At 39.0% G+C, this 72,089-nt stretch overlaps 1 protein-coding gene and 4 non-coding genes across 5 annotated transcripts; 3 read left to right on the forward strand and 2 right to left on the reverse strand.

The window, feature by feature from the left end:
- The first annotated feature begins 1,360 nt into the window (after positions 1 to 1,360).
- LOC116122323 lies at positions 1,361 to 3,903 on the forward strand. Its single transcript, XM_031408179.1, has 3 exons — positions 1,361 to 1,467; positions 2,554 to 2,638; positions 3,676 to 3,903. The coding sequence occupies exons 1-3, from the start codon at positions 1,406 to 1,408 to the stop codon at positions 3,901 to 3,903; spliced, it is 375 nt and encodes a 124-aa protein (XP_031264039.1). The 5' UTR covers positions 1,361 to 1,405.
- Positions 3,904 to 7,560: 3,657 nt separating this feature from the next.
- Positions 7,561 to 7,667, forward strand: LOC116122378. The gene has a single exon (XR_004126890.1). It is a non-coding gene; the product is annotated as a small nucleolar RNA R71 (small nucleolar RNA).
- Positions 7,668 to 17,293: 9,626 nt separating this feature from the next.
- On the forward strand, positions 17,294 to 17,399 carry LOC116122379. Its single transcript, XR_004126891.1, has one exon. It is a non-coding gene; the product is annotated as a small nucleolar RNA R71 (small nucleolar RNA).
- Positions 17,400 to 50,114: 32,715 nt separating this feature from the next.
- On the reverse strand, positions 50,115 to 50,220 carry LOC116122377. Its single transcript, XR_004126889.1, has one exon. It is a non-coding gene; the product is annotated as a small nucleolar RNA R71 (small nucleolar RNA).
- Positions 50,221 to 56,845: 6,625 nt separating this feature from the next.
- Positions 56,846 to 56,952, reverse strand: LOC116122376. The gene has a single exon (XR_004126888.1). It is a non-coding gene; the product is annotated as a small nucleolar RNA R71 (small nucleolar RNA).
- Positions 56,953 to 72,089: the final 15,137 nt, after the last annotated feature.

Genomic DNA, 72,089 nt, shown 5'->3' on the forward strand with positions numbered 1-72,089 from the left:
AAATCCAAACTACCATCAAAACCTTAACCCAAAATAGATTAGTTCATAGCTAAATCAATAATATAAAACGAAAAACGGAAATAAACAAGTTCAGCATAATGAAACTGAGATGAAAGATAAGAAATCTCCCCAAAAGATGAATCCTTTAGTCAAAATCTGAATCTTCTCCCTTTAACAAACCAACAAGCTCAAAGTTTTACTAAGAAAAATGTAAAAGTAGCTAACCCTAAAAAGATGAAGACCCCTGGGAAAAAGGCTAAGATTTTTTTTCTTTTATACTTAGTCCAAATAACCCAGCCAAAACACGCACAACACAAAACTGTGCGTTTAACAAAACTGAATAATGTGACTGTCGCCGTGGCGAAGAATGAAGCAGGCACATTCGTCGCTGGCTTACTTCGCCGCGGTAAAGAAAATTCCTTCGCCGGGGTGAAGCTTCTTGAAAAGTTTTGAAATTACAGAACTGCCACTCTGCTTGCTTCTTCGTTCGATTCTTCAATTCTCGGTGCTCTTCCTTGGGAACAAGCTTCATTGTGCTTTATCCTGCTCCGGAACTCTCCTATCTTCTGAGATCCGCTAATTTCTGAGTCAAAACTATCCAATTTTGTCCTTATTTGCTCAAAATGTCCATTTTAACCTGAAATATGAAAAGTAAAGAATTAAGCAACAATTCAAGTCAAAATGCACTAGAAAGTACCTGAAATCCGATAAAAAGGTCTAATAAAAACTGTATAATTTACGGATTATCATTACAGTGCATAACTCTCGATACTCCAAGATGGCTTTTGCTTATTGCTAGATTGTTACATTTGTTAATTGTTTTGTCATGGAATAATGTCCTTTGCTCAAAAAATTTCTCATTCAGCATTGGAGTTGCATGCACGGAAGATATCTTTATGGATCTGTGAATTTATAAAATTTGCATGTCATATTCAACTGGTACATTGTTGTTGTATAATGATTGCTTTCAATATTTGTGTTTATAAACAATTAGCCTGATGTCTCTTTAGTGTACCATTGAAATTGCAGGCCTTGTATGATTGGATGTATTATATATACTTGAATACTTAACTGTGAAGTTTCTTCCTTTCAGTAGGTGTTTGATTACTTATCCCAATAGATGAAGAATACAGATGGTTTGTTGCATTTGTATGCTTATTGGGCTCATTTGGAGCTAAATTTAGGAAAAGATCAAGCTCCAGCCTGGGGCTTTTGGGAGAGCCTGGTTAAGATCTGGTTTGGCCCATTCATCTCTTTCTCTTTCTTATCCTGTATAGTTCAATATGATTGATTTATGATTCATCTTTGTATTTTTTCCTATAACTTGCTTTTTGTCTATGCAGCGGGTCAGTGTTGGAATCCTGACAAGGTTATATAGCTATGGAAATTAAATTGGGACATTTAAATGAAGCTAGGTCCATCTACAGGAGATGCTACAGTAAAAGATTTAGTGGGACAGGTTCAGAGGTATAATTCTTTTACATTACTTGCTTTCAATTATTCTAGATTGATTTATGGACATGATTTGAATTTGAAAGTTTTTAAACTCATTTTTTCCTCCTCATTTTTTTTTTTGGAAAATTGTTTCTTTTAGTAGTATACGATGCATCTTTATTAATCAATTGATATTTTTCATCTACAATGAAAACATTTCTTTCTTGATTCTTTTTTTGTTGCTGATGGAAGTTGAAACCAGACAAATGACTTAAGTCAAGGTTGTTAAAATGTTGTTCATCAAGGAGGGCAATTTATGGAGATCTTTTGAACTCTTAACATAGAATCACACTCTACAGCTGAGAATTTTTTTAGAGAGTAGCCTTGCAATAGGTCAACCTGTTACTCAGGCACCATAATCACAATGGTTTAATATGTCATTTTGAATAATTTTCCAAATCATACGTAAATGATATATGACAGTATCTTTGGGGCTCATGCTAGCTGAAAATCCATGACATTTATTTTTTTAACTTCAAACCTTAGAGTTACTGATACTCTGATGAAATTGTGGCCTATATGAAGCAACCACATTTAAACCATAGGTAGTAGAGTAGTTTTTGAAACACAATAGGCTGATATCTTTTTCCACTTGGCTTATTTTTTCCAATATGTTTGAAGAAAAGTTTCTTAATGCAAGCTTTACTTTCTAAGTTTCATGTCAAAATATGCTATAGGTTAAATAAAACTTACTGATGTAAATAATTTATATGACCTATCATAAAGTCATCTAAGTTCTCTCTTTTCTATGATCAATTTAGGGTTTTGTTTGATAAAGTTAACCTTGTTATTTTCATCTTATCTTGATTGGCCGTACTATATTTAATCGGATTGTTTCCCAACTCTTTGCTCCCGCTCCTGCTCCTGCTCCCGCTCCCATTCATATTATATGATCTCATCAATGATCTCAGTACATCATCTAAAGTTACTGACAATTCTTGCTTCTTGATTTTATGATATTGAAAATATTGTTTTGGGTCCACAACTCCAGGGTGACTTTCTTCAATTGTTATGTACTGCCTTTTGGATTTGTTGATATATTCTTTTCCTAAAAAACAGAGTTATTCAGGACATATGCCACAACTGGTTGCGTTTTGAGGGGGAATACGGGACACTTGAAGATTTTGACCACGCTGCACAGAAGGTACACATTCCTGCTGCAGTTTTAATTTATTTGTTTTTAAGTGCCAATTAATCACGTATTTCTTTTTTCAGTCTAATGTGTATGATGCATTTGCATTGCTATTGAGAATTAGTATGTATAGATTTATTAAAAAACAATTGAAGTGTTTAACTAATGATATTTTAGCTGGTTGCGATGTCCACCTTATCTAGTAACAATATGTGTTTGACTAAAATGTGCCACGTTAGCAGTTGTCTTTGATGACCTCAAATGATGTGCTTGTAAATGAGTTGTGTTTATGTGCCTCTGTACGTATTATGAACTCTTTGCTTCTCTTTTGTCAGAGCTTAAATACTACTGGTGGATCATTGCCTATCTGTTTAAATTTTTAGTTTAAGTGATAACTTAATAGAGTATTGTAGCAAGGTGGTCCACACAGTCTTGTGTTTAAATCTCTCTTATGAGATTTGGGCCAGTTTGGTTTGTGATTCAAAGATAATTTTGAAAAACTAAGTTACAATTAAAAAATTTAAAAGTTTTATCTCAATATTTTAAATATTTGAAAATATATTCGGTATTCAAAAATTGTTTTTGAAGTTAAAAACTATATAAAGACCGAGAAATGATATTTTTCTTGTTTTCTAATTTTACACTTAACTTTTACGATTATATGCAAAAACATTGTTTTGAAAACATTTCAACTTATTTTAATAAAAACGTATTTTCATAAAATTCCTTATAGTCCTTGTTTTCGAAAATAAAACACTATTTAAAATTTATATCAAATAGGCTCTTATTTAGATTATAAATTTGTATTTGTATTTATGTTATATTTATGGTTGTGATTGTGGGTGTTCAGCGCACGAGATTGTGTTAAATTTTAAGTATGGTTGTTGGATGCTTAACTATCAATTTAAGCTTTTAAGTCATGTTGTTACGTAAAATTGTTAAAGTTGTCACTTAATTATGATACTTGTGCTTAGTATTTATTGAATGTATGCAATCCTTGCTATTTTAACTCAATGCGTAAAGATGCTTGTCTTTGTTCCCTTTCTGAAGTTACACCCCGCTTGGAAGAGTTGCAATTATTTAGGTTACAACAGGAAGCCAAATCTGTTCCTGAACTAATAGATCAGAAAGAGAAGTCACATAAGAAAAGTGTTAATGGAAAGAGAAAAACAGATTCGAACATGAATGACAAACAGTCTCCAGCTAAGCAGCAGAAAAATACTCCCAAAACCCAAACAAAATGCATGGGAAAGAAAAGATACGAGCACATAACTTAGCTAAAGAAAACGAAGTAGAAGCAAAACCCAAGTTTGAAGAGCATCCAAATGACCAGCACATCAAAGACTCAGCCATTGGAAGAGCCAAAGGATACACTGACAAATGTATTGCATTTGTATCAAACCTTAACTTTAGGGCAAGTAAAGATTCTCTCGCACTTCAGAGAGAGATTGCTTTTTATTCCTTTTTAATGCTAGATAGCCAAATATTGAGAGACAATTTTGATGGTTTTAAATTTTTTTCAGGCGACTTTTGAAGATCTGAAAAAATTCTTTAGCGATGTTGGTGGGGTTGAATCTATTCGAATTCTATAGGACAAGTTCACCAGAAAGTCAAGGGTATGACTCTCTTTCTCTCATTCATTATTTGTCAATGTTCTTTGTGCTTTATGCTTCAAATGAAAAAGGGGAAGCTATCCACTGGACCTTCCATGTGCACATCAGTCTTACAGTCAAATCCTTATTTAACATTGCCTGACCTTTAAACTTCAACATGTGTATGCATAATGTGGACTGTACCATAGAAATTAGCCCTAAGAAACTAATTTTAATGAGACCGGGAGATCAGCATGGTTGATGCTTCAGGCAGATTGAAACTGCTAAATGTAGTATATTCTCTTTGATCAATTTCTCAAGGGTGCTCACTGAAACTTCAATTGATTTCTTCCTTTCATGCAGTCAATAAATCATTTAGTTCTTATGCTTTTGGTTTTAAGATGAATGTCCTTTCCAGAGACGATTATGCAGTCTCAAATAAACCTGCAAAATGGTTGAATTCCATAATTATGGTAAAATTGCTGATTTTTCTAAGTGTAAAGAGTCCAACTGTCTAAGAGCATAATTTTTTTTATTTTGATAGCAAGTGATATGCTTAAGAGACTCAACCATAGTCCCATACAGATTTACCCATATTCCAGCTTGCCCTATGTCTGGAACTGTTGCATACTAATTTATAATATCCTCTAGTTGATTTTTGAAGGGCCTAGCATAAGTGGATTTTGCCGATGATGCACACCTTGCTGCAACTGTAGGAAGGAACAAACAAGTGTTTCTTGGGAAGAAGATAAGCATTGCAAGATCAAATCTGAAGCAAAAGAGAAAGGATTCTACTAGTCATGGGGCCTCTAAAGAACATGGTAGGCTAAGTGGAATTATGTTTTATTTTTGTTATTACTTGTGTGTGTTTGTTTGTCTACAATGCAGTCTATAGAAGTTTGCATGTTTGTGTTTCCCACTTCTACATTTTATTTTCATACTCCTTTGGGTTAAATGGCAGCACAAAGTAGTAATTAAACTTTTAGGGAGTCTAGAGCACCACACTCTGCTGCTAATAAACGTAGTGATAACATTCAGCTAAAGGGGAGGAACACATTTACAGTGCCAAGGAACGTCAGACCACTTGGTGTCCCCTCGACAAATTCAAAAGCTGGGGAAGTGGAAGATGAGAAGCTGAAGTCAAATAATGAGTTCAAAGAAATGATCCTTAAGAGGTGAGGTTTGTTTCTGAGGTTACATGTTAACTAGAATAGCACAGTAATTGACAAACTTCTCTTTCTTATAAAAAACATAAGGTTTTGCCTTAATATGTTTCTGTAAACACAATTATAACAAACGATACCTGTTTGAGGACAAAAAATATATATCAGTACCCTTCTTGTAAATTTTCTTCCAAATATGTCAAGTTTATACCCATTTTATTCAAAGAGTGTAAAGTTCTAATATGTTTCCTATGGAACACTTATTTCATCCAATTTGTGATGAGGATAGCCTCAATATCTTAACCCAAGATTTATAGAAATTGTAGTCAGTTAGATGGCGATCAAGTTCCTTTTTATGTGACAAATGACCAATGGTATAGGATCCAACAAGATGATGAAAACTATTATGGGTTGGTAGTCTATTCTTAGTCTAAAATAACATTGAATACTCACAGTGCAACTGTTAGGTTCTTTGCTTTTATGTACCTATTGATTCTATTCTAGCGGAGAATCCATTTTACTATTTATCATAGATGAAAATCCTAAGGCATAAAGATGGACCACTAGAACACTATTGAGTTTGTGTACTGAAACAGCAATGGCCTTGCATCTCATGCTTGTGTAGGAGTGCTTAACGGGCTGAGCCGCTCGCGAGCCGGCTCAACTCGGCTTGAGTCTAGCTCATTAACGACTCGGCTCGTTAGATAACGAGCTAGCTCGACTCGGTTCATGAGACAAAACAAGCCGAATTCGAGCCATGCTCGGCTCGTTAGGCTCGCGAGCTAAGCCTAGCTTGAAAAAACGGGAGGTTTTTTGGGGTTTTCTGAAGTATAGGGGATTAAAAGGAAAATTTAACAACAAAAGTTTTAAAAAATGACAAAATACCCCTGATTTTTTAATCCCTAAAACCACGAAACTTTCTTATTTGCCGTAAATTTCATTGATCCCCAACACGGTTTGTTAGCAACACCAGCACACCTCCCAGTCGCCGTAAACTCTTCACTGTCAACAGTGTCTTCTTCATCGAATTTGTGTTGCAGAGCTATCCCCATCAGACCCATTGAAGTCTCGCCGATGCTTGGCCGCGATTCCTGTCATTTTCTTGTTTCGTTGTGAAATAGATCTACAACGTCGTCAACCGTTGATTCCACAAGTAATCAAGTATTGGTAGGTAACAAGTAATCAAGTATTCCACAAGTAATATTATGTGTTGTGTTGCTGGGTTTTGAATCAAGTATTGGTAGGTTAACTAGATTATGTGTTTTTTATCAACTAATGCACAATATAGTTTTCCAATTGTTTTATATATGATTTGTTCGAATGTTTGCAAGTTGCATGCTTCCCTTTTGATTTTTTAAGCTGTTTGTCATGATTGAATCATTTTCGTGAATTGTTTGTCTGTCACAGGGAGCTTTTTCTGGTGAAACAATGTATCAGGGTCCTGTTGTGGTCGTGGTGTTGCTGTGATTCCTATGAAACCCATACAAGAACCGTTTGTGTACTGTCTGTGAAGAGTTGTCTGTGAAGACTGAAGAGCAGTTTGTTGTAGCCTATAGGGTAGTTTGTTTCATTGTTTGTTTAAATTGCTTTACTGAATTTTTTTGTGGTTGTGTTGTGGACTTGTGGGACATTTGTTTACATGAAAATTGAAATTGCAAAGTAGTTTGTTAATTTGTTTGTGGACTGTGGTTGTGGTTGTGGACTTGTACTTGTGGGGATGTATTTTACAAAAAATAGCATAAGGGCAATTTATAAATTTGTTTGTGGTTGTGGTTATANTGATTTCCTGCCAAGTAGTTCACTTGCTCCGTTGATGAAGATGACGGTGCAAATGTGTTTCCAACTTGGCACTCGCTGCTCACATGGTTTCCTGCACAAAATTCACATGTTAGTTGAGGCTTGTATAGAATTTACCTGCATAGTTCCCAACTGTTTTTGAAGTGCAGTGAGTTGGGCTGAGATGGCTGTGAAAGCATAAACTTCATGAAGACCCGAAGATTTCCTCGTTGTTACTCTCTCATTCGGTCTTTGATAATTGTTGCTTGCCAAAACCTCAAGCAACTCATATGCCTCCTCAGGTGTCTTATTTTGCAAGGCCCCTCCTGAAGCAGCATCAACCATGGTTTGCACATTACCCATCAAACCATTATAGAATGTTTGGACTTGTAGCCAAACTGGCAAACCATGATGTGGGCACTTCCTCATCAATTCCTTGTATCTCTCCCAAGCCTCGTACAATGACTCAGCATCATCTTGTAGAAATGATGTGATATCATTTCTCAATTTCGCTGACTTCGCTGGAGGAAAGAACTTGGTCAAGAATTTTTGTGCTAGATCATTCCATGTTGTTATTGTTCCCGGTGGTAATGCCATTAACCACCCATTTGCTTTATCTCCCAATGAGAATGGGAATAAGCGCAGCCTAATAGCATCATCCGACACTCCATTTGACTTGAAGGTGTCGCAAATTTCAAGGAAATTTGCAATGTGCTGATTCGGATCGTCCTTCAAATCATCGTTGAATCTAACCGACTGCTGGATCATCTGGATGATTGCCGACTTGATCTCGAAGTTGTTTGCTTATACTGTAGGTCTAGTAATACTTGACCCACTTATGCATCCATTTGCCTATTGCAGAAATGCGATCCTCCATCACTAATAATTGCTCGTGGTACCCCAAACCTTGAGAAAATATTCTTCTCACAAAATAATCAACCACCCTAGCAATCATTAGTTGGCAGTGCAACTGCCTCAACCCATTTCGACACATTAATCCACCGCTACCAAGATATACGCATTCCCAAAAGAACTTAGGAAAGGACCCATGAAATCAATCCCCAAACGTCAAATTTCTACCACCAGGATGTTGTTCAACGGCATCTCATCTCTTTGTGATATATTTCCCATACCGTTGACATTGATCACACTCTGAATCATCGGAAGGAATCCTAAAGAGGGTTGGCCAATAAAATCCAGATTGTAGCACCTTCGCTGCTGTTCTAGCTCCCCCAAATGGGCAACTACTTCCTTCTCATGACAATGCCTTAGAATGCTCTCACATTTCTTCCTCTGGGACACATCTCGTATCATTTGATCAGTACAGTGGTCTGTACAGGAATGGCTCTTCCCAAAAGTAGTATTTCAAATCTGAAAAAAAATTTCCTCTTCTGTTGAAATGTCATACCACTTGGGAGCACCCTTGGATAGATAATTTGCAAAGTCCGCATACTCGTGCTTCGTCCACTCTCATCAGCTTCTCATCCAGAAATGTTTCTGAAATTGGCATTTCCACCTCTTTTCCTTTGATGGTCTCTCAATTTCGACAATGATCAGCTACCACATTTTCGACCCCTTCTTGTCTCGAATCTCCAACTCAAACTCAAACTCTGAAGTAGTAGAATCCATCTTATCAACCGAGGTTTGCTTCTTGCTTCACTAGTAGGTGTTGAGTGCTGAATGGTCGTGTAAAATGATCACTTTCGCACCTAATAAGTAAGAACGAAACTTGTCAAAAGCAAACCCATAGCTAATAATTCTTTTTCGTGGTGGTGGTATTCAGTTGTGCATCAACAAGTGTCTTGCTAGCATACTGAATTAAATGCAACACTTTTTTTCTCTGACCTAATACTACCCCTAAAGCAAAGTCACTAGCATCACACATCAGTTCAAAGGGCAATCCCCAATCGGGAACTGCAATAATAGGTGCAGATACTAGTAATTTTTTCAGAGTTAGGAAAGCATGCCTGCAATCATCATTAAAATCAAAAACAACATCTTTATTCAATGATTGCAAAGGGGTTTAGAGATCTTAGAAAAAATCCTTTATGAAGCGTCTGTAAAACCCGCATGCCCCAAGAAACTTCGGACTGCTTTGACATTTGATGGCGGGTGGTAGTTCTCAATCACTTCTGTCTTTGCCCGATCAACTTCAATCCCATCCTTGGAAATCCTATGCCCGAGCACTATTCCCTCTGGACCATGAAGTGACATTTCTCCCAATTCAGCACCAAATTTGTTTCCTTACACGTGCCAAAACAAGAGACAGATTTGTTAGACAATTATCAAATGATGATCCAAAAACTGAGAAGTCATCCATGAAGACTTCTATAAACGTTCCACCATGTCTCCAAAGATTGACATCATGCATCTTTGGAATGTTGCTGGTGCATTGCATAACCCAATGGCATCCTTCGGTAAGCAAAGGTGCCGTAGGGGCAAGTGAAGGTCGTTTTCTTGATCCTTGGAGCGATGGAAATTTGGTTATATCCGAATAGCCACAGGAAACAATAATATGCATGTCCTGCCAACTTCTCAACATCTGATCGATGAAGGGCAATGGAAAATGATCCTCTTGTCGCCCTCGTTAATTACAGTAATCAATGCACACTCTCAACCCATTACGTCCTTGTTGGAATCAACTCATTACTTTCATTCTTCACAACAGTGATCCCTCATTTCTTTGGAACGACTTGTACGGGCTCACCCAGGACTATCGAAAATCGGATAGATAATCCCCGCATCTAAGAGTTTCACCACCTCCTTTCTCACCACTTCCTTCATTGAAGGATTCAATCTCCATTGTGGTGTACCCTAGACTTAATGTTCATCCATGAGAATCTTATGCATGCAAAATGAGGGTGAGATACCTCTGATGTCCGTAATGGTCCATCCAATTGCTAGTCTATGTTCCCTCAACACTCTAATCAAACTCTCTCCTCTAAGGCATTCAAATCTTCACTAATAATCCGGAAAAATTTATGAGTCTCCAAGATAGACTATTTGAGGTGAGGTGGTAAAGGTTTTAGTTCAAGCCTTGGAGCTTCTTTATTATTTCCTTTGCCTTCTCTTTGTCAAAATCAAACTTCAAATTCTACATCTTAACTCTCCTCAATCGGTTGAAGTGCTTCTAACATTCTAGCACAATCGTTCCTTGCTGATTCTTCTACCTCTATGTTTCGATTTGGCTATACATGCTTCTAGAGGTAATTCTGGGATGTTTTCTTCCATGGACTCCACAACAAGTTCATCCACCACATCCACACTAAAACATGAATCTGCTTCCGACGGAAACTTCATTGCGTCAAAAAATTGAAAGTTACTGTTCATCTTTAACCCTTAACAGCAACTTTCCTTCCTGACCATCTATCAGTGCTCTCCCGTGGCCAAGAATGGGGGCCCAAAATGAGAGGAATCTCCTTATCCTCTTCCATGTCCAACACCACAAAGTCGCTGGAAAAAATTATCTCCCACCTTCACTAATACATCTTCTACTATCCCCTGGGTGCTTTATCGACCGATCCACTAGTTGCAATGACATTGTCGTTGGCTTCACTTCACCAATCCCTAATCTCCTGAAAACAGAAAAGGGCATCAAATTTATACTAGCTCCTAGATCACATAGCACACGATCAAAAGTAATATCCCCTATAACACAAGGAATAGTAAAACTCCCTGGATCTTTGAGCTTCGGGGGTAATTCTTCTGGAGGATTGCGCTGCACTCTTCCGTAAGCACATCTCGTTCCTCATCTTCTAATTTCCTTTTGGTCGAAAGGATTTCCTTCAAGAACTTCGCATAACTGGCATTTGCTGCAATGCATCTGCAAAAGGAATGTTATATGCAATTTTTTGAAAATCAATGAACTTTGAAAATTGCTTATCCTGATTCTTTCTTCAATCTCTGAGGAAAAGGCACGGGTGGGGTGTGATGTGCTAATTCTGGTGGTATCTCGGGGAATGGCAATTTCTCCTTCTCTTTTGCCTTTATCCTCTTTCTTTTCTCTTTCCCAAGGCACCTGAATTCTCTTCACAATTAATCTCTTCATCAATTCTCTCTTCAGAATCTTCCTTTCCGGGTTGCTCCACCTCTTTGGTAGTGTGGCCACCTCTTCCAAAACTGTCCCACTTTCAAAATTATGGCATTTGCTTGTTCACGTGGGTTGGTCACTGTGTTGCTTGGTAGAGAACCCTGTGGTCTATCATTCAGTCTCTCGGCCAATTGGCCCATCTGTACCTCAAGATTCCGAATGGACGCCCCTTGGTTTCTAAAGTTTGTCCTCGTCTCATTCATGAAACCCTGTAGTCTCTGCATGAATTTACTGAACATACCTCCAACTTCGACACTCTTTGATCTCCGGTTGATTGGTCACCCCTGGCGGGTTATTTGGAACTTGCCTCTGGTTCCATTGGTTACCTTGTTGGTTCTGATTTCCCAAGCCAGATTCGGATGATTTCTCCACCCTGGGTTGTATGCGTTGGAGAACGGGTTGTTCGGGGTCTTTGATGAAAGTTCACAAAATTCTTAGATCTATGATGATAGACTTAAAATTTTTCGAAATAAAGCTTTGGGTTTTCGAGATCTTACCGATATTAAGGAGTTTGCACCACCAATTGACCCGGAAACAACTCAAACAAGAAAGCCCCAAATTTTCGATCCAAAATTTTTTGTGGAATTTTCGTGAAAATTGTTGTTGATACGGGTTTTTTTGGCGTTTAGAAATGTTGTAGAGTGATTGTTTTGGTTGGGAAAAGCAAAATAGAAGTGAAAGATTGAAAGTTGAAAATTTTTCTCTTAACTCAAAATGCAAGGCGGCCTGAAAATGAGAAGAAGAAAAGTTGGTATTTATAAAAAAAGCTCGTCGTCGCGGCGAAGAAGTTTCTTCGCCGCGGCGAAGTTCATCATGTATAAACCTTAATCAAATTTTCCAGGTTTCGCCGCGGCGAAGAAGGATCTTCACCCCGGCGAAGTTCATCGTTCATGAACCCTAAAAATTCCCAGGTTTCACCGCGGCGAAGAAAAATTCTTCGCCGGGGCGAAAACTTCCCGAGAGTTCAAGGCTAACTTCGCCTCGGCGAAGAAAGTTTCTTCGCCGCGGCGAAATGCCTTAGCCAATTTTTCAGAACTTATTTCCTTTTCTTCGCCGCGGTGACAACAATTACTTCGCTGTGGCGAAATCCTCCAGTAGCAAACCTAGTTTTCTTCATGTCTCTTCGCCGAGGCGAAGAAACTTTCTTCGCCCCGGCGAAATCTGGAAAAAATTTTTTTACCTTCCTTTGGCTCAAAACTTCACCTGAAACACCCAAAAACAATAAAAACATCAATTTTTATACAAACTCATAATGAAATAAGAAAAATTTGAACAACAAAAATTAAAATCAAAAAGTTAAAAACACTTGGGTTGCCTCCCAAGAAGCGCTTGTTTATAGTCGGAAGCTTGACTCTTTCCATCAATTAGATTGGAATGTCCAGCCGAATCGGGATGAACTTGCAACTCATCACCCCCTCAATGTATGGCTTCAACCTCTGTCCATTAACCGTGAAAGTGCCCTTTTCCTCATGTGTGACTTCCATTGCTCCGGATGCATGTATCCTCGTTATAGTGCATGGTCCGGACCATCTAGACTTAAGTTTTTCGAGGAAAAGCCTAAGTCTAGAGTTGAACAACAATACTTTCTGTCCAACTTCAAAAGCCTTGACCCGGATATGCTTGTCGTGCCACCTTTTTGTCTTTTCTTTATAATTCCGGGCATTTTCATATCCTTCGAGACGAACTCATCAAGCTCGTTCAAAGTCAGCATTCTCTCCTCTCCCGCGGCTTTCAAGTCCATGTTCAACTGCTTGACGGCCCAGTATGCCTTATGTTCAAGTTCTACCGGCAAGTGGCACGCTTTCCCATAGACCAATCTGAACGGAGACATACCAATTGGTGTTTTGAAGGCAGTGCGATAAGCCCATAAAGCATCGTCCAACTTCCGTGACCAATCCTTCCTCGAGGCATTAACTGTTTTTTCTAAAATCCCCTTCAGTTCTCTATTCGACAGTTCCACTTGCCCGCTCGTTTGTGGATGGTAGGGTGTTGCCACTCTATGTGTAACTCACATACTTCTCGCAAGCACCATTGCCTATTGCAGAAATGCGTCCTCCATACTAAAATTGCTCGTGGTACCCCAAACCTTGAGAAAATATTCTTCCTCACAAAAATAATCACCCACCTCAGCATCATTAGTTGGCAGTGCAACTGCCTCAACCCATTTCGACACATAATCCAACGCTACCAAAGATATACGCATTCCCAAAGAACTTAGGAAAGGACCCATGAAATCAATCCCCAAACGTCAAAAATTTCTACCACCAGGATGTTGTTCAACGGCATTCATCTCTTTTTGATATATTTCCCATCCGGACATTGATCACACTCCTGAATCATCGGAAGGAATCCTAAGAGGGTTGGCCAATAAAATCCAGATTGTAGCACCTTCGCTGCTGTTCTAGCTCCCCAAAATGGACACTACTTCCTTCTCATGACAATGCTTAGAATGCTCTCCATTTCTTCCTCTGGGACACATCCGTATCATTGATCAGTACAGTGTCTGTACAGGAATGGCTCTTCCCAAAAGTAGTATTCAAATCTGAAAAAAATTTCCTCTTCTGTTGAAATGTCTAACACTTGGGAGCACCCTTGATGATAGATAATTTGCAAAGTCCGCATAACACGTGCTTCTTGTCCACTCTCATCAGCTTCTCATCCAGAAGTTTCTGAAATTGGCATTTCCACCTCTTTTCCTTTGTTGGTCTCTCAATTCTCGACAAATGATCAGCTACCACATTTTCCGACCCCTTTTGTCTCGAATTCCAACTCAAACTCAAACTCTTGAAGTAGTAGAATCCATCTTATCAACCGAGGTTTTGCTTCTTGCTTCACTAGTAGGTGTTCGAGTGCTGAATGGTCCGTGTAAATGATCACTTTCGCACCTAATAAGTAAGAACGAAACTGTCAAAGCAAAAACCATAGCTAATAATTCTTTTTCCGTGGTGGTGTAATTCAGTTGTGCATCAACAAGTGTCTTGCTAGCATACTGAATTACATGCAACACTTTATTTTTCTCTGACCTAATACTACCCCTAAAGCAAAGTACTAGCATCACACATCAGTCAAAGGGCAATCCAATCGGGAACTGCAATAATAGGTGCAGATATAGTAATTTTTTCAGAGGTAGAAAGATGCCTGCAATCATCATTAAAATCAAAAACAACATCTTTATTCAATAGATTGCAAAGGGGTTTAGAGATCTTAGAAAAATCCTTTATGAAGCGTTGTAAAACCCCGCATGCCCCAAGAAACTTGGACTGCTTTGAAATTGATGGCGGGTGGAGCTCTCAATCACTTCTGTCTTTGCCCGATCAACTTCAATCCCATCCTTGGAAATCCTAGCCCGAGCACTATTCCCTTGGACCATGAAGTGACATTTCTCCCAATTCAGCACCAAATTTGTTTCCTTACATCGCTGCAAAACAAGAGACAGATTTGTTAGACAATTACAAATGATGATCCAAAAATGAGAAGTCATCCATGAAGAATTCTATAAACCGTTCCACCATGTCTCCAAAGATTGACTCATGCATCTTTGGAATGTTGCTGGTGCATTGCATAACCCAAATGGCACTTCCGGTAAGCAAAGGTGCCGTAGGGCAAGTGAAGGTGTTCTTGATCCTCTGGAGCGATGGAAATTTGTTATATCCTGATAGCCATCCAGGAAACAATAATATGCATGTCCTGCCAACTTCTCCAACATCTGATCGATGAAGGGCAATGGAAAATGATCCTTCCTTGTCGCCTCGTTTAATTTACAGTAATCAATGCACACTCTCCAACCCATTACCGTCCTGTTGGAATCAACTATTACTTTCATTCTTCACACGTGACCCTCATTTCTTTGGAACGACTTGTACCGGGCTCACCCATGGACTATCGAAATGGATAGATATCCCGCATCTAAGAGTTTCACCACCTCCTTTCTCACCACTTCCTTCATTGAAGGATCAATCTCCATTGTGGTTGTACCCTAGACTAATGTCACCTCCATGAGAATCTTATGCATGCAAAATGAGGGTGAGATACCTCTGATGTCCGTAAGGTCCATCCAATTGCTAGTCTATGTTCCCTCAACACTCTAATCAACCTCTCTTCCTCTAAGGCATTCAAATCTTCATAATAAACACCGGAAAAATTTAGAGTCTCAAGATAGCATATTTGAGGTGAGGTGGTAAAGGTTTCAGTTCAAGCCTTGGAGCTTCTTTATTATTTTCCTTTGCCTTCTCTTTGTCAAATAAAAACTCCTAAATTCTACATCTTAACTCTCCTCAATCGGTTGAAGTGCTTCTAACATCTAGCACAATCGTTCCGCTGATTCTTACCTCTACTGTTTTCGATTTGGCTATACATGCTTCTAGAGGAATTCTGGATGTTTTCTTCCATGGACTCCACAACAAGTTCATCCACCACATCCACACTAAAACAGAATCTGCTTCCGACGGAAACTTCATTGCGTCAAACACATTGAAAGTTACTGTTTCACTTTAACCCTTAACAGCAACTTTCTTCCTGCACATCTATCAGTGCTCTCCCCGTGGCAAGAATGGGCGGCCCAAAATGAGAGGAATCTCCTTATCCTCTTCCATGTCCAACACCACAAAGTCCGCTGGAAAAATTATTTCCCACCTTCACTAATACATCTTCTACTATCCCCTCGGGTGCTTTATCGACCGATCCACTAGTTGCAATGACATTGTCGTTGGCTTCACTTCACCAATCCCTAACTCCTGAAAACAGAAAAGGGCATCAAATTTATACTAGCTCCTGATCACATAGCACACGATCAAAAGTAATATCCCATAAACACAAGGAATAGTAAAACTCCCGGATCTTTGAGCTTCGGGGGTAATTTCTTCTGGAGGATTGCGCTGCACTCTTCCGTAAGCATCATCGTTTCCTCATCTTCTAATTTCCTTTTGTTCGAAAGGATTCTTCAAGAACTTCGCATAACTTGGCATTTGCTGCAATGCATCTGCAAAAGGAATGTTAATATGCAATTTTTTGAAAATTCAATGAACTTTGAAAATTGCTTATCCTGATTCTTCTTCTTCAATCTCTGAGGAAAAGGCACGGGTGGGTGTGATGTGCTAATTCTGGTGGTATCTCGGGGAATGGCAATTTCTCCTTCTTCTTTTGCCTTTCATCCTCTTCTTTTTCTCTCTCCAAGGCACCTGAATTCTCTTCACAATTAATCTCTTCATCAATTCTCTCTTCAGAATCTTCCTTTCCGGGTTGCTCCACCTCTTGGTAGTGTGGCCTACTCTTCCAAAACTGTCCCACTTCTAAATTATGGCATTTGCTGTTTCACGTGGGTTGGTCACGTGTGCTTGGGAGAACCCTGTGGTCTATCATTCGGTCCTCGGCCAATTGGCCCATCTGTACCTCAAGATTCCGAATGGACGCCCCTTGGTTTCTAAAGTTTGTCCTCGTCTCATTCATGAACCCTGTAGTCTCTTGCATGAATTTACTGAACATATCCTCCAACTTCGACACTCTTTGATCTCCGGTTGATTGGTCACCCCTGGCGGGTTATTGGAACTTGCCTCTGGTTCCATTGGTTACCTTGTTGGTTCTGATTTCCCAAGCGATTCGGATGATTTCTCCACCCGGGTTGATGCGTTGGAGAACGGGTGTTCGGTTGTCTTTGATTCCTGCCAAGTAGTTCACTTGCTCCGTTGATGAAGATGAGGTGCAAATGTGTTTCCAACTTGGCACTCGCTGCTCACATGGTTTCCTGCACCAAATTCACATGTTAGTTGAGGCTGTATAGAATTTACCTGCATAGTCCCAACTGTTTTTGAAGTGCAGTGAGTTGGGCTGAGATGGTGTGAAAGCATTAACTTCATGAAGACCCGAAGATTTCCTCGTTGTTACTCTCTCATTCGGTCTTTGATAATTGTTGCTTGCCAAAACCTCAAGCAACTCATATGCCTCCTCAGGTGTCTTATTTTGCAAGGCCCCTCCTGAAGCCGCATCAACCATGGTTTGCACATTACCCATCAAACCATTATAGAATGTTTGGACTTGTAGCCAAACTGGCAAACCATGATGTGGGCACTTCCTCCTCAATTCCTTGTATCTCTCCCAAGCCTCGTACAATGACTCAGCATCATCTTGTGAAATGATGTGATATCATTTCTCAATTTCGCTGACTTCGCTGGAGGAAAGAACTTGGTCAAGAATTTTTGTGCTAGATCATTCCATGTTGTTATTGTTCCGGTGGTAATGCCATTAACCACCCTTTTGCTTTATCTCCCAATGAGAATGGGAATAAGCGCAGCCTAATAGCATCATCCGACACTCCATTTGACTGAAGGTGTCGCAAATTTCAAGGAAATTGCAATGTGCTGATTCGGATCGTCCTTCAAATCATCGTTGAATCTAACCGACTGCTGGATCATCTGGATGATTGCCGATTGATCTCGAAGTTGTTTGCTTATACTGTAGGTCTAGTAATACTTGACCCACTTCCGTTCACTGTGGGAACTGAAAGTTCCCTCAGTGTCCTATTTTCTTGTTCAGCCATTTCAACAACAACTTCTTCGATTCTGCAGAAGGATTATCCTTCTTTCTCTCTCTCTTAAGTCTTTTACAGTCCTCTCAAGCTCAAGGTCAACAGGAACCACTGGTTGACGTCTTGCTCTTCGCATAAACTGAACGAACACAAGTGAAAGAAAAGTGAAATCACAACTCTACTGGAAATTAAAAAAAAATTAAAACTCAATCTAGTTAAACTTAAGGAAAAACTTAATGTTAACTTAAAACAATCCCGGCAACAGCGCCAAAAACTTGATGCGTGTTCTTACAACATGCAAAACTAGCAGGCACTAGTCGCTCAAGTAATAAGGATGGGTAGGATATCGTTCCCACGAGGATGTTAGCAAAGCACTAAGTTCCAACATTATCAAGTTGAAGCAATCAAAATCTTGGATGGTGGGAGCAAATTGAAATTAAAAACAACATGAGTTTAAACAAAGAATTAAATCTTAATTAAGAAAGCAAGAATAAACACGGAATATCAATTTAAGCAAAAAGGGTAGGGTTTTGATTCGTTTGGATTTTTACGGTTAAACCTAAAAATTGCACTATTTTCACATTCATGCGCAATGGTTATAAATCGGATTCACTAATATGTTAACATACCCTCTCGGGCTATGTTTTCCTATTCATCTTATTAACATTCCGCACCCAACAATTTGAAGGTTAATAATTCTAAATTCATTAAGCACAAGAATCCTAAATTGATTTCATTAATTCTTGAATCTATCTCTAACATCCAACACTATAATGGTGATTACCCAAGAAGCTTAACATGAATTATTTCTCAATCTCATCATGTTCATCACATACAGCATTAATTTCAGAGTAAACACAACCAAAGCTTATTCACATGGAAATAACACAATCAAAATCTAAACATTTAAAATCCAAACTACAATCAAAACCCTAACCCATAAAGATTAGTTCATAGCTAATTTAATACTACAAAATGAAAAAGAGAATAAACAAGTTAAACATAATGAAACTGAGATGAAATATAAGAAATCTCCCAAAAGATGAATCTTCTAGTCAAAATCTGAACCTTCTCCTTTTAACAATCCGAAAAACTCAAGCTTTTTCTAAGAAAAGTGTAAAACGGCTAAACCTAAAAAGCTCCAGATCCTTTGGCAAAAGGTTAAGTTTTCTTTTATATAGTCCAAAAACCCAGCCAAAACACCGACACACAAAACTGTGCGTTTACAAAACTGAATAAGTTGACTGTGCCGCGGCGAAGAATGAAGAAATCCACATCGTCTCTGGCTTACTTCGCCGCGGCGAAGAACTTCTTCGCCGGGGCGAAACTCCTTCAGAAGTTCTGAAATTTACAGAACTGCCACTCTGCTTGTTCTTCGTTCGATTCTTCGATTTTCGGCTCTCTTCCTTGGAAACAAGCTTCATTGTGCTTTGTTCTGCTCTGGAACTCTCTATCTCTGAGATCCGCTAATTTCTGAGTCAAAACTATCCAATTTTGTCTTTATTTGCTCAAAAAGTCATCTTAACTGAAACACGAAAAGTAAAGAATTAAGCACCAATTCAGGTAAAAATGCACTAGAAGTACCTGAAATCCGACAAAAAGATCAAATAAAAACTGTATAATTTACAGATTATCAGATACGCATTGCATCAAAGTTGTAATCGGCTTGAAGTTGACGCATTTGCATGGACGTCCTGGAGCATTCTGCCTTGTAGCAAATCAATTGGGCAGTTTATTTTTGGAGATTTGAGGACAGTGGCATGCAAGTTACAGCTCAGAATCACCATTTCCTATTTTATTTGGACTCTATTTATTTTAAATTATTAGAATTAAATTAGGATTAATGTTATTTTAGGATATTAGAATATTTCTTTTAAGAGATGGGGGGATTCAAATTCTTGAACCAAAGGGATCAGTTAGGGTTTTGAAGGGGACCACGCCTCTCTCTCATCTCTTCTCTGAAATTTTCTTTCACTTGAGTTTTTGTGATGGCCATGAGCGGCTAGAACTTTTGTAACTTGGTCGAAGGAAACGGAAACCTCGGAATCAAATAAACTGTGAGATCTTTCTGTTTTTAGTGTTAAATTCATGTTTGAGTATTGAATGTTATTCTATGCATATTTTCATGATTGATGCATTTAATTACTAGGAGGCCTACTAGTGTATTATTTGTTGAAATCTACTGCTAAGTTTGATATTAAATCCATAATTGTTTGATCCCTCCAACTTGTGAAGCAATTAGGGTTAGTAATTTGCTGCGTCAGGAATTAGTAACCTTACGAAGAACATTCAACTAAATTAAATACAACTGCTTGTGTTTGTGTTGTTTAGCTTCATCGATCTCTCTAATTCTTAAGGTTGCCACTAGATTAAATCTTGAGCGCTTGTCTAGGGTTGTTTAGGAGTAAGAGTAATTAGGATTGCTTGTTTCCTGATTAATTATAATTAAGGAGAGATAGGAAATTAGTTCCAACGGTGAATATTCAATGTGTGAATTGATTATCTTTGCATCAATGATCAGTTGCAAGATTCTGATGGTGGATGTTGACAGAGACCAAGTAAGTCATTTTGATTGAATTCGAATTAAATTGTTTTTGTTTTTGCTGAGATTGTTTTATGTTTTTACACAAACCCCCCAGCCTTTTTCACATCAAAGAAAATTCAGCTAGAAACTCTTCGTGGGATCGACCCTTGCTTACTCTATTTACAGTTCAATAGTTAGGTTCGGAAGGTTTTAATTCTAGGTGCCTACGACAACACGCCAGTTGGGTAGTTCCCACTGTAACTGATCAGGTGTTTCGGCATGCATGGATGGTGAGAGGGGTTATTTGGGAGTCACTCAGTCCGTAGGGATGGATGGACTCGAGCGGGGTGGATTGAAGGTGAGGGAGCTCACTCAACTTGCGGGGGTGAGTCGAGCTAAGTGGTGTTTGAGTAGGAATGGTTGATTGGAGATGAGGCGGGATGGCAAGGATAGGTGGCTCTTGTTGCAGTAGGCTTTCTGTTATTTGGATGTCTTGATCTTGTGCCTAGAGTGGGTCAACCGAAAGTGGCTCTGTTGGTAGTCCTCACTCAATTGGATTCTAGGCTGAATCGTCCACTAGCATTAAATAAAGTTAACGCGATCTAGTATCCGAGGTGGTCAGCCTGTGATCTGGAGTGTGGAGAGGCTGCATGGATGGAACTGATACGTGGAAATGATTGGGTTCTACCTAACAAGGCTAAAGCTCAAGGTCATAAAATTGACTCACATTTTCTTTCAAAAACTGGTTTTCGGCCTAGATGGAGGCGTTTTTGGTCCGGATGGCAGCGTTCTCAGCTTTTAGTATTGCCACCTTGTCTGAGTTCTGTTGCATAAGGGCAGCTAATGTTTCGAGTTTGGCCCCGAGACCAGGATTGGTGTTATCAGAATTTTCAGCCGTAGGGAGTTTCCTTGCGAAGCAAGGTTTGAAACACGAATGATTGCCAGAGGCCCCATAGTGGGCGCCAAACTATAGATGCAAAAAATCTACTGCTATTGAAATAGGGTCTGATCCCATAAGGTTGAGGCCTCCAGCAATCTGACGTACCTACACATGCAAGAAAACAAGTGTGAAGCAAAAGAAAACATCGGGGTGGTGTTTACCATAGGCATTCCAACGCTCAAGTCAACAAGGCTGAATGAGGCTAACTTAGTAAGGGTTAGGGAAAGAGAAGGTTACCAAAAGTCTAGTGGGAGACTATAACTACGGCTGTGATACGAGGTTCTCAAGAGTGAGAACTACGAGGTTAGAAGGTGTAAGGATTTTTTCCCTGTGAGAGGGTTGGCCTCTGTTTAAATAGCAACTGTAGGATCTTTGAGTCCTAGTAGGACTGTGAGTCCTTTGGAGGTTGAGGTTTAGTGAATAGGAAGGCTTTTGATTCCCTTACCTTAGTCGGAGAGGGAGTCCTAGTTAGTCTAAGATATAGATCTTAGACGAGTTAGGATAGTAATGGATCTTTTCGATAGAATCCGAATAGTATCGAAATAAGAAGTAGGTAACCTTAGAGTCTAAGTAAACCCTAGGTCCAATAGGTGATCTTAGATCAAAGGTCTAGGCCTAGACAAGCTGATGATGAGGACTAAATGAATCGGGGCCTTTGCTAATTGGGCTCAAGTAGTAAGCAACAGGGTCGGTGTGCTGAGCGGACCTAATATGCAAACTCTGTTGCGAGCCTAATCGGAATTGGGCCGTGGCTTCAAGCTTTGTTGAAGGTGTCTTCGTCTTTGGGTCTATTTGGGCCGAGGACTTTTTTTGGCCCTAACATAGTCTTATAAGGTATGTGAATCATGCCTATTAGGCAAAATGACTAAATCACCTTTCTCTGGAAATAGTGAAAGTGCTACAAAATTATTAGAGATCATACATAGTGATGTGCATGGGACCGTTAACAGTTCAAGCTAGAGGAAGGTACTCATACTTCATCACATTTACTGATGATTACAGTAAATATGGTTATGTCTATTAATTTAATGAGACATAAGTCTGAATGGTTTGACAAGTTCAAAAAAAATTAGAAGCGAAGTATATAACCAACTAGGCAAGAATATTAAGATTTTTTTTTTTTTTTTTTTTTTGATCAAGGAGGAGAGTGCTTAAGCTTAGAGTTTGGTGAATACCTAAAACGATGTGGGATAGCATCTCAACTCACTCATACACCTCAGCATAATGGTGTATCTATAAGGAGAAATCAAACCTTACTTGATATGGTTCGACTATGATGAGTTTACCAATCTACCCACATCATTTCGGGGCTATGCTAGAAGCTGCAACTCACACACTGAATCGTGTTCCATCGAAATCTATAAATAAGACACTATATGAATTATAGAATGCACAAAAGCCCACATTGTCTTATTTGAGAGTTTGGGGTTGTGAAGCTTATGCCAAGAAATTGACATCGAATAAGCTTGCCTCAAGTTTGATAAATGTATCTTTGCGGAGTATCCTAAGGTAACTAAAGGATACTACATGTATCACCTAGAACAACAAAAGGTATTTGTTGCTCGTACTAGGGTTTTCCTATAGAAGGAATTTCTTCTCAAATGAGATAGTAGGACGAAGGTAGAATTCGATGAAGTCCTGATTTCACAAGATACAATAGTAAAGGACGGGAAGATGTGCCACCTAAAGTGATTAAACATCATGAGGAGGTTACTCCACCTTCTATAGAACAAAATGAACCACCTCAAGTATCACAGGAATTGCGTAGATCTGGGAGAATACGTCACTAGTCCGAGAGATATTGTTTTCTCGTAACTAAGCACGGTGACCCAGAACCTACAATAAGGCAATGTCGGATCCAGATTTCATTAAATGGCTTGACGCCATAAAATCTGAAATGGACTCCAGTACCAGAACCAAGTTTGAACTCTGGTGGATCCACCTGAAGGGGTAAAACCCATAGGGTGTAAATGGGTCATCAAAAGGAAGATTGACATGGACAGAAATGTGTGAAGCTATAAAGCACGGCTGGTCGCTAAAGGTTAAAGGTTTTAAGCAAAAATATGGCATAGACTATGATGAAACTTTTTCACCAGTTTCGATGCTAAAGTCCATTCGAATTATGCTTGCAATAACTACATATTACAACTATGAAATTTGGTAAATGGATGTCAAAATCGTTTTCCTGAATGGAAGCCTTGTAAAGGGTGTCTTCATTGTAGATTTATGGATCTCTTAAATGTTGCAAAATTTAAAATTTTAGATCCATAAACCCTAGCCCAAGATCCACATATTGATTTACATTGTTTTCATATGAATAAATATCGAGGAGTTATTAAATTCATACCAGCATTTGGAGGCTCTTTCAATGAATTTGGATTCGCGTCCACTCTAAGATAAGAGTGAACTCTTAGTATCCACATGAAGACAGGACGCCAATCTCTAAGGAGCTCAATGTGCTAGCCAAACCCAAATGGATCAAGTATGTAAGTGCAGAATTTTCCTTGGAAAAATTTTTCTCCTTCAACAATGGTGTCCACGGTTTTGGGAGAGTGAGAGAGCGAGTGCATGACCAGGGTTTTCTTTTAAGTGAATTATTTGTTTTGATTTTAATTGCACTTTCAAATAGTCCACAATCAAAAACCCTAATCTAATATGGAATTGGAATAAGCTAATTCCATATTTAGATTAGACATATTCCATTACCAAATCAAAGTAATTCCTACGTGGTATTTTAATTTCAAATTTAGATTTGATTTTATATTATCTTTACTAATATTAATATTAATTAATAATATAACACACACACACACACACACACACACACACACATAAATATATAATCTCACCTATTTTAATTTCCATGTGAAATTAAATATAGGCAATGACCTCAACAAATTTATTTATCCTATGAGATTATCAAATACCTTTTTCATCTTAAAAGACGAAAATAACCTTCTCACTTATTTATCCTTAATCTGTCTTCTATGTGTGTGACCCGAAGGCTCCTCATCATATCACCAGTGAGTAGTATCATGATTGACACCCAATCAATCATCTCATTAAACGTAGACCAAGATTGGCCTCTAGCAAGGCATCATGGCCACTCGATAGATTTAGATTCAGCAAAACAACTTACCTATCAATGATATGGTTACATGCAATCAAATCCTTTCATCATACATTATCTCATCAAGGCTAAGGTATAGAAGTAGTGTCAACCTTAGATATCCTTAACATCTCGGTATTCAATTATTGGACCAACGACCGAAATAGATAGGATTGAGCTACAACTCAATCCCACTAAGGCCACAGATTTAGTGTCGTTGCCATTAACTGAATTGCTCAGTGAGATAATTTCTCCCGTACCTGGGAGTGATGAATCCAATGTTAATCCACCATAGTTTTGGTACACTTCTCGATGTAGTCAATCACTATCGTTCTGATAGCTTTGAATAGAACTATGTTGGGCTAGTGTTTGATCCGTTTTGATTTAGTTTGAGTGAGTTAAAGATGATTTCCAATGGCCCACAACACACAAACAACCATAAACTTCAGATATCAAATACTACTCCACAATAACTCCACAAATCAGCAACACAATAATAACACCAAAGATGGAATTCGGCCAGCACAATCAACAACACAAAACATACATAAACAAACTTCAAACAATCACAAAAGTTAACACAATAGCCAATCTCGAGGCTTAAAGACAATGTTACCCTCCAAGAGTCTCAAACTTAAAGGCTGAGCCACCGATTTAGATCCACCACTAAGTTAGGCTAAAACTTGGATAAAGTATGGTGTATTTACGCTTTCAAGAGTCTTCAAGTTCATTAAACAATTTTGAACATTACAATAAAAATTTGGCCTTTATATAGCCCTTACAAAAGTTGCCCTAAACAAGTTTCAATCTAGTTCGTACACTTGGCAACAATTAAGCAAAATACAATCTAGGCCATACAAGTGGCCGTCAAGATTGTTTACAAGCCAAAATACAAAGAAACTATATTAGACAATACATAGGAAATATAAAAAGGCTATGCTAATAGGTCTTCAATTCAAGGCAACTTGGAATTTAGCAAAACATGTGACTTTCCCAAAGGGGAAAGGGATAAGGAGCTGCCCACAAATGTCATAACTTGTTTTTGCCAAATAGAAAGACTTGAGCCACCTACTAAAGTTGCTTTTAGACATGTTTTGTCTCACCATTAAACACTCCCATGTGCTTATGCTTGGATATCATTTGAGTTTTCCCATCCAAATTGACAACTTGGCTCCCAAGAGATCATATTACATCCAATGATGGATTTGAACTCAATATGATTAAAGTTTGCCCAAATGGATAAATTGGGCCATGTGGATCAATAAATTGAGGACTTGGGCGTGTGGACTCTTCATGGGCTTGTTTAGGCTTGTCTTCATCTTTCTTCTTTGACATAACTTGGCCCGAATGAGCCTTAGAACCATAAAGACCTCCTTTCATGGTTTCTTCTTGGACCAATTAAGAGTTAAGGGAATGGATTGGAGTTGGATTCACATCAGTGTCAAACTACACCAATTGGTACACAAGGCACTCCAATGATCTCAAGTCTAAGGATCACATGCACCATCATTCATTAGAAAACTTATTCCATAGACACTGGGGTTACCATCTATGTTGAATCCTCTAGTGGGTTTGTCAATGAACTCGCTTATGGCAAGTACCCACATGTTTCACCAAGTTGTCAGTAAACAATCTTGACAAGTGAGATCAGTCGCTACCTTTCAATAGGGTCGTTCAACACTATGATGGTCTTACCGTATTATCTATGTCCTCAGTCAGAATAATACTAAAGCTATGGACATTTCTAGAATAGCCATCATATGTGATCATAGGGTCCTCACTATCAAGATGTGAAATACTCAGTACCCTCATCATGGTTCTACCATTCTAAGGACATACATTACAACATATAATAAATATGAATTACATAATGTAGAAAAATCATTTTTATTGATTAGAAACATTATTACAAGAGTCAACATTACAAAATTGGATTGGCTCTAGGGCATCTACTCTAACATTCATGACACAACCCGATGGTTTCGTTCTTGATGAACAAGCGAATAAGATATGCAAGCTGCAGAGATCCATTTATGGACTCAAACAAGCTTCAAGGAGCTGGAACATTCGTTTTGATGAAGCCGTTAAAGAATTCGGATTTATCAAAAATGAAGACGAACCCTGTGTATATAAAAAGATTAGTGGGAGCGCGATAATATTCCTAGTGTTGTATGTCGATGACATACTTCTTGTAGGGAATATATACCGAACTTGCAATTGGTAAAGACTTGGTTATCCAAGTGCTTCTCCATGAAGGACTAAGGGGAAGTAGCCTATATCCTCGGCATTAAGATCTCTCATGATAGATCTAATAAGGCTAAGTCAGAGTACATATATTGACAAGGTGCTAAAGAGATTTAGCATGGAAGAATCCAAGAAATGATTTCTTCCAATGTCACATGGTATATATCACTAAGAACATGTGTCTGAAACACATGAAGAGAGAGAAAAAATGAGTAGAATCCCATATGCACTTGTTATTGGATATATCATGTACGTTATGTTATGTACTCAAATTGATGTATCATGTGCCTTGAGCATTTTTAGTAGATATCAATCAAATCCAGGTGATCAACACTGGACAACAGTCAATAATATCCTTAAGTACGTTGTAAAACCCCCCTCCAATTAGGTATCCTCTAAATATCCCTCAATGAGAATCCTGGGGACACATGTTTGGAGAACGAGTTGTATTTAGAAAACAAACCTGTTTAAGGATAATAATAATAATATCCGAAACATGCATATAAAATGTCATGTAGGATCCAAACATATAATTTCAAAATTTAAGAATTTATCCGTAAAATACACAATCGAAACATATTTATAGGTGGAAGATTCCAAAAGGTGTTTCACAAATATTTATCATTTACATTATTTACATCAAGATAAAAACATCGAGATGACAATAAATCATCTCCCCTCACATGTAGCCCCACTATCTCTAGCATCCTTCGCTTCTGGTCTACTTGCAAAGCAATCAACAATAAAGGGGTGAGCGCTAATCGCTTAGTAAGGAATGATCTGTTTCATTCTAAATGTGCTATTTGACCTTTATTTAAACATATTTGTTAACACATCACTTATCTTTTACATCTAGGGATACTTCCCCTTTTATTTTATTTTTTTTTCCCTTTCTATTTCATATGTCTTTCATCATTTTATCCCATGGCTATATAAACATCAATGCATACACATACAATTAAGTATGTAAAGATAGTACATGCACATTACATGTCATGATATAACATCTAATATCATCTAACATGAGTATAAATCATCTCACGATGTAAATAACATTATAACTCATGTAGTGCAACTAAATGCATATGAAGCATTTAATGTGTAGCAGATTGGACTTTTCTTAGCGTCTTAAGCACTTCATATCATCTAGCCTCAAATTTATCTAGAGCTCATATCATCGAGAGTCGTGCTTACGCATTACTTAACATCTAAAGCATATATTCATCTTTCCTCAACCGGTATACGAGGATATGCTTACGCGTTTCCCATCATGTCTATATGCATCTCTAACATCTTATGGCATGTAAATACATATTTTGGTGAGCTTAATACTTTTAATTCATCTATGGATTATCAATCCATTTACATTACCTCTTGCTCACATACATCATCTTAAAACATGTATTACATTTCATCTTCATGCCATTTCATAATGTTACTCATGCATTGACATCATGACCATGTATAACTTTCAAAGATCATCTAACTAATGGGTAAACCTTAGTACATGGCATAATTACAATAATACATTAATAATCAATTCATAATCATAAACATTGATCATGTTAAATATTAAACTTTAATAACTAGTTTACTTCAGGCCATTTTCCATCCATTTCTCAAATGAATTGGCTCTTGGAATAAAAATAAAATTATAGGTCCGTGTCTTAGCTTTCTAGTGCTTCAAGAATCATCTCATTTTGATTTTTATAACTCAACTTATGGTCAAAAAACTAAAGCAGGTTTAACAAAACCCCTAAGCTTACTAAATCCGAATTTTCATATTAACTATGTCACATCAATTCCTATTGACAATTAACCAATAGGTCAACTTATGGATCAAATAAACCTCCCCTCAATAGTCTTTAACATCTTAAAGGAAGTGTAAAATCTCATTCCCATAATCATCCATTATTGTTATAACATTGTAAGCTAATGCAAACAACACCTCAACACTTCTACTAGCAACCATTCAACACCATGTGGCCTCCAATACTACAAGTTTTGCCACAATCAGCATCCACACTTCATTTTCTTCAATCAAACATGACAACTCATAAACCATAAATAGCAATAACTTCATGTGTAATGAATTCAAGGCAATAAGTAGAATAAATGAGTTCAACTACACTTGCCATCAACTAATTCTATGCCTTAGAGCCTTAATTTAAGGTTTCATAAAAATCTACAAACCCTAGCATAAACCCTATAGTCATGGGAGGTTCTTCCTTACCTTTTTAAAGAATTCCTCCAACAATTCCTTTGCCTTCTTATACTCCTTAATCCTACATATATAACATTATACCTCAACAGCTACTTCAAATCTTCAAATCACATCAAAACTAAAGTTTTTAATCCTTACCTTAAACCCTTCAAATTGAAGATCCAAGGCTTCTATCTTGCTCTCCTTGAAAAAATAGGCAAAACTCCTTTAAAACTTAGAGAAAGAAAGCTTGTTTCATGGAAGATTTGAGATAAAATGGAAGAAATGCTCTCTCCCTTGGCTTGAATGAATTTCATCTCATTTATAGGAAAATATTTCATTTATTTTCCAAATTTATGCTATTGGCCCAATTATTTTAATTGTATAACTCATAAGTCCTTAATTCTTCATATAAGGGCATTTTGGTCATTTCACACTAGACATAATTGTTACTTAATTAATGCCATTAAATGCAATGAAGCCTACTCATCTTTGACCTTTTCAATGCTTATCCATAGGCAAAATGACCATTTCGCCCCTAATGCCTTTTTATAGATAATTGATTCATACCGTTCCAAATGAATCGACTATTTTGCCCTTAGTTAGATTCTATGCTTTTTAACATAAAATTAACATCTAAAGGACTATTTTGAGTTAGGAACATACCTTTGACATCTTGGGAATTACATACTTAAAGAGAACTAAGGATGCATTCTTGGTTTATGGAGGGGATGAAGAGCTCACTGTCAGAGGATGGAGTGATGCTAGTTTTCAGACTGATAAAAATGATTTTAAATTGCAGTCAGGATACATGTTTTGTCTCAACGAGGCTACTGAAGAAAATGTAGCAGACCTACTAACGAAAGCTCTATCGTAGCAGAAGCATGATAAACACTTAGCATCATCCAATGCTAAATACATGAATGATTGATGATAATCCTAGGATTATACTATTTTATCTATGCTTTTTGGCTAGATTTTGGATACTTTTTCTTAAGTTTGTGCCTGAATTTTAACTTAATTTCATATATTTTATATTTCAGGCCAAAACGTGCAGTTAGAGCAAACATTGAGCCGAATTGAATTTCTGGACCCCGAATCAAGCGAATTCCAGGAATCGGGAAAGTTCTAATGTGAATTCGAAGCACTATGAAGCTTGTTCCTAGTGGAGATCACTAAGAGTGAAGATTCAAGCAAAGAAGCAAGCGGAGGGTAGATTCGTAATTTCAGAATAGTTCAGAAAAGTTCGCCGCGGTGAAGTATATTCTCCGCCGTGGCGCGAAACTCTCGAGTCAAATATTGAAATAAAATCCAACTCGATGCCACGGCGAAGTTTATTCTTCGCCGTGGCGAAAACTGCAATTTACAGTTTATTAAAACAATGTGTTTTAATTGTATGGGATTAGTCTTAGGGTTAAGGGTCGACTATTTAAGAGCGACTTAGTTATTTTTTAAGGGAGTTCAACACTGTTTAGAGCAAAAGGAGAAAAATTGGAGATTGGAAGCCTTTGGGTTCATCAAATAAGGAAGATTCACTCTCTTTTCGTTATTTCATCATGTTGAACTCTGTGTTTACAACTTTTATTTTGATTTGCTTTAATTTTAGTATGAACTAACTCACTTTTGGGTTAGGGTTTTGATGTAATTGGGATTTTAATGTCTAATCAATAAATTGATGTTGCTTTCATATTCTATTGCTTGGGTTATGTATTTATTCTTGTTCTAATTGAAATTTAATTGTTGAGCTTGATGAGACTGAGAAGTGAATCATGCATTAGCCTCTTAGAGTAAATACCATTGATTGATTGAATGCTAGAGATAGGTTCGAAGATCCATGAAATCAAATTAGGATTCCACTTAGCTTAACGGACTTAGAACTATTAACCTTCATTTTGTTGGGTGCGGAAGTTTAATAGGGATAAGTAGGAAAACATAGCCTGAGAAGGTATGTTTTACAGGTTAGGGTGTCCGATTTATAATCCTTGCATGTGAACTTAGAAGCAACAAAAATTGTAGATTAATTCATAAATCCTAGTGAAGTCAAAACCCTAACCGCTTTGTCTTAATTGATATTTTTCTTGAATTGATATTGCTTTCATAGTTAGATTTTAAGTTACGTTGTGAGTTTTGTTTTAATTTTAGCTTAATTGTCTCCCGCAAATCCAACCATTTTTCGTTTGCTCCAACTTGATACAAATTAGTAAAATTAGTACTTGACACGCAATCCTCGTGGGAACAATACTCTACTCATCATTCTATTACTTGTTGCGACTAGTGCACCTGCTACACATTGCATGTTGTAAAATCAATGCATCAATTGACTATAGTGCAAGTGGGAGATTGTTAGTATAGGTGCCCTACAATCAATCCAATTGTAATAATTGACTCTTTGTAAAAACATGTTGATATCAATAAAAGGATTTTCAACTATATCATTAAGTTTATATACATTTAGATATATGCTCGTAGAATGGTAGAATCATGACGAGGTTATCAAGTGCTTTAAATCTTGATGGTAAGAACCATATGATCACATAAAATGGTCATTCTATAATTGTTCCCAGCCCCAGTATTATCTGAAGTAAGGGCATAAATAATACAGTAAGGCTATAATAGCGTTGAATGACCCTATCAAAAGATAGCAACATACCTTACATATTGAAGTTGTTTGGTGACAACTTGGTGCAACGCATGGGTGCTTGCATTTGGTATGTTCATTGAACAGACCCACCAAAGGATTCCATATAGATGGTAACCCCAATGTCTATGGAATATATCTTCTATTGGATGGTGGTGCATGTGATCCTTTAACTTGAGATCACCAGAGCACCAAGTAGGCGATCAATTCCAATTCTAAGTCGTTAGTTTGATTACCGAATACGAACATATCAAGGTAACACATTTGAAGTTGACATTATTTCTATACTTCAAACCTTGATTAGGTAATAGTTGATAAAATGATTAGATTGCATGGTAACAATACTATTGGTAGGAAATTGTATTGCTGAATTCGAATCTATCGGGTGGCTATGATGTCTTGTTAAAGGCCAATCTTGGTCTGTGATTAATGGGATAATTAATTGAATGTTAATCGCGATACTATTTACTACAGATATGATGAGGAACCTGTAGGTTACACAAATAGAAGACAAAATAAGAATTAAATAAGCAAGAAGAGTAGTTTTCATCTTTTGAGATGAAAGGGTATTTTGGTAATCCCACGGTGTGATTAAATCTATTGTGGTTGTTGCCTAAATTTAATTTCATGTAGAAATTAAATTAGTGAGATGATATACTTAAATATATGTGTATATTTAAAATGTAATATTATTATTTAATATTAATATATTTAATATATATTAATTTTAAGAAAATAATAATATTAAATAAAATATCTAAATTGCCTTGTTTGGTCGTGGGGTTATATTATTCTAAAGGAATAAGTAGATTGTTATTCCTATTAGGATTAGGGTTTTATTTAAGTTGCTCTATATAAGTCAACTTAAAATTTTAAAACATAACACATTCATTCACTTAAAAGAAAAAACCCTAGCCACCCTTTCTCTCTCTCACAAAAACGTGAGCCCCCTTTTGAGTGTGAATTTTTGTTTCAAAAATTCAGCTCTAAATTCTTATACTCCTTGATTAATCTAGCAAATTAATCAATTGAGAAAATCCCCTGTCTTCATGTGGATCCGTTTGTGCATTCCTGATTTAGAGTGAAAGCGAATCAATTCAATCAAAGAGAATGAGCCTCCAATCCAAGGTACAATCATAATCCCATGTATGTATATTTGTTTAGAATAGTTATGAACTTCAATCTATGATTCGGGATTATGGGAGTTAAACAAAATTTTTGTTTATTATTCCTCAATTTGTTCAATTAAAACCCTACAGTGGATCCACCCGAAGGGATAAAACCCATAGGGTGTAAATGGGTCTTAAAGAAGAAGACTGACAAGGATGGTAACGTGCAGACCTATAAAGCACGGCTGATTGCTACAGGTTTCAAACAAAAGCATACATTGACTATGATGAAACATTTACTACAATCGCGATGTTAAAGTTCAACCAAATTATGTTAGCGATTGTTGCATACCATGACTATGAGATTTGGCAGATGGATGTCAAAACTACTTTCCTAAACGGAAACCTTGCAAAGGACGTCTATATGACGCAACCTGATGGTTTCGTTCTTGATGGATGAATAGAAAAGGTATGCAAATTGTAGAGATCCATTTGTGGACTCAAGCAAACATCAAGGAGTTGAAACATCTGTTTTGATGAAGCCGTTAAGGAATTCAAATTCATCAAGAACGAAGACGAGCCTTGTGTATACAAAAAATCTAATGGGAGCGTAGTGGCATTACTAGTATTATATCTCGATGACATACTAGTCATTGGGAATGACATACCAAACTTGCAAACAGTAAAGACTTGGTTATCCAAGTGTTTCTCCATGAATGACTTAGGAGAAGTACCTTACATCCTCGGTGTAAACATCTATTGTGATAGATCTCTTAGGTTGCTTGGCCTTAGTCGGAGTATGTATATAGGCAAAGTACTGAAAAGATTCAATATGGAAGAATCCAAAAAGGGATTTCTTCTAATGTCACATGGCGTATATCTCTCAAAGAATATGTGTCCTAGGACACAAGAAGAGAGAGATAAGATAAGGATGATTTCGTATGCCTCGACAATAGGATATATCATGTATGCTATATTATGTAATCGGACTAATGTCTTATGTGCCTTGAGCATTTGTAGTAGATATCAATCAGATCCAAGTGAACAACATTGGACGGCTGTCAAGAATATCCTTAAGTACCTGAAAAGGACTAAGGATGCATTCTTGGTTTATAAAGGGGAAGATGAGCTAACTATAAGAGGATACAGTGATGCTAGTTGCCAGACTGACAAGAATGATTTTCAATTGTAGTTAGGGTATGTGTTCTGTCTAAATGGGGCTTAGTGAGTTGGAAAAGTTCAAAACAAAGCACTGTGGCAGATTCTACAATGGAAGCTGAGTACATAGCATTATCTAATGTGGCCAAAGAAGCGATTTGGATCAAGAAGTTCATTTCAGAACTTGAAGTACTTCCAAGCATTGTTGACCAGTTGAGCTTTATTGTGACGATAATGGCGCCATTGCTCAAGCTAAGGAACCACAGTCTCACCAAAACTCCAAACATATACTCAGGTGATACCATCTAATCAAAAAGATTATTCAAATGGGTGATGTGCAAATTTGCAGAGTACCTATTGATGACAATGTAGCAGACCCACTAACAAAAGGTCTATCGTAGTAGAAGCATGATAAGCACTTAGCATTATTTGGTATTAAATACATGAACGATTGGCTATAGTGCAAGTGGGAGATTGTTAGGATAGGTGCATTAGAGCCAATAATATTAGACTCTTATAATATTATATTGAATATCAATAAAGGCATAAATTATATATCACATCATTCATTTATATATATGTGTGTGTGTGTGTGTGTGTGTGTGTGTGTCCTTAGAAGGGTTGAACCGTGACAAGGGAATTAAGTGTTTTAAATCTTAATTGTGAAAACCCTATGATCACATATGGTGGCCATTCTAGAACTGTTCGTAGCCCCAGTATTAATCTGACCAAGGACACAGATTATACAGTAAGGTTATCATAGCATTAAACAACCCTATTGAAAGGTAGTGACAGTTCTCACATGTCAAGGTTGTTAGACGACAACCTGGTACAATGCATGGGTGCTTGTTAATGACAAGTTCACTAGACTAACACACCAAAGGATTCCATATAGATGGCAACCCTAGTGTCTATGGAATATATCCTCTAACGGATGGTGGTGTATGTGATCCTTGGACTTGAGATCACCAGAGCACCATGTGTAATTATTGGTGTTATTTGACACTAGCCTAACACATTCCTATTTATGGTTATCAGTACGGTAGTCGTTGGTTGCATCGAGAAGTACACTATGGCTATGGTGGATCAATAAATGATTCATCATTCTTGAGTACAATAGAAATTATCTTGCCGAGTTATTCAGTTAGTAACTATGACCACAAAATATGTGGCCACAGTGGAATTGAGTTAGTGCTCAAATCCAATTTTATATGGTTGTTGATTCAATAACCGAATACAAACGTATCAAGACAAATAGATTGAAGATGACACTACTTCTGTACTTCAAATCTTGATGAGATAAATGATGATAAAGGATTTGAATTGCATGGTAATCATACTATTGAAATGTGTCAACTTCGATGAATCTTTATTTGTTGGATAATCATGATGCCTTTTTCCTTTATTGGAATATACTTATTCCAATATCCACTCATTGCCTATTTGGTATTTTATTTTAATTATTATTATTATTATTTTCCATATATATGATCTCACATATTTTAATTCCAATATGAAATTAAATATAGGCAAAAACCTCAACGAATTTAATCGCACTGTGAGATTACCAAAAATACTCTTTCGTCCTAAAAGATGAAATTACCCCTTTCATTTATTAATTCTTAAACTGTCTCCTAAGTGTGTGGCCCCCAAGCTTCTTATTATATCAGCAGTGGGTAATATCACAATTAATGCCCTATTAATTGTCTTACTACAAAGACCAAGATTGGCCTTTAAAAAGGCATCATGGCCATTCGATAGATTCAGATTTAGCAACATAGCTTCCTATCAACGTTATAGTTACCATGCAATTCAATCATTTCATCATCTATTATCTCATCAAGGTTTGAAGCACAGAAATAGTGTCAGCTTCAAGTATGAATCACCTTGACATATTCATATTCGGTTTATCGGACTAACGACCAAACGAGCAACAACTTGATTCCACTGTGGCCACAGATTTAAGGTCGTTGTCTTTTGTTGAATATCTCACCGAAATCATTTCTCCTATACCCAGAAGTGATGAATCTTTTATCGACCCACCATAGCCATGGTGGACTTCTCAATATAGTTAATCACTACCATATTTATAACCCTAAATAGGATTACATTTGGCTAGCGTCAAACTACACCAATTTTTACACATGGTGCTCTGGTGATCTCAAGTCTAAGGATCACATGCACCACCATTCATTAGAGGATGTATTCCATAGACACTAAGGTTACCATCTATATGGAATCCTCTATATGGGCCAGTCCAGTGAACTTGTGAGTAACAAGCACTCGTGCGTCGCACCAAGTTGTCACCAAATAACTTTGACATGCAAGATGTGTCACTACCTTTTGGTAGGGTCGTTCAACGCTATGGTAGCCTTATTGTATTATCTATGCCCTAGGTCAGAATAATACTAGAGCTATGGAAGTTTCTATAATGATTACCATATGTGCTCATAGGGATCTCACAATCAAGAATTATAACCAGTTGATTCTCTTATCACGGTTCCACCACTCTAGGGACATATATTATTACATATAGAATTCGATTTACATAATATAAATAATGTCTTTTATTAATAGAATTACAAAATACATAGAGTCAATTTACAATATACAATTGGCTCTAGGGCACCTACTCTAACATTTTTAAGATTTTTCATAGTGCACAAGGTTGCAAAATGGAAAGAAGTGGCCAGAAATTTTATGCCAAGGCGGGACTATTTTTGTGTCGCGGTGCAGTTTCTAAATTTGATGCTGGGGAGTTTTTCTGCCAAAACATGCTGCACAAAAATAGGCATAACTTGAGCTACACAACTTCGATTGACTTGATTCTAGTGGAATTTTAAAGCTAAGATATAGCGCTACAACTTTCATGTTTTGATTGTGATCCATTTAGACTTGGAAGATGGTTAAAAATTGATCCAAAAGTTACATAAGTGCATGGAAGACAAGCATATGTTTTATTATGTGTTTTTAATTGAAGTGTGACTTGTTATCATAATGAGCCTTTCTACTATAAATAAAGGTCCTTAGCAATATTTTAGGGAAGCTAGGGTTTATAATATCAATTAAAATTAGGAGAGGGTTTTCAGGGAAGAGGAGGAGACTCTTCTTAGGGTTTGTAATCAAGTCTTTGATCTTCATGCTTTTGGGGGAAGTTGAAGTTTGCTTTCTTGCAAATTATGTGTAACTAAACTGTCCACTAGGGATCCAATGTAGCCTAATTTTAAGGCTTTATGTTTTAATCAAACTTATTGGTTTGTCAATTCTATTGTGTTCTTGATTCATTCATTGCACTTAATTTCAATTATTAATTACCATTATTATGTGACGACCTTCGATGTGAATTGATAGATCGTATGAATTAGGATAAGGCATCGCCATATGCTAGTCTTAGATGGCTCTTGTGAATGGATAGTTTTTGTTTGTGCATACACTTTGACATATGCAAATTGGTTTTTGATCTCCAGTACTCTTATGCTCAATTGGTTTTTAATCATTAGGCTAGACTATACGCCTTAGTTGGTTTAGTGTTAAAAACACTAGGTTAATCCCGAACGCCTTATGGTAATACCTTAGTTACAAGAGTATGAACCTTAGACAGAGAATTGAGATAGGCATAGCGTGATCAGTGACATAAAGCTAGAAAATTATGGTGAAATTTGATACCTACGTTTTGGTTAATTGGTTTTTAATTCATTTGAATATTGGTTTTCTTTTAGTTGATAGTTTTAGTCATTTTACTTTAATTTGGAATTTCATCAATCTTGTCACTTAATTTTAGTTTGTTATTTAAATTAAGACATCATTATTAGGGTTATTGGTTAGCTAACAAATCTCCGTGGGATTGACCCTTGCATTTGCATTTATATTGTGATAACGATTCGTGCACCTGCAAGAAAGTAAATTCATTAGATATCATTCGTGCAACTCTCTTCTTGAGTTGGATTGGGAAGAATTTCAATTTGGTGGAGCCTCTAAATATTGGTATGATAATCTAATCCTTATATGGATTTTTCATTAATTCAACATGTAAACAAAATAATTAATTACCGGATTCATGGGAGAAGGAATTGTTTATTTCAAAATTGTTTTTTTCCGTTGTGTTTGATGGAATAATTCCTTACATTGGTAACTTAAAGGCAAATTGTTCAAAACAAAAGAAGAAACAAACTAAAGTGACTATTATGGTTTCCAAGGCACTCGTTGAATCTAATTAAAGATCAATGGTGGATGGATTATGGTTCTACAAGACATGTATTTAAAAGGGAAGTCATAGTGTCACAAGTGGAAGAAGTTTGGGCACATACATATAGACTATAAATATAAGTTAACATAGCAACCAAGTCATGTAAAAGCAAGAAAGGTGCCTCGATTTCAATCTATTTTATGCCAGTCACAATATAATTGAGCAACAACATGGGGTCTTGACAGCGATTCCACTAACTGCATGATTAAAAACGGTAACGTTTTCTTGAATCTCGACTCTTCTATTAAATCTGATCAAGTAAAGCTAGGAAATGATGTGTTTGTGCAAGGCAAAGGCGACAAAGGCACCGTTGGAATTTAAGCATAGAAAGGGACATATTCCAGATCTATTATTAGTTCCTACCTTACAACAAAATTTGCTAATAGTGGGACAATTTCTTGAACATAGTACTCTCTACAATTTAAAGGCCGAATGTGTACAATCTGTGAGGTGAAAGAGAAGCCTATTGTAGTTGATATAACAAAGATGACAAATATAAGCTTTTCGTTGAATTTCAAATATGCAAATAAAGTTACAATGAGAATCCAAGCTACTAATAATTCTTGCTTGTTCCATAAATGGTTTAGACATTTAAATTTCCATAACTTGAAACATTTGCTTGAAAAGCACCTGGTAGAAAGACTTCCAGCGATTAAAGAGAAACAAGCAGTCTTAATTGCTGTGCTCTTGCAAAACATCATAGACAATTATTTCCTAAAGGGGTTGCTCGGAGAGCAAAACTAGTTCATACGGATGTGTGTGGATGCATAAACACTCCAACAAACTCTTGCAACAGCTACTTTTTTCTCTTCATAGATGACTAGACAACAATGACATGGACATTCTTTATGAGACAATAATCTAAAGTGTTTGGCATATTTAAAAAGTTCAAAATCTTTGTTGAGAACAAAGTGGTTAGTAGATTAAGTGTTGACAAGTTATAAGGTGAAAGAATATACCTCCAATGAATTCAAGAAATTTTAAGAAGATAATCGTGAGGAAAGATAACTCACAGTAGGGTATACTCCACAACAAAATGAGGTATCCAAAAGAAAGAGCCTAGTAGGGATGGAATGACCAAGGCATTGTTGCATGAGAAGGCTTGTTATAGAGCCTCTAAGCAGAGTCCATATATATTGTCATCTACTTGCTAAATACACTGACCAAGGCCTTGGACAATGAGTCATCAATGAAAGCCATCAATGAGACACATTAGAGTATTTAGGTTTGTGATATGCTCAAATACCAAAAGAGAAAAGAAACAAGTTAGATGACACAAGTGAGAAATGTGCCTTTTTAGGCTATGGCTCACATACAAAGGGTTATAGACTTTACACCCCAAAACCAAAAAAGCTAGTGATTTGTAGAGATGTGATCTTCAATGAGAAATCTACCTACAATAAGGAGCAAGAAAAGGTCTAAAGAAAAGTTGTCTTAGTTGATGATATACCTCGCTTTCCATCTCAAGACAGTGAGCAAGATCAAGATTCACCATTTTCCTTTCCACCAAGCTCATAATCATCATCTCCAAGTAGTCCTATAACTTCAAGTATCCAACATGAGCTCAACTTCAATCAAAAAAGAAAGAGTTTAAGTGATGCGTACCAAAGATGCAATTTTAATGTTGTTAAACGAGAAAATTTTGAAGAAACAATTAATGAGAAGACTTGGAAGAAATTAATAAGGATTGAAACCATTGAGAAGAATAACTCATGGAAACTTGTAGATAAGTCAAATGATAAAAAAGTAATTGGTGTTAAATGGATCTAGAAGGTGAAATACAATTCAAGTGGTGAAGTTCAAATATACATGGCAATGTTAGTTTCCAAAGATACCTACAATAGCCTGAAAATGACTACAATGCAATAATTGATCCAATTGCAAGATTAGACACAATTAGAGCCCTCATTCCCATGTCAACAAAAAAAATGGTGGTTATTGTGTGTAGACGTAAAAATCTACCGATACGGAAGGAGGGACTGATCCGGTGAGGTTGAGGCCACTAGCGATTTGCTATACCTGCACACGTAGAGAAACAAACGTGAAACAATGAAAAACACTAGGGTGATGTTTGCCATAGGCACTCCGATGCTCAAGTCAGCAAGGCTGAAAGAGGCTGATTTGGTGAGGGCTAGAGAGTAGAAAGGTTCTTAGAAGTCTAGTCGAAGATTGTGACTATGGTTGTAATGTGAAGTTCTCAAGTGGGAACTCTAGGGTCTGAAGGTGTAATGTAAGGTCCCTTGTGAGAGGGCTGGCCTTTGTTTAAATAGTGAACGTCTGGTCTCCCAATCCCACCGGGATTGGGAGTTCTCATAGTAATCTGTTTCCTCCAGGGATATATCCTTTGGCCCCATTATCCTAGCGTGAAAGGGAGTCCAAGTACGACTTTGACACAGACCGTGGAGGAATTGGGATGGTAGTGGACTACCTTATCAGTGTTCGAGTAGGAATGTGATTCGTAAGTGACCGTGAACTCTGGACTTGACCATGATCTCAAGAGGTGTACTGGGGTTAGGAGGCCTAGGTCTAGATGGTTTGGACCAATTGTACTTTGTACTGAATGGGCCTTATCCGAGGAGTTCTGGCTTGGGCCGCACTGGGATTGGGCTTAGGCTTTTCCTCATTATCGGACACGTTATCCTATTTGGGCCGAGGATATTTTTTGGCCCTAACAATTTGTCCCCCACTCTCTGGGTTAAGGTTTGCTTAAGTCAAAGAGTAGGAATCGAACGAGGCGTCTTTGGTCACCTTTCTTAGACGACCGATTACTGGCGCGACTGATCAGTCGGATGTAGATGACGTGTGGTCGAGAGTCATTTGGTGTCCTTCGCCGAGTCAGATGGTGCAACCAGCTCAAGAGGGTGTAGTCGATCGGTGTGCGGGGCTAAGCGGATTGAGTTCAAGGTGAAACATCTGGTGTACGTGTATCGGCTCGGTGTGTCCTATCGAGTGAAGAAATGTACAAGCTACCTATCACAGGTGTCTTCGATCGGTATGCCGGGTCGAGTAAGTAAACAAGTCACCAATCGAAGGTGCGTTCACTCGATGTGTAAGGCCAAAAAAAGGGGTGACATTGACTCGATTGGCTTGATTGACCGAATGGAGGATACTCGGTTGATCCTTCGGGGCTATCCTTACTAAGTGCCCTTAGGCCAAATGGGTTACACTAGGCCCAACGTTCGTGTGGAACCTCGGGCTGAGCGGTCTGATCCAAGCCATGGGTTGTGCGAATGCTTGCAAATCCTTGAAGAACCGCTCGCCTGATACAGGGGACCGAATAGCTAGGACCTCTCTTTTCTCACTCGTCTCAAGGCAGAAGGTATGCTAGACTGTTCCAGACTAGTCGCCCCGGCTGGAAGGATCTCCTAGACATGTGAAGCATGGAAGAGTGTCGACTTCGTTGCGGGAGTCGGCATGTTGCAATGTGCTGACTCGATCGTGTAGGAAGGACGGTTCTACGTAGCTTGTACGGTTTTGAAATTTCTAGGTGGCATAGATCTCTTCCACGTGTACGGTGGTGATTTCATTTTTGCTTTGGGTGAGAAAACGAAAAGTCGCTCTGTCCCCTACCCAATGGGGGACTGCCACATGTCCTACCCTATCAGGATTCGTCCACAAAAAGGAAAACGTGACTGTTCATCTTTATTTTGGGTTTGTCTCCGGTCCAGTTTGTTTTCTTCTTCGTTTCGAGTTTTCTTCAGTGACGGTGGGTTTTTTCTGTAGATTTCAGCTTTTTTCATGGTAAACACGCTATTTTCGCGCCGTCTTTTTGTTTCTTTTGTGCTTGTAGACGTTTATGTAGAGTTTTTGGGAGATTTGGAATAGGATTTGGTTTGGTTTGGTTTGGCCAGGGTTAAAGTAGAAAGATTTGGAAAAGTGTGTTTTGTTTTTAAAAGGGTTCAATTCCACGTTTGGCAAGGGTTAAAACAACAGATTTGGGAGTTTTATGTTTTGTTTTTGAAAAGGGTTCGATTCCATGGTTGAAGGGGAACGTAACAATGTCTTTTGCCGGCAATCGAGTTCTTTGGGAGGTTTGGGTAGGGTGGAGGATGAGTCGAGGTTACATACCCTTTCCACTCGGCTCGACTCAGTCAACCTAACTGAGTTGGGCACAAGATTTAGTTGGGGAGTAAAATTAGTATTACAAGGTTAGTCTAGTATCCAGATTGGGTGGTTAAAATTTAAGTTGATGCCTGGTTACCACTAACTGAGTCGATCATAGAAGTTGGGGTAAGTATTCTGGGGCAGGCGATCAGTTGGTCAATGCAAATGGTGATCTTGGATTAGCAGGTAGGTTGTAAACTATAATAGGTCGATCGGTGGCTAAGGGTGAGTAGTGATTAGAGTCGGTTGGTGGGGAAGGTCGAGCTATGATTAGAATGTTTACTTCAGGTAATTGGGTCGGTCGATGCAAGGGTCGAATAATGATCTTGGTTTTAGAAATTAAGCTTGTGGGCTCAAACAGGTTAGTTGGTTGGGAGGAACGGATAAGCTGTAATGTCTGGATCTGAGTCGAGTGGTTCGAGTGGGGTTGGAGTAGATGTTAGGAATGAGTACGAACGTGTCCCAGCTATGGTGATGATGCCCGAAGGGGGCGTTCCGACAAGTATTCTGATCGGTGTGAACATAGCTGCCCTAGGGATGAGTGTTGCTAATCCGAGTGGTTCAGGCAGGCAAAGGGGGGAGTGGGGATGACTCCAAAGGAATTGGTAGTCCAGCCTCATCCAGTAGTGGCTTTGAGGACGAGCATAGGGCAGTGGGATTCTAAGCAGGGATTATCTGCTTGTGCTTAAAGATAATGATGTGTGGTGGCTCCGGACAATGTATCACATTCCAGATTTGATAGAGATCAGGGTGCCATGATCGTACGATCAGGTCGACTGGGAGGTAAAAGGCTGGGTGAGTGTTTACGAGAAGTGGTTTCACGATGGGCTGAGGTTTCCCTTACCTTGTCTCGTCTGGAAGGTGTTGAATCACTTCATGATTGCCCCAATGCCGAATAGTTGGAGGTTGCTGATGGCACTGGAGGACCTTTATGTGTGGAATCAGGTTATGTTTAGGCTGCACGAGCTGCTTTATTCGTATTTCTTGAAGGAAAACGACAAGGAAAATGGTCAATATCTGATCAACCTCAAGCATGATCAGTCTCACCTGGTGACCGACTTACGGTCAAGTGACAAGAATTGGAAGGATCGGTACTTCTTTGTGAGGGGTGAGACGGTCTTTGGGGAGAGAGGCCAGGGAGATATTCCGAGCACTTGGCGAGCCACTCGTGAGAAACCTTGTCTTTTTTTTTTTTTTTTTTTTTTTGTATTTTGATTACTAAACCTTATTGTGTTTCTTCTTTGCAGAGCTTGAGTTCAATCGGGCTGGGCAGAGCGAAGACGGCTTGGACATGCAGACCCAGAAGGCTCTAGCCATTCCCAAGGCACAGAGGGATTGGCGAGTGGTGTTGGAGGAGGCCAACCTCAGGACCAGCCATCTCTAGGCCGGAGTAAGAGCGATTCAACGAGGTACCCCCTTCCCTTCGTTGAAGCAAACTTAGGATGTGCTTCTGACTCGCTACTGCAATCATACCACTTATGGTAAGTCCAGGTTGAACCCACTAACCGTTGGAGAGTTTGCGCTTGCAAAAAGATTGATGAAGAAGCTGATCGTCCCCAGTGCGAGCGAGTATGTCACCAGGCATCGAGAAAAAAGGAAGAGGGAATCCTCGGCCAGAGAGGTTAGAAAAGCAGGAGACGTGGTCACAACTCCCTCGAGTCGTCAGCCTATAGCCGGAGCCGTGTCATCCTAGACAGCGGTCTTGGATGAAGAGACTGAGATGATCACCTTTAAGATTCCGGCTTCCGCGTCGACCTATTCTGACGTGGCTTCCATGAGCAAGTTGGCTGACTCTTTCTTGTTCCTGACGGACAAGACCCGTTTAAATCAAATGGGCACGGCTACAACTGTCGACTGAGGGGTATCCCGTGCTTTCCAGGTAGGGCAGGAGTTTTTTTTATTATGTTCGTCGTGGTTGTATACTGATGAAATTGTTTTGTTATGCAGGCCTTCATAAGTAGTCTACATCTGAGGAAGTCCATAGTGGCGTAGGAGAAAAGGATACAGGATGTGTCCAAGACGAATGCCATTTTGCACCAGAGAGAGGCGACAGCGCAAAAGGTCGAGCACAAGAGCCAGCAGCGCCTGAAGCAAGCCGAGGATGAGTTGGAGAGCTTGAGGAGAGAGTTGGCCGAGAAGACTGCAGAGGTTGAGTCCCTCAAGGAGCAGTGCCTTACCATTGCTAATGATGCCATTATTAAGGCCCGAGGAGAGCTCATGCTTGAGTACAAGGCCAGGAACACCTCTCATTGGAACCCAGATGAGGACATCTAGCTCATGTAGGAGATGCTAGAGGAGGGAGCTGGTCATACGAAAGAGCAGATTAATGAGCAGGTGCTTGATTTTGCTAGCCATCTGGGGCCATCCGTTACTAAGGATGTGAGCAACATAGCTGCAAAGGCAGGCGCTAGTGCTGGCGATAGGGTGACTGTGTCAGAGATGGGTGAGACGGCTTGCACCAATGAGACTTAGCTTTATTTTTCTTTTGCTCATGTATTTTGGGGCCTGCGATGCCCTTTCTTGGCGTGTGTGCCTTTCATTGTACTTTGAACTTAGTTGCCTGAGGCTTCTTCTATATGGTGCATGCAATTCTATTTTTGATGCTTCTCCTAATGGGTGAACGATTTGTTGATTGTTTTTTTGTTCGTATATGCGCTAGGGGTTGAACCGTATACTTGTGTTATGATTTTGGTGCAACCCAGTGGCTGAGTCGTGTAGACTCTCTATTGGGTTGGGTCGATGACTTGTCGATTTTGAGGTGTAAAAACCCTTCAATCGGTCTAGTTGACTGAATATGTAGCTTCATGGATCGGGCAAGGCCGATCGAAGGCGTAGATCCGTGAATCGGGCAGGGCCGATCTGAAGGTGTAAATTTGTGAATCGAGCAGGGTCAATCCGCAGGTGTAAATCCATAGGTGTAAATCCGTGAATTGAGCAGGGTCGATCCAAAGGTGTAAATCCGTGAATTGAGCAGGGTCGATCCAAATGTGTAAATCCATAGATCGAGTAGGGTCGATCCGAATGTGTAAATCCATGGATCGGGCAGGGCCGATCCGAAGGTGTAAAAATCATTTGGTCGAGCAGAGTCGATCCAAAGATGTAAATTTGTGGATCGAGTAAGGCTGATCCGAAGGTGTAAATCCATGGATCGGGTAAGGCGTATCCCAAGGTGTAAATATGTGGATCGAGTATGGTCGATCCGAAGGTGTAAATCTGTGGATCGAGCAAGGCCGATCCGAAGGTGTAAATCCATGGATCCAGCAGGGCCGATCCAAAGGTGTAAATCCGTGGATCGAGCAGGGTCAATCTGAAGGTGTAAAAATCATTTGGTCGAGCAGGGTCAATTCGAAGATGTAAATTTCTGAATAATACTTCATTAAATTCGGGCCATAAGGCCAACTGTCTATGGGGAGGTGGATAGGACCACTCATCTTTTTTAAATAAAAACAAAAAGAAAAAACAAACATGTGGATGAATGAGTTCACCTAGACGTAGTAGCGTTTGAGGTGGACTGCATTCCAACTGTTGCTGATGTCATTGCCTTCGGGAGTTTGGAGTCGGTAGGTGCCCTTCCCCGCTTCTTTGGTGATCTTGTAGGGACCTTCCTAAGTAGGGCCGAGTTTGCCAGAGTTGATCTCCTTAGTGTTTTGAAAGACCTTGCAGAAGATGAAGTCAAATATTTTGAAAGTTCTAATCCTAACGTTGTAGTTGTAGTTGTAGTGTCGGGTGGCTGTTGCTGATAGACTACGTTGCGGATGGTAGCCCGCTCACGTAGCTCATCGACGGTGTCCAAGGTCTGGCAAAGGTTCTACTTGTTGGTTTTCTCGTCCGCCCATTGGAGCTTGGTGGACGGAACTGATACTTCAGCCGAGATGACTGCTTTAGAACCGTATGTGAGGGAGAAGGGGGTCTCGCCTGTTAACGAGCAAGCTGTAGTTCAATAGGACCAAAAGACTCTGGGTAGCTCATCTGCCCATGCACCCTTCACTTTCTGCAATCGTTTTTTCAAGGTCTGCATGATGGTTTTATTCGATGACTTAGCCTGGCTGTTCAACTGGGGGTTGCAGGGGGTAGAGAAGCTTAGCTTGATCCCTCACATGTCGCAAAAATCCCTGAAGCTGGAACTGATAAATTGGGATCCATTGTCGGTGACGATTTCCTTCGGTATCCTGAACCTACAGATGACATGTTTCCAGATAAAAGCTTTTACCTCTCAGTCTCTGACTTGTGCGAAAGCTTTAGCTTCGATCCACTTAGTGAAGTAATCTGTCATAGCCAACAGGAAGACTCGTTGCCCGGGCGCGGTCGACAGCTTTCCCACTATGTCAATTCCCCACTTCATAAAGGGCCAAGATGTGAGGATAGAATAGAGTCGCTTGGGTAGGAGGTGTGAGACATGAGCGAACCTCTGACAACTGTCACACTTCTTAACATAAGCAGCCGAATCAGTGCGTATGGTTGGCCAATAGTATCCAGCGGTGATCACCCGATGTGCAAGGCTACGTCTCCTTGCATGGTTTCCACATTCACCTTCATAGAGTTTGGTGAGAATGTGTTTGGCCTCTTCTGGGCTTGTGCACTTTAGGTAAAGACCAGAGAATGATTTCCTAAGAAGTTGGCCCTCATATATGGTGAACCTGACGCGCTTCGTTTTTGTCAGCCGGGAGCTCGTTGTGTTCCAAGTACTTCACTATCGGGGTCATCTAGCAGTCGGCTAGTTCGATGTCCATTGCTTCCTCGAGCGACTTGTTTGTTGGTTGTTCCTTCCAGTTGGCTGGCCATTGCAGGAATAACAGAGGGATGGATGACTGGGAAGAACATTAAAGCACTAAGCCGAGGTTAGCAAGGGCGTCGGCATGAGAGTTCTCCGCTCTTAGTACATGGGTGATGGAGAATTCTTCGAATTGGGTTTGCAATTCTTTGACTAGGTTCAAGTAGGCCGTCATCTTCGAGTCGCGTGCTTGGTAAGTGCCTTGCAGCTGGTTGACCAAGAGTTGGGAGTTGGACTTCACCTCTAGTCTCCTTGCTCCGATTTCTTTGGCTAGGGAAAGTCCAGCGATGAGAGTCTCATATTCAGCTTTGTTGTTCGTGCACTTGAAACCACATCGGATGGCCCGCTAGATGACATCTCCCTTTGGTGTAGTTAGTACTAGCCAGAGCTCGCTTCCATTCACATTGCTTAAGCCATCTATTGAGAGAGTCCACTTAGAAGGCAACCCACTGTTCATACATAACAACTCTATTTCTGCTTGGACGATGGTGCTCGGGGTGAAATCAGCGATGAAGTCTGCCAGTGCTTGGGACTTGACCGCAGTACGTGGCTGGAAAGATATGTCGTACTCACTAAGCTCTACCATCTATTGCGTGAGTCGGCCTGATAGCTTTGGTTTGTGCAGTATCTTCTTGAGTGGAAAAGAGGTGAGTACGACTATGGAGTGGCACTGGAAGTATGGTTTGAGCTTCTTAGATGCATGAATGAGGACAAGGGCCAGTTTCTCCAGCTGACTGTATCGTGTTTCCGTGTCGAGGAGTGACTTGCTTACATAGTAAACCGGTAGCTAATTCGTATCATCTTTTCGAACTAACATTGCCGAGATTGCTGTCTCCGAGACCGCCAGATAGGTGTAAAGCTTCTCCCCATCCACAAGTTTGGAAAGGAGCAGAGGGGAGGTTAGGTATCTCTTCAGTTGTTGCAAGGCTTCCTCGCAGGAAGGGGTCTACTCGAACTTCTTGGATTTCTTGAGTCAACGGATCTAGAGATGAAGCGGCTCAAGGCGGCTACTCGTCTTGCGAGGCGCTGGATGTCTTTGATGCAAGTTGGAGATGGTATATTGAGGATCACTCTGATCTGGTCGGGTTGGCTTCTATCCCTCGCTGAGTCACCATGTATCCCAAGAATTTACCTTACGAGACACCAAACGAGCATTTGGTTGGATTCAGCTTCATGTTATACTTCCTTAGGACGGCGAACACTTGGCTGAGGTAGTCAAGGTGCTACTCGGCTATTAGGGACTTGACGAGTACGTGATAATCCGAGGATTATACAAATTTATTTAAGCTTTTAGGCCGGATTTTAGATACTTCTTAGTTCATTTATGCCTGAATTGCTACTTAATTTCTTACATTTCGTGTTTCAGGTTAAAATGGACATTTTGAGCGAATAAAGACATATTTGGAGTTTCTGGACTCAAAAGCAGGCGGATCTCAGAAGTTGGGAGAGTTCTGAAGCAGAGTCAAGCACGATGAAGCTTGTTCCCAAGCACCGAAGATTCAAGCAAAGAAGCAAGCGGAAAGCAATTCCATAATTTTAGAATTCTTTAGGAAGCTTCGCCGCAGCGAAGGTTGTTCTTTGCCGCAGCGAAATGAGCCAGCCACGCACCAGATTCAGCTTCTTTTATCGCCGCAGCGAGATTCCTTATTCGCCGCGGCAAAGTCTGCATTTTCCAGTTTTTGTAAAACGCACATGTTTTTTTAGGATTTTGGGCGAGGTATAAAAGAAAAACTTAGTCTTTTTGCCAGGGGTTCGTCTTGGAGTAGGGTTTGGAGCTATTTACATTTTCTTAGATTCATTTTTGGGCGAACTTAGATTTAAAAAGGGGAAGATTCGAGTTAAACCAGTGGATTCGTCATTTGGGGAGATTTCTTGTCTTTTCTCTTGTTTGCATTATGTTGAATTTTGGTATTTTCGTTTCTTTTGTTTGTATTGTTGATTCAGCCATGAACTAACCTATTTTGGGTTAGGGTTTTGATTGTAATTCGGAATTTCATGGGTTAAGTAATAGATTGTTTTTCTTTTCATATGATTTTGCTTTGATTCTGTGATTACTCTGAATTTACTGTTTATATGTGATGAACATGATGAGATTGAGAAATGAATCATGTTATGCTTCTTGGATAATCACCATTGTAGTATTGAATGCTAGAGATAGATTCAAGAACCAATGAAATCAATCTAGGATTCTTGTGCTTAATGAGCTTAGATTTATTAACCTTTAATTTGTTGGATGTGGAAGGTTAATAGGGAAGAGTAGGAAAACATAGCCTGAGAAGGTGTGTGTTTGACACTTTAGAGAGTTAGATTTACAATCAATGCATGTGAATATGAATTTAGATTAATTCTTTAGAAAGAACGCATAGAGTCCGAATGAAGTCAAAACCCTACCCATTTGTTTGAATTGATTTTATCCATATTTTAAATCTTGCTTTCATAGTTTACTTTTATTTTAATAAAATTTTGTTTTAGTTATAGTTTAAATTGCTCCCTTAAATCCAAAAGAATTTGATTGCTTCAACTTGAAAACGGTAGAAAACTTAGTGCTTAGCAACAATCCTCGTGGGAACGATACTCACTCATCATTCTATTACTTGTGCGACTAATATACTTGCTACATTTGCATGTTGTAAGAAACACACATCAAGTTTTTGGCACCATTGCTGAGGATTGAGTTTTAAGTTAACATTGAGTTTTTCTATAGTTAGCTAGATTGGAGTTTTAATTTTTGTTTTCAATTTTCAGTTGGTTTGTGATCTCACTTTCTTTCATTTATTTTGTGCAGTTTATGCAAAGAGCAAGACGTTAGCTAGTGGTTCTTGTTGATCTTGAGATTGAGAGAACCGCCAGACGACTTAACAGAGAGAGAAGAGAAAGAGAGGATACAGTGGTTGAAACGGAAGAAATAGCTGTTGAAATGGTAGAACCAGAAAACAAGACACTAAGGGAATTCTCAGTTCCCACGGTTAATGGCAGTGGTTCAAGCATTACGAGACCAGTGGTCCAAGCCAACACATTTGAAATAAAGCCAGTAATCATCCAGATGATCCAGTAGTCGGTAAGGTTTAATGGTGATTTGAAGGAAGATCCGAATCAGCATATTGCGAACTTCTTGGAAATTTGTGACACCTTCAATTCGAGTAGAGTGTCAGATGACGCCATTAGGTTGAGGTTATTCCCATTCTCATTGGGGGATAAAGCAAAGGGGTGGTTAATGGCACTGCCATCGGGAACTATCACAACATGGAATGATCTCACACAGAAGTTCCTGACCAAGTTCTTTCCTCCAGCAAAATCAGCAAAACTGAGAAATGATATCACATCATTTCTACAAGATGAATCCAAGTCATTGTATGAGGCTTGGAGAGGTACAAGGAATTGATGAGGAAATGTCCACACCATGGGTTGCCAATTTGGCTTCAAGTCCAAACATTCTACAATGGACTGATGGGTAACGTGCAAACCATGGTGGATGCAGCATCAGGAGGAGCCTTGCAGAATAAGACACCAAAGGAGGCTTATGAGTTGCCTGAGGTTTTAGCAAGCAACAACTATCAAAGACCAAATGAGAGAGTGATTTCAAGAAAATCTATGGGTCTTCATTAAGTTGATGCCTTCACAACCATCTCAACCCAACTCACAACACTTCAGAAACAGTTGGGAAGTATGCAGGTAAATTATATTCAAGCACTTTAACTAACTTGTGATTTTTGTGCAGGGAACCATGTGAACAGCGAGTGTCAAGTGGGGAACACATTTGCTTCGTCATCTTCATCATCGGAGCAAGTGAACTACTTGGCAGGAAATCAGAGGCAACCAAACAACCCGTACTCCAACACATATAATCCGGGGTAGAGAAATCATCCAAATCTAGCTTGGGGCAATCAAAACCAGCAAAATAATCAATGGAACCAAAGGACATTGCAAAATAACCAACCAGGGGTGAATAATCAACCGGAAGATCCAAGAGTGACAAAGTTGGAGGACATGTTTGGGAAATTCATGCAGGAGACCACGGGTTTTATGAATGAGACGAGGACGAATTTCAGAAATCAAGGGGCATCCATTCAGAATCTTAAGGTACAGATAGGCCAATTGGCCGAGAAGCTAAATGAGAGACCGTAGGGTTCCTTACCAAGCAACATAGTGACTAACCCACGTGAGTAAGCAAATGCCATAATTTTGAGGAGTGGGATAGTTTTGGAAGAAGTTCAACAAGCTGGAAAGGAAGAATCTGAAAAGGAAGTTGATGAAGAGATTGTAGTTGATGAGAAACCAAGCGGTTTGGAGGAAGAGAACAAGAAGAATGATGAAAGGCAAAAGAAGAAGGAGAAATTGCCATTCCCCGAGATACCACCAGAGTTGTCACATCACACCCCACCCATGCCTTTTCCTCAGAGACTGAAGAAAAGTATTAGGATAAGCAGTTTTCAAAATTTATTGAAATATTTAAAAAATTGCATATTAACATTCCTTTTGTAGATGCATTGCAGCAGATGCCGACCTACGCGAAGTTCCTTAAGGAAATCCTATCGAACAAAAGGAAGTTAGAAGATGAGGAAACGGTGATGCTTACGGAGGAGTGTAGTGACATTCTCCAGAAGAAGTTACCACCGAAGCTCAAAGATCCAGGGAGTTTTACTATTCCTTGCATTATTACTTTTGATCGTGTTTTATGTGATTTAGGTGCTAGTATTAATTTAATGCCCTTTTCTGTTTTCAAGAGACTGGGAATTGGTGAAGTAAAGCCAACGACCATGTCGTTGCAACTAGCGGATAGGTCCGTAAAACATATGAGGGGGATAGTGGAAGATGTGTTGGTGAAGGTGGATAAGATAATTTTTTCGGCTAATTTTGTTGTTCTGGATATGGAAGAGGATAAGGAAATTCCTCTTATTTTGGGCCGACCATTCTTGGCCACGAGGAGAGCACTTATTGATGTGCAAGAAGGAAAGTTACTATTGAGAGTTCAAGATGAAACAGTGACTTTCAATGTCTTTGAGGCAATGAAGTTTCCATCCGAATCGGATTCATGCTTTAGTGTCGATGTGGTGGATAAATTGGTTGTAGAATCTATTGAAGAAAACACCCCACTATTACCTCTAGAAGCGTGTATAGCCAAATCAAAAATAGTAGAGGTAGATGAGTCGGCTAGTGATGAATGTGCTAGGTTGTTAGAAGCACTTCAACCGATTGATGAGAGTCAAGATCTAGAATTTGAGGAGTCTGATTTTGAAAAAGAGAAGGAAAAGGAAAAAAACGAAGAACCTTCAAAGCTTGAGTTGAAAACTTTACCTTCCCACCTCAAATATGTATATCTTGGGGACTTAGAAACCTTCCCGGTGATCATTAGTTCAGGTTTGAGTAAATTGGAGGAAGAGCGGTTGATTAGGGTGTTGAGGGAACATAGACTAGCAATTGGATGGACTATTTCAGATATTAGAGGCATCTCGCCATCATTTTGAATGCATAAGATACTCATGGAGGATGATATTAAGCCTAGGGTGCAACCACAACGAAGATTGAATCCTTCGATGAAGGAAGTGGCGAGAAAGGAGGTGGTGAAACTCTTAGATGCGGGGATTATCTATCCTATTTACGACATCCCATGGGTGAGCCCGGTACAAGTGGTTCTGAAGAAGGGAGGTATCATGGTAGTAAGGAATGATAGTAATAAATTGATACCAACTAGGACGGTGACGGGCTGGAGAGTGTGCATTGATTACCGGAAATTGAATGAGGCGAGAAGGAAGGATCATTTTCCACTACCCTTCATTGATCAGATGTTGGAGAGGTTGGCAGGACATGCCTATTACTATTTCCTGGATGGGTATTCAGGATACGACCAGATTGCCATCACTCCTGAGGATTGATAATCTGTGGATTATACAGTTTTCATTAGACTTTTTGTTCGGATTTCAGGTACTTTCTGGTGCATTTTGACCTGAATTGTTGCTTAATTCTTTATATTTTGTGTTTCAGGTTAAAATGGACATTTTGAGCAAATAAGGATAAAATTGGACGTTTTTGACTCAGAAGTTATGAGAGTTCTGAAGCAGGATAAAGCACGATGAGGCTTATTCCAAAGAGAGAGCACCGAGAATCGAAGAATCAAGCGAAGATGCAAGCAGATCGGCAGTTCTGTAATTTTAGAACTTTTCAACAAGCTTCACTATGGTGAAGACTTGTCCTTCGCCGTGGCAAAGTATGCCAGACACGAACAAGTCTGTTTCTTTCTTCGCCGCGGCGAGATTTCTTCTTCGCTACGGCGACAATCGTAATTTTCAGTTTTGTAAAACGCACAGTTTTACTTTGTGCGAGTTTTTCTAAGAAATTTAGGGCGAGGTAAAAAAGAAACACTTAACCTTTTTGCCAGGGGGGTCGTCCAGGAATTAGGGTTAGCAACTTTTGGAGTGTTTGTGATTTTAGTAGTGAGAGATTGATCGATTTGAGGGTGAAGATTGGATTTTGAACCAAGGGATTCATCATTTGGGGAGATTTCTTGTTCTTTCTCTTACTTTGCATTATGTTGAACTTGATTATTATCGTTTTTATTATTTGTAGTTTAATTTAGCTATGAACTAACCCGTTTTGGGTTAGGGTTTTGACTGTAATTTGGATTTCTAATGGGTTAAATTATTAATCATGTTATGTTCATATGATTATGCTTTGATTGTGTGTTTGCTCTGAGTTTTAATGCTTTTTGTGATGAACATGATGAGATTGAGAAATGAATCATGTTAGGCTCCTCGAGTAATCACCATTATAGTATTGGATGCTAGAGATAGATTCAAGAATTAATGAAATCATTGTAGGATTCTTATGCTTAATGAGTTTGGAATTGTTAACTTTCAATTTTTTGGGTGCGGAAAGTTAAAAAAGAAGAATAGGAAACATAGCCTGAGAAGGTATGTTTATGTAACGCCCCACTTGAGGTACGTAGCTAACGTTTCTTCTTTTGCTCTTATTTGAGTTGGTTTATTAGTATTATTGTTTGGTTGACCTTTGATTGAGTGGTGTGTTGAATACTTGCCCTGAAATTGGTTGAAATAGAAGAAGTTCAATGTTCCAGGCTTCGCCGGGGCGAAGAAGAATCTTCGCCACGGCGAAGAGGTGTTGAAGCCACGGAAATCTGCTGGACAGTTTCGCCGCGGCGACAGAAGCTTCCTCGCCGCGGCGACGTGCCAACCAAAATGTTTGTTAAGTTTTAGGTATTTTCTTCCCTAAGGGTAATTTGACCATTCTACCCCTAATTAGTAGGAAAAGTGGGGAGTAAAATATAAGGAATTTTCATGGAGAATATGTTGATAAAGGGGTGTGATTGTAATGAATCAAAGGATATAAATGGAATTTCCAAGAAAGAGTAAAGGCAAAATGGGAATGCTTGTGCATAAATTTCATTAAAAGGAATTAAGTCATTGCAAACCCTTCATTCTTCTTCTCCATCGCCACTCTCTTTTCTTACTTCCTCTCAAATTCTCTTTCTTTTGTTCAAGGATTTTTAGAGGGCTTTTGGAGTGATTTAGGGTAGAAAATTAATCTAAGGCATCCTAAGAGTAGAGAAAAAGTCAAGCAAACCAAGAGAAAGGAAGAGCTGGTGATATCTCTCCATAACAAGGTAAGTAAATCCCAACCCAAGCTGAGATTTGAGAATTTTCTTGATTAGGGTTTTTAATAGCAATTATGTATGTATGTTATATACATGTTATATACCATGTTATTGAGTCTTAAATGGAGATTATTATTGCTTTGTGATTGTTCATACATTTCAAGTATAAGAAGTGAGATGTAGGTTGGAAAGGTAGTTTGAGATGGAATTGAAGGATATTGAGAAATCCTTTTTGGAAGTGTCTTTCTTTTGCAGGAACTATGGCTATGTGAGGAAGTTTCTCCCCATTTTGGATGATTAAAGAAAGACATAGAATTATTGTTATAGTAGAGTTTTGTTATGCACTTGAGTTGTTTGATGAAATGCCTAATAGAGGTTTGAGTATGAGTAGTGAACCTTAATTCTTGCAACATTGCATGTTGGCATTTCATAAGAGCATTAATGGAGATGCACCATCCATAGACATTAATTGTGCATTGAGAAGTGACCTAAGAAAGAGTAGGAAACTTTGTGTATGCGCTTGCTCTATGAGTAGAGAACTTTGTGGATGCAACTACTCTAAGGGTAAAGAGAATGAGAAGTGTTAGAGTAGCGTGAATGAGAAGAGTATTAGAAGTGTTAGAGTAGCGTGAATGAGAAGAGTATTAGAAATGAGTTGATGCTTTGTGATCATCACCTGGCAGTTATGAGAATCGGGTTGATGCTTTATGATCATCACCCGAATAGTTATTAGAAATGGGTTGATGCTTTGTGATCATCACCCGGTTAGTTATTAGAAAGGGGTTGACGCTTTGTGATCATCACCCACTAGTTATTAGAAATGGGTTGATGCTTTATGATCATCACCCGACAGTGATTAGGAACGAGTTAATGTTTTGTGATCGTCACCCGAAAGTCATGAGGAACGGGTAGGTGCTTTGTGGTCCCCACCCGATAGTTACAAAAACCGAGTAGGTGCTTCGTGATCCCCACTCGGTAGTCAGTAAGAACAGGTTGGTGCTGTGTCAACTCCACCTGATAGTCATGAATAGTGAGATGGTGCTGTGTGAATGCCACCCGACCGTACCTCCGGTAAGATGAGGCCATGACGTTTAGTAAAAAACAACAAAAAGTGTGAGGAAAGAATTAAGAGAAATACATACGGGGATAAACAGATAGAGGGTTTACTTACTAAGCATTATTTTGTGCTCACCCCGTTATTTTCCTTTGTGGATGCAGGATCTAGGTGATGATGCAGTCAGAGGGGCGTCGGCAAGCGAGGAGCAATAGCTACACTGTTTCCCCTGTTTTTGTTTTGTAAATGATGCGCTTTGTGTATAAAAGACTTATTACATATAATAAAAAGAAAAGTTTTGGGCCCATTTTCTATTGTATTATGCATGCATTGTACTAGTTTCAGCATTGTTACAGTTTTAACACCTTAGTGAGTTCGGTTTACAACCAATGCATATGAATGTGAATGTAGTATAATTTTTAGGTTCAACCCATAAAATCCGAATGAAGTCAAAACCTTGTTTTAATTGAATTTATTTTTATACGTGTTTTACATCTCGCATTCTTAGTTAATTTGCAGTTTAGAAATTTTTTTTTAGTAATAGGTTAAATTGCTTCCAATTATCCAAAAGATTTCGGCTGCTCCAACTTGAAAACGGTAGAACACTTAGTGATTAGCTAACAATCCTCGTGGGAACGATACTCACTCAGCATTATATTACTTGTGCGATTAGTATACTTGCTGCATATTGCATGTTGTAGTAAACACGCATCAAGTTTTTGGCGCCGTTGCCGAGGATTTGTTTTAAGTTAACATTGAGTCTGTCTTTAGTTAGCTAGATTGGAGTTTTTATTTTTGTTTTTAATTTTCAGTGGGTTTGTGATCTCATTTTCTTTCAATTCTGTCTTTGCAGTTTATGCGAAGAACGAGACGTCAATCAGTGGTTCCTATTGATCCTGAGATTGAGAGAACCGTTAGACGACGTAATAGAGAGAGAAGAGAAATAGAGGATTTAGTTGTAGAAGTAGAAGAAATAGCTATTGAAATGGCTGAACCAGAAAACAGGACACTGAGGGAATTTTCAGTTCCCACAGTGAATGGTAGTGGGTCGAGTATGACTAGACCTACGGTGCAAGCAAATAACTTTGAGATCAAGCTGGCAATCATCCAGATGATCCAGCAGTCAGTTAGATTTAATGGTGATTTGAAGGAAGATCTAAATCAGCACATTGCAAATTTCTTGGAAATTTGTGACACCTTCAAGTCGAATGGAGTGTCGGATGACGCTATTAGGCTGCGGTTATTCCCATTCTCATTGGGAGATAAAGCCAAGGGGTGGTTAATGGCATTACCACCGGGAACTATAACAACTTAGAATGATCTAGCACAGAAATTCCTTACTAATTTCTTTCCTCCAACTAAGTCAACAAAATTGAGAAATGATATCACATCATTTCTACAAGATGATTCCGAGTCATTGTATGAGGCTTGGGAGAGATACAAGGAGTTAATGAGGAAATGCCCACACCATCGTTTACCAATTTGGCTTCAAGTCCAAACGTTCTACAATGGATTGATGAGTAATGTACAAACCATGGTGGATGCAGCTTCAGAAGGGGCCTTGTAGAATAAGACACCAGAAGAGGCCTATGAGTTGCTTGAGGTTTTGGCAAGCAACAACTATCAAAGACCAAATGAGAGAGCAACAACAAGGAAATCTTCGGGTTTTCATAAAGTTGATGCCTTCACAGCCATCTCAGCCCAACTCACTGCACTTCAAAAACAGTTGGGAACTATGTAGGAACTCGCTACAAGAACATACAACTAACATGTGATTTTTATGCAGGGAACCATGTGAGCAGCGAGTATCAAGTTGGGAAACATTTGCTTCGTCATCTTCATCAACGGAGCAAGTAAATTACTTGGTAGGAAATCAGAGAACAGCAAACAACCATACTCCAACACATACAACCGGGTGGGAGAAATCATCCAAATCTAGCTTGGGGAAATCAAAACCAGCAAAATACCAATGGAACCAGAGGACAGTTCCAAATAACCAACCACGGGTGACGAATCAACCGGAAGATCAAAGAGTGACGAAGTTGGAAGATATGTTTGGGAAATTTATGCAGGAGACAACGGGATTCATGAATGAGACGAGGACGAATTTTAGAAATCAAGGGGCGTCCATCAGGAATCTCGAGATACATATGGGCCAATTGGCCGAGAAGCTTAATGAGAGACCGCAGGGTTCCTTACCAAGAAAACAGTAACTAACCCACGTGAGCAAGCAAATGCCATAATGTTGAGAAGAGGGACAGTTTTGGAAGAGAGAGCAAGCTACCAAGGATGTTGAATAATCCGGAAAGGAAGCTTCTGATGAGGAAGTTGATGAAGAGATAGTGGCGTGAAAGAAACCAAGTGGTTTAGAGGAAGAGAAAAGAAAAAGGATGAAAGGCAAAAGAAGAAGGAGAAATTTCCATTTCCCGAAATACCACCAGAGTTGGCACATCACATCCACCCGTGCCTTTTCCTCAGAGATTGAAGAAAAAGAATCAGGATAAGCAATTTTCAAGTTTATTGAAATTTTTTAAAAAATTGCCTTAACATTCCTTTTGCAGATGCATTGCAGCAGTGCCGAGTTATGCGAAGTTCCAAAGGAAATCTTATTGAACAAAAGGAAGTTAGACGATGAGGAAACAGTGATGCTCACAGAGGAGTGTAGTGCATCCTCCAGAAGAAGCTACCTCTAAAGCTCAAAGATCCAGGGAGTTTACTATTCCTTGTATTATAGGAGATTTTACATTTGATCATGTTTTGTGTGATCTAGGAGCTAGCATTAAGTTGATGCCCTTTTCTATTTCCGGAGATTTGGTATTGGTGAAGTGAAGCCAACGACCATGTCGTTGCAACTAGCGGATAGGTCAATCAAACACCTGAGGGGATAGTAGAGGATGTGTCAATGAAGGTGGGAGAGATAATTTTTCCAGTAGATTTTATGGTGTTGGACATGGAAGAGGATAAGGAAAATCCTCTGATTTTGGGCCGACCATTCTTGGCCAGGGAGAGCACTTATTGATGTGTAGGAAGGAAAATTAATGTTGAGGGTTCAAGATGAAATAGTAATTCAATGTCTTTGAGGCGATGAAGTTTCTGGCTGAAACGGATTCATGTTTTAGTGGCGATGTGGTGGACAAATGGTGGAGGAATCTATGGAAGAAAAAAACCCACAATACCTTTAGAAGCTGATATCCAAATCAAAAATAGTAAAGGTAGAAGAGTCGGCGAGTAATGATTGTGCTAGGATGTTAGAAGCACTCAACCGATTGATGAGAGTCAAGACATAGAATTTGGAGTGTTGTTTTGATAAGGAGAAGGAAAGGAAAAAATGGAGAACCTCAAGCTTGATTGAAACCTTTACCTTCCACCTCAAATATGTTTACCTTGGAGATTCAGAAACCTTCCGGTGATCTGGTTCAGGTTTGAGTAAATTGGAGGGAGAGCAGTTGATTAGGGTGTTGAGGGAACATAAACTAGCAATTGGATGGATAAATTTCAGACATTAGAGGTATCTCACCATCATTTTGCATGCATAAGATACTTATGGAGGATGATTTTAAGCCTAGGGTGCAACCACAACGGAGATTGAATCCTTCGATGAAAGAAGTGGTGAGAAAGGAGGTGGTGAAACTCTTAGATGCGGGGATTATTTATCCCATTTCCGATAGCCCATGGGTGAGCCCGGTACAAGTGGTCTGAAGAAGGGAGGTATCACGGTGGTAAGGAATGAGAGTAACGAGTTGATAACGAGGACAGTGAGGGCGGGAGAGTATGCATTGATACTGTAAATTGAAGAGGCGACAAGGAAGGTCATTTTCCATTACCTTTCATTGATCAAATGTTGGAGAGGTTGGCAGGCATGCCTATATTGTTTCCTGGATGGGTATCAGGATATAACCAGATTGCCATCGCTCCTGAGGATTAAGAAAAAAATGACATTCACTTGCCCTCCGGCACCTTGCTACCGAAGGATGCTTTGGGTTGTGCAATGCACCAGCAACATTTCAAAGATGCATGATGTCAATCTTTGGAGACATGGTGGAACGGTTTTTAGAAGGCTTCATGGATACTTCTCAGTTTTAGTTCATCATTTGATAGCTGTCTAACTAATCTTTCTCTATTTGCAGTGATGTAAGGAGACAACTTAGTGTGAATTGGGAGAAATGTCACTTCATGGTCCAAGAGGGAATAGTGCTTGGCATAGGATCTCCAAGGACGGGATAGAAGTGATCGAGCAAAGACGGAAGTAATGAGAAGCTGCCACCACCATCAAATGTCAAAGAAGTCCAAAGTTTCTTGGGGCAGCGGGGTTTTACAGACGGTTCATCAAGGATTTTTCTAAGATTTCTAAACCCTTGCAATTAAATAAAGATGTTGTTTTACTTAATGATGAGCATGCATGCTTTTCTAACTCTGAAAAAATTATTAGTATTGCACCTATTATTGCAGTTCCGATTGGGGCTACCTTTCGAAGATGTGATGCTAGTGATTTTGCTTTAGGGTAGTTTTAGGACAAAGAAAAAACAAGTGTTGCATGTAATTCAGTATGCTAGCAAAACACTGTTGATGCACAATTGAATTACGACACTATGAAAAGAAATATTGGCTGTAGTTTTTTTGACAAGTTCGTTCTTATTTTTTAGGTGCAAAGGTGATCGTACACGGACCATTCAGCAATCAGGCACTGTTGGCAAAGCAAGGAGCAAAACCTCGGCTGATAGGATGGATTTTACTGTTTCAGGAGTTTGAGTTGGAAATCGAGACAAGAAGGGGTCAGAAAAGTGGTGGCTGATCATTTGTCGAGAATGAGAGACCAAAAGGGAAATGAGGAGGAATGCCAATAGAGAGACATTTCTGGATGAGAAGTTGATGAGAGTGGAAGAAGCACCATGGTATGTGGATTTTGCAAACTATTTGTCATCAAGGGTGCTCCAAGTGGTATGACGTACAACAAAAGAGAAAATTTTTTCAGATTTGAAGATACTATTTGGGAAGAACTATTTCTATACAGACATTGTACAGATCAAATGATACGGAGATGTGTCCTGGAGGAGGAGATGGAAAGCATTCTTAGGCATTGTCATAAGAAGGAAGTAGGGTGGCATTTTGGGGAGCTAAGACAGCAGCCAAGGTTTACAATCGGGTTTTTATTGGCCAACCCTCTTTAAGGTTTCTTCCGGATGATTCAAGAGTGTGACCAATGTCAACGGTAGGTAATATTTCAAAAAGAGATGAGATGCCGTTGAACAAACATCTTGGTGGTTGAGCTTTGATGTGTGGGGGATTGATTTCATGGGTCCTTTCCCAAATTCTTTTGGAAAACACATTTATCTTAGGAGCGTGGATTATGTGTCAAAGTGGTTGAGGCAGTTGCATTGCCTACTAATGATGTAGGGTAGTGATTAAGTTTTGTGAGAAAGAATATTTTCTCAAGGTTGGGGTACCACGGGCAATCATTAGTGATGGAGGATCACATTTTTGCAATAGGAAATGGAGCATTGTTGAGTAAATATGGAGTGACACATAGAGTTGCAACACCATACCATCACAAAACGAGTGGGCAAGGGAACTGTCGAAAGAGAACTAAGGGGATTTTGGAAAAGACAGTTAATGATCTAAGAAAGATTGGTCACGGAAGCTGGATGATGCATATGGGCTTATCGAACTGCCTTTAAGACTCGATTGGTATGTCTCTATTCCGAATGGATATGGGAAAGCAGCCACTTACCGATTGAACTCGAGCATAAAGCGTACTGGGCAGTCAAGCAGCTAAACATGGACTTGAAGCTGCTGGAGAAGAAAGGATGCTGAATTGAACGAACTCGATAAGTTTCGTCCCGAAGCATATGAAAATGCCCGGATCTATAAGGAGAAGACAAAAAGGTGGCATGACAAGCATATCCGGGAGAAGGAATTTGAAGTAGGATAGAAGGTGTTGTGTTCAATTCTAGACTTCGGCTATTCCCCGAAAAACTTAAGTCTAGATGGTCCGGACCATTCACTATTACAAGGATTCACACACCGAAGCAGTGGAAGTTACACATGAAGAAAAGGCACTTTCACGGTCAATGGACAGAGATTGAAGCCATACATTGAAGGGGTGATGAGTTGCAAATCCATCCCAATGGCTTGACATCCCAACGTGAAGGATTGAGAGAGTCGAGTATCGACTAAAAACAAGCATTCTTGGGAGGCAATCCAAGTGTTTTTAATTGTTTGTTTTTCAATTTGGTTGTTTGAATTGTTTATGAATTTTAATGTTTGTTTTTGGGTGTTTCAGGTGAAGTCTTCATCCAAAGAAAGGAATTAATTAAAAGCTCCAGACTTCGCCAGGGAGAAAAAGTATTCTTCGCCATGGCGAAGAAACCTGAAAATTTCAAGTTAGCTTCTGGAAGTTTTCACCGCGGCGAAGGAATTTTTGTCGCCTCGGCGAAGAAATTTTCTTCGCCACGGCGAAGTAAGCCTTGTATCCTCAGGAGTTTCACCACGGGAAGAAATTTTTCTTTGCCGCGGCGAAGCTTGTTCTTTGCCACGGCGACGATGCTTTTCTATAAATACCCACTCTTCTTTTTCATTTGTAACGCAACTTTTCATTTTCATTTGAGAGAAAATTTTTCAAAATTCAACCTTTTGCCTCCTTAGTGCTTTTCCAACCAAATTTCTTACTCCATAACCCTCCTAAACACCAAAATAACCCATTTCAACAACAATTTTCGTGAAAATTTCACGAAAATTTGTGGATCCAAAATTTGGGGCTTTTCAATCTGGGATGTTTCTGGTTCAATTGGTGGTGAATACTCCTTCATATTAATAAGATCTCGAGTACCCAAAGCTTTTTATCGAAAAATTTCAAGTTTCTAATTGTAGATCTGAAAATTTTTATTTCGATTGAGTTGAGAATTTTGGATGATTTTGAGCATTGATTTTGTTGGAGGAAGAGTAGTTTATGCATTGGGTGATTGTGAGGAGTATGGGTTTTTGAAATATTGAAGTGTTTGTGTGAAATTGAAAATTTGTAGTTTGGGGGTAAAGCGCGAATTTTTGGAAGTGTTTGTTGTTGTTGCAGGATTGAATTGATTGTGTAGAACAATTAGGTTTGAATTGTTGGGGTAAGTTTTTGAGTGAATTCTTATAGTGAACAATGGCTCCCAAAATTAAACAACCATACAAGGGCAAGAGTAAGAGTAAAGGAAAGAATGTTGACAATCGTTTTGTCAATGATGAAGCCCGTAAAAGGTATGAGGCGGCAATCCAAAGAAAGGTTAAGGGTATTATCCCTGAGCGCGGATTGACCACGAGTCAGGCCTCAGACTGGAGTAGAGGGAGACGTTGGGAGATGTTTATGCATGCTCCTGAACAACCGGCTGTAGAGCCGCTAGTAAGGGAGTTCTATGCCAATCTCCCAGAGTGTAAGGAAGATGTTGTTTTTGTAAGAGGGGAGGATATGCCATTTACAGGAAAGGAGATCAATGATTTCTATAACCTGCCTGAAATTCTCACAGATGAGTATGTGCAGTTTAATAGATCACAGTTTGAGGACAGTGTCATCCCTCCAGTCATTGCAAACCGGGTGCAGAGTGGGAAGTATCGAAGAAACAAAAGAAGACTCTCAAGGGAACTCAGTTGACACCGATGGCTAGACTGTGGCAATATTTTGTCTATGCAAAATTGATGCCAGAATTGCACTACAGCACAGTTACTCACGAGAAGGCAGTATTGCTTTACTCAATTGCCACAGGGAAGAGTATCGATGTGGGAGACATGATCTTGAACAGTATTAAGCTAGCCTCCAAACCAGGGAGAACAAGTTATGGGTTCCCACATCTCATCACAGCCTTATGCCTTAAAGCTAGAGTCCAGGTTCAGGATGACGAGCACCGTATTCATGCTACCCCAGTCCTAGATTCAGAGTATTACAGGAAGCATCTTGACCGTCTAGAAGTTGTGCAACCAAGAGTAGGGGCAAAAAGGCAAAGAACAAGCCTTGCCACATCATCCAGCTCCACAGGTACACAGAAAGGGATGATGCATCAGATGATGGGTTTGATGAAATATATGAAAAGACGTCAGGATTGGGTGGTGGAGAAGACTCAGATGATGCATGAGCTATTGAGGAACAGCTTTAAGGAGTTCAACGTTGACACTTCAGCATACCAATGGGCTGACTAGAACTCATATGAGTGGATGGACTCTGAGGAAGACGAGGAAGACGAGGAAGATGAGAAAGAAGAAGAAGAAGAAGAATGAGCCGGAGCACTTGTTTTTGTTTATATTTATGTTTATTTGATTTTGTTGTTCATCTAAACGTTAAACTCAATTTTGTTTTTTTGTTTTGGATTGTGTTTAGTTGTTTAGTTGTAGTTGTTGAAAGGACGAGAGTAGGTTGTAATATTTTCAAGTTAGTTGTGAATTTGTGCTAACATAAGGGACACCACAGTTTCAATTGTTTTGACAGATTATGGGTGATGAAAAGTCCGAGACTGGGTGTTCATTGTGGAGCGACAATTCATGGATTAACCAGGGAGCATTCTCGTACCTTTGTTGTTTTTATTTTTCTCTATTCCTAATTTATGCATAATGGAACATTGGGGACAATGTCATGTTTAGTTTGAGGGTAGGAAATAGAATTAAAACCTAGTTTAAGGGTATATTGGCTGGAAACCAGTGCCCGCCTTAAAAACTGCCTAGCAGGACTTGGCAACCTCTGGTATAACAACGCCACGTACACCTTAAACTAAAAAAAAAAATTTGAATTAAAACCTAGTTTAAGGGCATTTTGGCTGGAAACCAGTGCCCGCCTTAAAAACTGCCTAGCAGTACTTGGCAACCTCTGGTATAACAACGCCACGTACACCTTAAACTGAAAAAAAAAATTTAGTTTTTTTTTCCTTGTTGTTTGTTTTTGCCAATGATAAATTGTACAAATCAATTATGAGAATTGGGTTGTTGAAATCTTATTGTTGAGAAATGTTAAGCATTGCTTTACGTTTTTGTGTATTGACTGGGTTTTTATTGAGGTTTGTTGAGTGGTTCAACTACAATGTTCATTTATTTCGGCATGCTTAGATTCATTTTATATGATTAGGTGAAGTTTGATAATGTTGGTGGACTCTAGAACCTAGTAGAGAATTGCTTGAGGCGAAATTTTAGGATTAGACATGGTTGAGGAGATGATTTAGGCATTCTTGTTGGAACGTTTGAGCCTTTCTAGTCGACCTAGGAATGAAATTGTCCCTAGTCACCCGTTTGAGCCGTATGTATTGGTATTGTTTTATTTTTCTTGGCAAACTGAAAAATTGTCCGATCCTGTTACCCTAAACACTTTGTCGTACTCTTAGGAGAATTCGGCCTTTGTGCAAACACAAAAAACGGAAAAAGAGTGTACGAGTAAGCCAAATTAATAGTTTGGGGGTTGTGAGAAGGGCAGAAAAAAAAAGAGAAAATAATAGTAATAATAATAAAAGAGGTAGTTCACCTCAATTCAATTGACATGTTATGTTCAAAAAAAAAAAAAAACTATGATTCCGTTGCAGGGTTTAAGGATATACCGGCTAGAAACCAGTAACTACCTTAAAAACTGTCTAGCAGTACTTGGTGACCTTAGGTTTAACAACGTCACGTACACCTTAAACCCGAACATTAGTGGCTTCAAAAATAAGAAGGATACAAGTTTGAGGGTGGTAATAAGTGGACACGTTAATGTTGGTTGTAAAGAAATGGAGTTCGATTTGACTTGAGTGTTTGCATGAGGAAAACTGAGTTCTCTTACTTTGTTTTTCCTATCCTTTTCTTAGAACCCACTACCTGAGCCTAACGTTACAACCTTTTAAAGACCTTTTGATTCTCATCTTTGTTTAGTCCTCATTAGTGAAGAGTAGTTCGATATTTAGGCTTATGGATTCTGCCACCATTTGATAAACTTTGCATTTTTGCATAAAATAATCCGGGAAGTTGGGATGTGGATTAATGTGGGGATCACCTACTTGATGGACCGATTGAGAAAGACAGTCGATAATGCTTATAACTTCTTGGAGTGTTGAACATTTCCTTTTAATAATTTTTCAACAACTTTTGAGATTTGTGCAATTTCTAGGCAATTCATTTGTAGAGTTGAGTTTTGTTTTGTTTGTTTGTTCACTTTCTAGTTTTTTTGTGTGTGTTTTGTGTTTTTGTTCGTTTTTTGTTGTTTTTGTTTCCATTGGTTTTGTACCGTATGCTCGGGGACGAGCATATCTTTAGTTTGGGGGTATTTGATAATCCGTGGATTATACAGTTTTCATTAGACTTTTTAATCAGATTTCAGGTACATTCTAGTGCAATTTGACCTGAATTGTTGCTTAATTCTTTATATTTTGTGTTTCAGGTTAAAATGGACATTTTGAGCAAATAAGGACAAAATTGGACGTTTTTTACCCAGAAGTTAGCAGACCTCAAAAGTTAGGAGAGTTCTGAAGTAGGATAAAGCACCGAGAATCAAAGAATCAAGCGAAGATGCAAGCAGAGTGGCAGTTCTGTAATTTTAGAACTTTTCAACAAGCTTCGCTGCGGCGAAGACTTGTCCCGGCAAAGTACACCAGATGCGAACAAGTCTGTTTCTTTCTTTGTTGCAGCGACAGTCGTAATTTTTAGTTTTGTAAAACGCACAGTTTTACTTTGTGCGGGTTTTTCTGAGAAATTTAGGGTGAGGTATAAAAGAAACACTTAACCTTTTTGCCAGGGGGGTCGTCCAGGAATTAGGGTTAGCAACTTTTGGAGTGTTTGTGATTTTAGCAGTGAGAGATTGATCGATTTGAGGGTGAAGATTGGATTTTGAACCAAGGGATTCATCATTTAGGGAGATTTCTTGTTCTTTCTCTTACTTTGCATTATGTTGAACTTGATTATTATCGCTTTTATTATTTGTAGTGTTAATTTAGCTATGAACTAACCTGTTTTGGGTTAGGGTTTTGATTGTAATTCGGATTTTTAATGGGTTAAATTATTGATCATGTTATGTTCATATGATTATGCTTTGATTGTGTGTTTGCTCTGAGTTTTAATGCTTTTTGTGATGAACATGATGAGATTGAGAAATGAATCATGTTAGGCTTCTTGGGTAATCACTATTATAGCATTGGATGCTAGAGATAGATTCAAGAATTAATGAAATCATTGTAGGATTCTTATGCTTAATGAGTTTGGAATTGTTAACTTTCAATTTGTTGGATGCGGAAAGTTAAAAAGGAAGAATAGGAAACATAACCTGAGAAGGTATGTTTAACACCTTAGTGAGTTCGGTTTACAACCAATGCATATGAATGTGAATGTAGTGTAATTTTTAGGTTTAACCCATAAAATCCGAATGAAGTCAAAACCCTACCCGTTTTAATTGAATTGATTTTTATCCGTGTTTTACATCTATCATTCTTAGTTAATTTGCAATTTAGAAATTTTGTTTTAGTAATAGGTTAAATTGGTCCCAATTATCTAAAAGATTTTGGTTGCTCCAACTTGAAAAACAGTAGAAAACTTAGTGCTTAGTTAGCAATCCTCGTGGGAATGATACTCACTCATCATTATATTACTTGTGCAATTAGTATACTTGCTACATATTGCATGTTGTAGGAAACACACAGCAAGGATCAAGAGAAGACGACATTTACTTGCCCCTATGGTACCTTTGCTTACCGGAGGATGCCTTTTGGGTTATGCAATGCACCAGCAACATTTCAGAGATGCATGATGTCGATCTTTGGAGACATGGTGGAATGGTTTATAGAAGTCTTCATGGATGACTTCTCAGTTTTTGGTTCGTCTTTTGATAGTTGTCTAACTAATCTTTCTCTTCTTTTGCAGCGATGTAAGGAGACGAACTTGGTGCTCAATTGGGAGAAGTGTCATTTCATGGTTCATGAGGGAATAGTGCTCGGTCATAGGATTTCAAAGGACGGAATAGAAGTTGATCGAGCAAATACAGAAGTGATAGAGAAGCTGCCACCACCATCAAATGTCAAAGCGGTCCGAAGTTTCTTGGGGCATGCGGGGTTTTACAGACGATTCATCAAGTATTTTTCTAAGATTTCTAAACCTCTTTGCAATTTGTTGAATAAAAATGTTGTGTTTGATTTTAATGATGAATGCATGCATGCCTTTCTAACTCTTAAAAAATTATTAGTATTTGCACATATTATTGCAGTTCTCGATTGGGGACTGCCATTTGAATTAATGTGTGATGCTAGTGATTTTGCTCTAGGGGTAGTGTTAGGACAGAGGAAAAACAAAGTGTTGCATGTAATTTAGTATGCTAGCAAAACACTCACTGATGCACAATTGAATTACACCACCACTAAAAAGGAATTATTGGCTATGGTTTTTGCTTTTGACAAATTTTGTTCGTATTTGTTAGGTGCAAAGGTAATCATCTTTACGAACCATTCGGCACCCAGGCACTTATTGGCAAAGCAAGAAGCGAAACCTCGGCTGATAAGATGGATCCTATTGCTTCAGGAGTTTGAGTTGGAAATTCGAGATAAGAAAGGGTTAGAAAATGTGGTGGCAGATCACTTGTTAAGAATTGAGAGACCAATCCAGGGAAATGAAGAGGAAAGTCCAATTACAGAAAAATTTCCGGATGAGAAGTTGATGAAAGTGGATGAAGCACCATGGTATGCAGATTTTGCGAATTATCTGTCATGGAGGGTGCTCCCAAGTGGTATGACTTTCCAACAAAAGAGAAAATTCTTCTCAGATTTGATGTACTACTTTTGGGAAGAGCCATTTCTATACAGACACTGTGCTGATCAAATGATGCAAAGATACGTCCCTGAGGAGGAGATGAAAAGCATTCTACGACATTGTCACAAGAGGGAAGTAGGTGGTCATTTTGGAGGAACTAGGACAGCAGCCAAGGTTCTACAATCGGGGTTTTATTGGCCAACCCTCTTTAAAGATTCTTTCCGAATGATTCAGGAGTGCGACCAGTGTCAACAGAGTGGTAATATTTCACAAAGAGATGAGATGCCGTTGAACAACATCCTGGTGGTTGAGCTTTTTGATGTGTGGGGGATTGATTTCATGGGTGCCTTCGCAAATTCTTTTGGGAACACATATATCTTGGTAGCGGTGGATTACGTGTCGAAGTGGTAGAAGCAGTTGCATTACCGACTAATGATGCTAGGGTAGTGATTAAGTTTGTGAGAAAGCATATTTTCTCAAGGTTTGGGATACCACGTGTAATTATTAGTGATGGAGGTTCCCACTTTTGCAATAGGCAATTGGATGCACTATTGGGTAAGTATCGAGTGACACATAGAGTTGCAACACCTTACCATCCACAAACGAGCGGACAAGTGGAACTGTCTAATAGAGAGCTTAAAGGCATTTTAGAAAAGACAGTTAATGCATCTAGGAAGGATTGGTCACGGAAATTGGGTGATGCATTATGGGCCTACCGAACTGCATTTAAGAATCCAATTGACATGTCCCCATTTAGGATGGTTTATGGGAAAGCATGTCACTTACCGGTGGAACTCGAGCATAAAGCATACTAGGCAGTCAAGTAGCTAAATATAGATTTAAGAGCTGCTGGGGAGGAAAGGATGCTGACTTTGAATGAACTTGATGAGTTCCGTCTCAAAGCATATGAAAATGCTCGAATTTACAAAGAGAAGACAAAAAGGTGGCATGACAAGCATATCAGGAAGAAGAATTTTGAAGTGGGGCAAAGAGTGTTGTTGTTCAATTCTAGACTTAGGCTATTCCCCAGAAAAAACTTAAGTCTAGATGGTCCGGACCATTCACGGTTACAAGAATTCACTCATCCGGAGCAGTGGAAATTACACATGAAGAAAATGGTACTTTTACAGTCAATGGACAGAGATTGAAGCCATACATTGATGGGGTGATGAGTTGCAAATCTATCCTAATACGGCTTGACATTTCGACTTGAAAGATTGAGAGAGTCGAGCTTACCAACTATAAACAAGCGCTTCTTGGGAGGCAACCCAAGTGTTTTAATTTTTTTTTTTTCTCTATTTTTCATTTCATTGTGTTTGAATGTGTTTGATTTTCTTATGAGTTTGAATGATTTTTAATTTGTGTGTTTTTGGGTGTTTCAGGTGAAGTGTTCAGCTAATGCAAGGAAAGAAAATGCTCCAGACTTCGTCGGGGCAAAGAAGTATTCTTCGTCGCGGCAAAGCACATTGTGTGAAAATGAGTTTTGAAAAGTCCTAGACTTTGCCGCGGCGAAGATTTTTCTTCGTCGGGCCAAAGCAACCTGAAAAATATGTTGCAGCTACTGTAAGTTTTCGCCCTGGCAAAGAATTTGTCTTTGCCGCGGCGAAGCAGGTTGGACGAAATTTCTCTAAGGCAAGTTCGCCACGGCGAAGATTTTTCCTCGCTGGGGCGATTAGCCACGGTAAGTTTTCAGCCCGGCGAAGTATTTTTCTTCGCCGCGGCGAGACCTGGGTTTGAAATTATGGTTCTATGAACGAAGAACTTCGTCGCAGCGAAGACAGTTTTCTATAAATACCCACTTTCATTTTTCATTCTTCACGCGACTTTTCAAATCCATTTGAGAGAAAAATTTTCCAATTTCAATCCTTTGCATTCCAAGTGTTTTCCCAGCCAAAGTTCTCACTCCTTAACCCTGCTAAACACCAAAACAACTCATTTCAACAACAATTTTTGTGAAAATTTCACGAAATTTTTAGGTTCAAGAAATTTGGGGCTTTCCAATCTCGGCTGATTCTGGGTAAATTGGTGGCGAATAATCCTTCGTATTGGTAAGATCTCAAGTTCCCTAAACTTTTTTTCTCACAATTTCGAGTTTTGATTTGTAGATCTGAAAAAATTTATTGTTGGTTGAGCTGCAAATTTTTGGGTGCTTGTGAGTTCGATTTTGTTGTGAGAAAGGTTGATTGTGCATGTTGTGATATTGAGGAGTGTGGGTTTTGAGTTTTGGAGTGTTTTGTTGAATTTGGAGAAATCATAGTTTGGGGGTCTAAGTGCGAATTTTTGGAAGTATTGTAAATGTTTGCAGGATTGGATTATTTGTCATAGGCCACCTAGGTTTGAATTTGTGGGGTTGCATTGTGAGATAAAGTATAGTTTTTGAAAACATGTCGCTCAAAGTTAAGGTTCCATCCAAGGGCAAGGGAAAAGGAAAGAAAGTGGACAACCGCTTCATGGGTGAGGAGGCCCAGAAACGATATCAAGGGGCTATCCAAAGAAAAGATAAGGGCTTTATTCCTAAGCGCGGATTGACCGCGAGTCAGGCTTTGGACTGGAGTCGAGGGAGACAGTGGGAATTATTTATGAGTGCTCCTGCACAACCGACTGTAGAGCCGCTAGTAAAGGAGTTTTATGCCAACCTCCCGGATTGTGAGGAGGGTACTGCATTTGTGAGAGGGGTTGATGTGCCGTTTACGGAAGATGTGATCAATGAGTTTTATACCCTGCCTGGGATTGATCAGGATGAGTACGCAAGGTTTAGGTCATCATAGTTTCAGGATAGTATCATTCTTCCGGTCATTGCAAAACCGGATACAACTTAGGCAATGTCGAAAAAACAAAAGAAGACCATTAAGGGAACTTATTTGACACCGATGGCACGACTGTGGCAGTATTTTGTTAGTGCGAGGTTGATGCCGGAAACGCACTATAGCACGGTAACTTACGAGAAGGCATTATTGTTTTATTCTATTGCCACAGGAAAGAGTATAAATATGGGACAAATTATGTTGAACAACATTCATCATGCCGCCAAACCAGGGCGATCAAGTTACTCTTTCCCACCTCTCATTACAGCCTTGTGCATTAGAGCTGGAGCCAAGGTGTATGATGATGAGCAACGTATTCATGCTGCCCCCATCCTCGATTCATATTATTTTCAAAAGCATCTTGAACGTCCAGAAGCTGAGCAACCAAGAGCAGGAACAAAACGGCAGAGATCCACACAAGGCTCTGTCACATCCTCCAACTCCACAGCTACACAGAAGGAGATGATACAGCAGATGCTAAGTATGATGAAACGTACGGCAAAATGTCAAGATTGGTTGGCTGATCAGACCCAGATGATGTATGATATGCAGAAGAGTAGCTTCAACAAGCTCAACGTTGACACTACAGAATTCCAATGGGTTGACTGGGATTCAGATGAGTGGATGGGCTCAGAGTCGGAAGAGGAAGAAGAGGAAGAAGAAGAAGACGAGGGAGGCGAAGAATAAGTGCCGGAGCACCTGTTTTTGTTTTTCTTTATTTTTACTTGTTTTTAGTTGATTTTGTTTTTCATTTCAAACAGTAAACTCAGTTTATATTTTTGTTTTGGATTGTGGTAGTTGCTTTAGTTATTTCATTTTCTTTTAATTTGTAGTTGTTGCAAGGACGAGATTAGGTTGTAATACTTTCATATTAGTCAATGGATTTTTCTAACATAGTGGACACCACATTTTCAATTGTTTTGACAGATGTTGGGTGATGAAAAGGTCACAGATCGGGTGTGCACTGTGGAGCGAAACTTTACAGATTAATCAAGGAACTATCTCGTACCTTTGTTATTTTTGTTTTTCTATTCCTAATTTATGCATAATGGGACATTGGGGACAATGTCATCTTTTGTTTAGGGGTAGGAAAAT

The sequence above is a fragment of the Pistacia vera genome, unplaced genomic scaffold (assembly GCF_008641045.1).
Source record: "Pistacia vera cultivar Batoury unplaced genomic scaffold, PisVer_v2 Contig133, whole genome shotgun sequence".
NCBI classification, from domain to species: Eukaryota; Viridiplantae; Streptophyta; class Magnoliopsida; order Sapindales; family Anacardiaceae; genus Pistacia; species Pistacia vera.

Excerpts from the sequence above, each read along its gene's own strand:
- LOC116122323 (XM_031408179.1), top strand. The coding sequence starts at position 1,406 with ATGAAGCTAGGTCCATCTACAGGAGATGCTACAGTAAAAGATTTAGTG. Across the intron at positions 1,468-2,553 it reads TTAGTGGGACAGGTTCAGAG|AGTTATTCAGGACATATGCC; the intron begins GTATAATTCTTT and ends CCTAAAAAACAG. Across the intron at positions 2,639-3,675 it reads TTGACCACGCTGCACAGAAG|GTTACACCCCGCTTGGAAGA; the intron begins GTACACATTCCT and ends TCCCTTTCTGAA.